General features: G+C 38.5%; 3 protein-coding genes across 3 annotated transcripts; 1 reads left to right on the top strand and 2 right to left on the bottom strand.

The window, feature by feature from the left end:
• Positions 1 to 221: 221 nt before the first annotated feature.
• Positions 222 to 41837, bottom strand: LOC139726827 (transmembrane protein 62-like). The gene is made up of 14 exons (XM_071637822.1): positions 41485 to 41837; positions 40614 to 40725; positions 23739 to 23876; positions 11892 to 11937; positions 10635 to 10782; positions 8777 to 8907; positions 6998 to 7120; positions 5293 to 5448; positions 4542 to 4701; positions 4007 to 4117; positions 2826 to 2910; positions 2233 to 2331; positions 1489 to 1607; positions 222 to 987 (listed from the first exon to the last, which is right to left on the bottom strand). Exons 1-14 carry the CDS (start codon positions 41665 to 41667, stop codon positions 643 to 645), a joined length of 1956 nt encoding a protein of 651 aa, XP_071493923.1. The 5' UTR covers positions 41668 to 41837; the 3' UTR covers positions 222 to 642.
• Positions 41838 to 51694: 9857 nt separating this feature from the next.
• On the top strand, positions 51695 to 56288 carry LOC139726828 (protein FAM177A1-like). Its single transcript, XM_071637823.1, has 5 exons — positions 51695 to 51883; positions 53094 to 53360; positions 54710 to 54776; positions 55651 to 55748; positions 56151 to 56288. Exons 1-5 carry the CDS (start codon positions 51782 to 51784, stop codon positions 56286 to 56288), a joined length of 672 nt encoding a protein of 223 aa, XP_071493924.1. The 5' UTR covers positions 51695 to 51781.
• Positions 56289 to 70574: 14286 nt separating this feature from the next.
• On the bottom strand, positions 70575 to 71729 carry LOC139726810 (uncharacterized). Its single transcript, XM_071637800.1, has one exon. The coding sequence runs from the start codon at positions 71727 to 71729 to the stop codon at positions 70575 to 70577; it is 1155 nt and encodes a 384-aa protein (XP_071493901.1).
• Positions 71730 to 72089: the final 360 nt, after the last annotated feature.

The following is a 72089-nucleotide window of genomic DNA, read 5'->3' on the forward strand; positions in this document are numbered from 1 at the left end:
TCAAGTAAATACAGCAAGCATCTTACTCAATGATGCTTCATACATCTTGTTCAAATACATTTCTTATAGATACCCAAATTTCTTATTTTCTTTTTGTTCTCTACACATTGCTGCTTCACACCTACCCCCCCATAGAGTTGAAATACTCGTACATAAAAATCTGAGTGCCAACCCCCCCCCCCCCCCCCCCCCCCCCCCCCCTGTGAGGCATTAACCTTTATCATTTATGCTGCTTTCTCCTACAACATGATACCTATGAGCGACTCTGGGAAAACCCACAGGAGGAAAATACATTGATAGAATTAAGAGGCAATTTACTGAGAAATGATGAGCCTTTTCTGGTATTTCTATTCATTCTGCCCCAAAGTATAACAGGAAGAATTAGTCAGATATTCAATCTTAGATCCTTCAAAAATTATGTGTCTAATCCACATTTCAGGCATTTAACACACACAAACATAACAACAATGCAGCAGTCTTCAGTATAAAACAAACACTCAAAGCACTTCTTTTACATCATGACTAGTTACACCAGCACACACATTGTCAACATCTAAGTCACATTACTGGTGTATGTTTCTCCCTTACAATGAGACCAGCACGAAAAATTCAATGCGAGAACTACTAGATAAAAGAATGACATTAGCTCCTGGTGGATGGTTGTAAATTGGAGATGGTCCCCGAACCCAACCGCCATGACCGAAAGGCCAGGTAGTAGGACCACATGTAGGTCCAGAGGAACTTAGGGGAGACGATCACTGAGAGCCAGCTATAGGTGCTGTAGAGGGTGTACATGGTGAAGGCTTGCCAGAGGAACCCTAGCACCATACCCGGTATACATAGTAGCACCCAGACCAGGTGCCTGGTGTCGTGCTGCTGCTTCGCGGTGCGGTTCGAGCGGGTGACCGTCCCGTTCGACACGTGGGAGGGCGGTGGGGAAAGTTGGACGGCACAGAAGAGGAGGAGGGGGAAGAATATTACATGTGCCTGGAAAATATGAAGAAATGAAAAAATAGGAAAGGAATTATGAGCAGCAGCAAAAAAAAAATAAGACATGATGAGTTTACTTATCACCTCACTGATCTATTTATCATGTATCAAATTCCACTGTCCAAAAGAAGCCTTCTACATAATTACACAATGATTTATCAAAACCAATTGTTAATTATCCTGTACAAGTACTTGTCATATGCCCTTGAAATGTTCTTAATTCCCATCATATGGGCTAAATGATTTGCTTGACATCCAAACTACTTTCTTTCTCAACTATTCTATGATTTTTTTTTTTTTAACACACATAAAATTGCACTTTAGAATAAATCATACAGCTTTCACATAAACTGAAACAGCCTCTACATTTTACTTCCTCTCTTTCAATTGTCTTTCTTTGGAGTCACTTCATGTTGCAACATTACATTCAAAAATATCATGACACATCTGACTCTACAGGGCCAAACATTTACAATGACATCTGGAATATAGACTTACCTCTATGATTGTGACACAGAAAGTAAATGTTTCTGTGACAAAGGTACCATGAACATACATTCCATAGGCAGTGCTTATTCCGATATGATTAGTTAGAAGATGTCCTATACACCATGGACCTGGATAGGGGAAAAAAAAAAAAATAATTACTGCAAAGATCAACCATAATTCTTTTACATATAAAACCAACATCAGTCTGACTCATGGACTGACAGAGATATACTGAGGAAATTTATGCATTTTCATCAGTTTCTAGTCACATACAGACCTTCCAACCTTTCAGACTGAAAAATAGGGATGATTTGGCTCAAAAATAGGAAAGAAAGAGCAGTTCCCATAAGAGTATAGAGTAAAATTATCCAGAAAAATAGGAAACTCCTGTTGAAACATGAGCTGGGGATGGTCAAAATTCAGATTCTTTCCTCCAAATTCAGTATGGATGGGAGGTCTGCATATATCACACACAAAAAATGGAAAAATATTAATTCTAACTTTCCTGGTGCTGCATGTGTCATTATTTTTAGCTCAGTGTAACACTAAATTTTAGTTACCCAAAGTTATCATGTCATCAGCTTTTGTTACTGACACATGACCTTAATTCAGCATGCTGCACGGAAGGCATCCATTTGAGAACAATCAAACACTCCTAACACTGCACAACAAACTGTAAGACCCATTGTCACACTGGTTCTCCAGGGGTTAAATTCTGACTGTAGCTCTCTCACAAAGGACTGATGTACTTACCAATGAATGGATAGAGTAACATGACAACAAAGGAATAGAAGAAGAGGTCTGTGTGAGACAGACGAATAAGGCCCCTGATGACAATGCTCCTGTAGAAACCTGTGGAAGCAATTCATAAGTAGATCAGGTTAGCGAATCAAGGGATCATTTCTAACTGTACATGACAAATATAGAAAAAAAATTAATGCTTTTGGAAAGTGCAACCCTAGATAAATCCCTAAAGCATAATTTAGTAACACATGTCATATTTATACAGATTCCCTCCTCCTCCCCATCCCCCCTCCCCCACTTACAAAATGCACATATATCTGTACATGAATGAATAGTTAAGTATAAAGGCACTACTGCTGCGGCCTACTGGTTACGTCATTATTATCTCAAAGCAATCAATCATTCTGCCATGCCTGAAATAATTAAATATCCATATCTATGCTTCATTTGTAACTGTTATCTTTACCAACAATTCTTGTAAAAAAAATGGTCACGCATTTGTGCTTATAGAAACATGGCAATATGCTCTTGATTGACTAATTTATGAAATTCAGACAGCAATAAGGCAGCAGTATGAAAGTGGATGCTCCTGTCCATATTACCTGCAGCAGGCTTGCGTATCTGTGTCCTGCAGATAGTGATTGTGCCAAGCAAGAAACCAACCAGAAGAAAATTCCACAGCTGGAACTGCAAAAAGACACAGACAATGATATTTGCAAATCAAGTATCACTCATTGTTTATGCATACGAATTGAAGAAATGACAATTATTGAAAGAAAAAAAAACCCAGCAACAATATGTCACCAGAGCAGAGAACTTTCTCTCTGATTGGATGAGTGCTGCAAAGGAAAAACAAAACAAACATGACATCTGAAGTGCTTGGAGTGTAAAGAATGTATCTCTTGGGAAAGACACTTCACATCACTTCCCACCAATTCTCAACTCCATACGGCATGCCGATTGTTAGAAGACATTGTCATTATTCAACATCACAGCAATTAAGCCCACATGTTATGTTGATTGAAGTCACACCCACTCTCTACTACCCTTTACATTTCGTTGCACAATTGAAATGATCCCTGCAGAAGTGAGGGCCGTTGCCTTTTTTTTTCTTCTTCTTCTTTTACTGGTAATCTGGTTCAATCACATTAAAATTTACTCGCCTTTCAATAAACATGCCTACGTATTTCAAGCAGTCTCTACAGCACAGCAAAGCTGTCATCACATGAAAAAGACAAATTAATGTAAACCCACACATTTTCGCGAGCGTGAAACTTTCGCAAATTTTGCAAGGAGGCAAGATTTGCAAAAGTAAAATGCACACGAAAGTACTTGTTTGCAAAATACATTAAATGCCAGTGGCAATTTGCGAACAAAGCAAAATCACACTACAGGATTAGTGAACATGAAGAAAACCAGAAATAAAATAGTAACCGTAATACTCCTACAATAAACCTCCCTTGAGATCAAAGACACAAATCAATCGAACATATAACAAGAAAACAAACTTTGCATGCTTTTAATTTCCAGCTAATTTCATGTTGCACCAAATCCATGCAAAATTTTCACACTGCAAATATTTCCACTTTAACAATATCTCAAACCGGAGGAAAAATTCTCTCCACGTGAGCGCTGAGACTGTACATGCTTCCACTGCTTTTCCATTTCCAATCAGAGTCGTCATGCAGCTTTATATGTTTTACTCGTTTCACGTGGTCATCATCAAGGGTAACTAGACTGCATGGGTAGTCAATGGTATTCTGTATTGGTAGTCCCAACTTACCGCTCTGGTTATGTCAATCATGAGGATCAGTGCCTGTACGAACCACTGCTGGGGCCTGCTCTCGTCCAGCGAGAAATGCTCCTTGTTCGTACTCCTCCTTCCTCTGGCATCCTGAGAAATGAAGAAAAAAAAAGTTATAGAAAACATGCACAATATTTGAACACATCAAATCCCTGCCTACCATACGCTTCATCAACTGATCAGATCTTTGGGTTTCGTTTTGTTTTACTTTTGCTTTCATATACTGCACTTTTCAAAATGATGTTCTTGTTTATACAGGGAATACCACATCCTTCTCGCTAGATGTCCAAGAATTTTGTCACAGCAATTAAAATAAAATCATGTAAGACTCATAAAATTCTAAAATGCTGTATCTTCCCTTTCTGAACACTTGACAGTGTGAAGTGTGGATGTCTTAATGGTTTCACTAATGATGTTTTTTCTTACTAATCATGTATACATAAACAAGACAGTAAAGAAATGAGATCTAGGAAGACAGGATTTGCTCCAACTGCCTGACTACATCACTGCTCACCTCTGCTGTCACTTTAATAGAGTGAAGTCCCTCTGAATAGGCATCTGGTTTCCACGGCAACACGTGGAGTGGTCCCTCTACATGCTTGGCAACCCCTATCACTGCATCATCAATGCTGATGGTGACAGATTTGATGGGGTCTGGTGAAAAGACTAGAACCCTGTAGAAATAGTAAAAATAAAACATAAAAATGCATGCACTTCTTAACACATGAAAGTGATAGAGCAAGCACACAAACACACAATGATTGTTAATCAAAAGATTTGAATGAATGCTGATATAAGAACATATCATTTTCCTCAATTCTTTCTTTCGGTCATAAAGATCGGGGCTAAAAATTCACTGCCATGATATAGAGTCATTCTGCAAGGTAATCACTTCAAATGAAGTTGATGACTTGCCATGCCTTCACAACAGAGTTTTCTCACAACCATCACAGATTATACACAACAATGCACCTGCAAATTTGACACTGAACTGGCAACTTAAACAAGGAGATGCACACAGCTGTAGTCATACTGTACACAAACAAGAATATCAAACATTTAATCATCTCATTACTCCTTATCATCACAGCTGCTCTGAAGCCTAGGAAACAATTGTCCACATTAATCATATGTCTCCCTCTGAAATTCCAGTAAGGCTGAGTCAGAGAGGTGGTTGTAGATACAAACAGGCTTAAAGTCACATTTCCGATGCAGGTACAGTACAGGTCAGTATAGCATGATTGGACCAGCACCAAATACCACACCTGATATGGGTTGAGTGGGCCATCTTTTTGAGGGGCTCATGCCTGGGCGCCATGAATCGGGCTCTCTTGGGATTGGTGATAAGGATGGCTGGCCACTCATTAAAATGGACATCAACGAACGACAGCAAGTCATGGTCGAAGGCCATGATTCGATACCTAGAAAGAGAGAAAGGGGTAGTCAAACATAAAACTGCTTGCTTTGAATATCTTCAAGGAATGAGGATGTGACCACTGGACATCACTCAAGATCTGCATCATACAAGCAAGGTGCAACAGACTCACAAAACTCAATTGCGGGTACGTAAAATAAACGGGCACGGGCATGGCCAGTGGAAGTATGGTGCCCTTGCTGGAGTGCATGTTTGGGCAAGTAAGAAGAGTGATCGTTTGTCACTCCGTATACAGTTATCTCGTAACTCGTTGTGTGCCACATTCGCAATAAATACGACCACTTGCTAACTTCACATATTCCAGTCATATGCACAACCACCCACAAACACATCAATAAATCACAATATGCAACAGTCCATTAAAAGCATCACGCCTGATTCCATCCCTCACACATATTTGCATCACAGCAAAGCTTGCCATCATCTCTACAACTTGACTGTACTGTATTTCTACCATACACATTTCTACAGAAAGTCATATGACTTTGAAAAACTGAATGTTTTCTAAAAGCGCTCACGAGGTTGTAGTCTCAGAATAACGGGGCACACACAGAGATAACACCATGGCACACATAGAATTGATTTAAGTGTTAACTTTGTTTTCCCAGAGGCTCCTGCCATTATCACATTCCCAATCATTGGCAAATCACCATTTATAAATCAAAGTCCAAGAGTCTCCTCCAAGGGTGTCCACACCAGACAGGATTTGACTCCCAAACTTTCTGTTTCTATGGTCAAGAGCCCTATCCACTGCATCCAAGCCCTTCTTTACTATGTCTCATTTACAAATAAGAAAAAAAAAAGAAAAGAAAAGAAAAGAAAAAGCAAAACACTGTGGCTCTTGTGTAAGAAAGTTCACTGGCATGTACTGATGTAACAAAACTGACAATAGAATGAACCCATACAATGTCTACTGACAGATTAGCTAGGAAATGTTGTAGGACATTTCATATCAATTACAAAGTACCGGTAATTGTTGCAATGTTTTTTGTTTTTCTCTGTCATTCATGGGATCGGTCCAGGGCAAGGGATATCAAAAAAAGGAAGTCTGCTCTGGCCAGTTGTCTCTTGCACCATACCATCAAATTGTCATTACGATCGCTAATCATTTTTTTAAAGTCCCAAAGTCAGGTTGCATCTTATACACAGGTGCACCATATACACAGGACTTCGTTTCTGAGAGAACCATGGATGTACTGGATTACAGTTGATTAGGTGGCACAGATTTCCAAGAGATTTATTTTACCATTGGTTCAGGACAAAATGAGAGAGAAATACAGAAGGGAAAAATTACCAAACACTATACCAATTCAATAGTAGCTTGGGTAGCTTCACAGTACAATCCCTCAAAGTCTGAGCAATCACATTATCAGTTGTTGTCACAATGATAGCAACAACAACATAAACGGGGCTGTACTGCTACACATACGAATCCAAAGAGATTTACATCAATCTTAGATGGAAGACAGACAGATGAAGTTTCTGTTGTTGTTGTGTATGTGTGTGTGTGTGGACTTTTTTTTCTTTTTGCTTACATTCTATTCTTCTTCCAGTCCTCAATCTCAAGTTCCAGGGATCCAGTCTTCTGCAAAGCCTCCATATGTCTCACAGATCCCCCTAAGCTATGCAGGTGACCACACAGATAGGTAATGCCGCTCCTAGGAGGCAAAATGCAACAAGATGTCAGCGATACTGTGAACATTCTCTCCCGATACACCACACTGTCACAGCAAAATGACTCCACAAAACAATTTCTGTCTGATCTGGAAGTATCAAAATGACTGCATCAAGCATGAAATTTTGTCATTTCAGTCAGACTGGCATTACCAATCTGTTTTTTGATCACGACAAATTATATTTACTACTACCAAGAAGACTATATGGCTAACAAACTTGGTAAAGTGCACAACAATGTATATGAGAACCATGTGGTTAAGTGAAGTCCTTAGTAAAGGGGAACTCCAGTGCAGTTGAATGTTAGTCTAAAAAGAAGGAGCTACCTGGTAATTTTTCTTAGCACTCACAATGAAGATTTCATAAAAATTAGATGAAAAATATGGAAGTTATCATATTTTGAAGTTTTGCTAATTTTTCAGGAAACAGCTCTTAAATAGTCAATTAAAATATGCAAATAGTGAAGTGATGATGTCGTCCCCTCACATCATGCCATATAGTTTGTACGTAAAATTTTGCAATTTCAAGAATTTCATTCAAACGCAAATACGCCCCTGTCTCAAATCCAGATATACCTAGCTGATCTTTAATCTGGAGTTAATCAACAAGGAATAACATCATGTGCTACATTCTGATAACAAAACATTGAATTTTCATCACTTGTGTACACATATTAATGGGAAATTGTGAGGTGATGACATCATCAGCTTACTCATTTGCACATTCATATTAACTGTACAAGAACTATTCTGCTGATATTAGCAAAGCTTTACAATTTCATAACTTCCCTAATTTTCATCCAATTTTGAATAAATTTTCACTGTTATGCTTGTAAGGTTTTCTTTCATATCAGACTAACTTATAACAAGACTGGAATTCCTCTTTGAAGTAAAACTCTATACCAATTTTACATTGAATTTAGCAAATAGTGTAAAATCAGATGAACAGATTTCTGTACAGGCTTCATCAAAGTCAAATAAAATGAAGGTTAGAGAATTCTGAAATTTCACATCTTTTTCCAAACAGTGCTAACATTGTGATCACATGTGCAAATGAGTGGAGATATTGATGTCGTTACATCACAAGTCTCTTACTGACTAGTGCATAAAACTATCATACTAATCACGGTTTGGAATCATCTGTTTGTTTTCTTTGAAAGAATAAGAAACAACAATCCTACCTCAGGGTTGAAAAAAAAAAAACTCTAACTCAGGGTTAACAACTAATGCATGGCATTGCTCATGCACTTCACGGCTCAGTAAGCTACATTTGTAACATGGGCTACTATCATTGCTAATTCTTGACATACAGTGTACACGCTTCAGGGTGAAATATGTTGCAAATTTGCACTATGACGTAAGCGGCACATGAAATGAGATAATTGAGTAACTTCACCGAGATAGAGTGTAAAATGATCTATTCGGTATGACATTTGACAATGGGGGATAATCAAGTTACAATACTGGTTGGCAAGGAGATGGGCTAATGTGATTAAGGGGTGCACAAAATTTGATCCTTCTTCCAACTGCCCACTTTAAAGTGGGGCACTGCCAAACACATTTGATGCAGACGAAAGCGAGTAATTGAAATCAAGGAGACAGGATGGGCGAACCGGAGTAGAAAGTCACGATATGACTTACTGCAGACTCCGGCTGAGCCTTTGGTGAGATGTGATAATGGTAGATGTTGGATAATGGCCGAAGAATACTGTGTGGTTGTTTGGACCTTGTGCGGCCTTCGACACGTACGAGTCTAGCCTGTCAAGTTCTTCCTGTCAGGTTCACAAGGTGTATAAGAAGATATAGTCACATGAAGAGGTTAATAACAACAGAGCAGTAATATGCTACAGTATCTAACTACAACATGCTCGTAGGAAACTGCGTAAATGGCACTTAATATTCGCAAATACCTAGGTACAACAAATTAATGCTGTTCTAAATGTAAAAAAAGGGCCTCATTCTGTCATATTTTAGCCGGCCACATTGACAAAAAATTTCTTACTGCTGCACATATCATTAAATGTTTGAAGACATACGTCAATACATTTCAGAGGTTTATTGATTTTTAAGACATAAATTGTCCCCCCCCCCCACAAAAGAATCATGCATGAAATAGACCTGGATATTTGCATTCCCTTTCTTTTCTTGTATTTCCCTTCAATCTTCCTTCCCAACCCCCCCCCCCCCCCCCCACACACACACACACACACCACTCTCTCTTTCTCTGTCTTCCTTCCTCTATAATACCCACAGTTCATCTCTGGTCACAGCTAGAGCATTAACTGGCATCCAAGTCATTTGTTAGGCTAGAAACGAGAAACTCTCATTCCAATAAATTGTGTCATTTGTCAAGGTGAGTTTATATACCCTGTCTGTAATATATCAACACATCAGTTCTCTAATTTATTTACATTCCATTTTATCTCTCTACCAATTCTATCAAAGCAATCCCTCTTCATCTCTTTCCACACTTTTGTCTCTCTTGGAGAGATCCACTCTACTGGTTCCCCCCCCCCTCCCCCCCCCCCCCCCCAACCGTCTACCCAACTAATAAGGCGTAAATGCTTTGGACTAATCTAATTTATGTAAACATAGCCCCATCTGTCTTCATATATGGTCTCCTCTCTGCACAGAGCTATTTATTCCAAATGATATTCTCTTCCAGAGAAGATGGTTGCGAATTATATGATCAGCCTCCCTTTGAGCTGCTGCAAAATCTTTGAATATTTCTTTGAAACATTACACCAGCTAGCCCATTCTGATATTCCCTGTCTGCTGCAGCAACTGTCGTACATTAAAACTTTATGATGGGTAAATGTCAATTTAAATTACAACTACTGCATTGAGCACAACAAAAGCCATTCTTCTTGGGCCTTCCTTTCTCATTTGTGACAAGTTTATGTGCAGCCATCTCATAAAGACATACTCTAACTCCAACTCCCTCTCAGAAGCCATAAATACTGTATCAACATACACTCCCCCCCCCCAACACATACCCCAAACACACAAAGTATACAATGTACACATACAAACACACAGACAAAGACAGAGAGAGAGAGAGAGTTCAACACTTGAGTGTATGCACACAATAGATATCAATAGGCATAAGGATACACACTGTAGACAGTTATTTATCTACAGTTACACATAAAAATGTTTACAAGCACATACACAGAGACACCAGAAACAAACACAAACACTCATACTGCAATGCTGCACATTTGGCACTGGTCCAACGGTCCCTGACCAGTAAAAATCACTGTCAGACCAGCAACTTTTTCAGGAAAGGACCAGTAAACAAATGGCAAAACTGGGTACCTACTGGTCCAACATACAGGTCAGACCAGTAGAAAAAATAGGTTAGTGTGCAGCCCTCCATACTGTACATGAAATTCTCTCCAAATAATATACATCTCATTCACTTTCACTTTGAACACAGTCTTATTGCCATTGTCACATAACTCTAGAACGGACTTTCATTTGTTATCAACAATCCTACCTCTGGCATGGTTCCAAAGAAATTAAAGGGCCTCTTTGGACCTGGATCCAGGAGAGCGTACACCGAGATAAAGGAGTAGGTGCCAAATGATGTTTTGTGTTGGTACATGAATGTTGAATCTCCCAGTTCACCTTGGACAGAATATTTCCTATAGAAGAGGAAATGGATACATATATGTGACGGTCAAAGTGGACATCTGAGCACATTTGTAGGTTGAATGATTGCATCTTTTTGTTCCCCTGTGAATGTTCTTGCTGATTCAATGTTTGAAATTAGTCATAAGATTTCAGTTGCATCTTTAGAAATACCTCACCTGACCCATCATCATCTTACCCATGTACTGCCGCAGAAAGCACTTCTTAGAAATGCAAAAACAAGATGAAATGTAGTAATGTAAGAACTTTGAGTTAGCTTAAATAACTCAAAGTTTGAAAGATCATCTCATCTCTGTCCAACATTATAGTCTAAGAATTACGTTTTGAAATTCATTTTGTAAAGGTTTTCATAACATACTTTGATAAGACCAAGATATACAATGTATGTCTCGAACTTGATAGTGTTCAAATGCAGATCTCTTGCGCACTTGACAACACATAAACTTTAATGTTGATCTCCTTGAAATTGGTGTACAGCTGGTTGGGGAATTTCTCAATGTTTCTGCGGTAGATTTTAGGAAATAAAGCAGAACAAATTCTAGATTATGAAAGGATGCTAAGAGTCTGCAGGATATACATTCACAAAAACCAGGAAATCAATGGGCAGGGATTCTCAAAGGTACATGTTTCGGTGACCGGTCAAATATGGTGGAAAAAAAAAAACCACAACAAAAACGCAGAACATGGTGGTGGAGAGACACAAGGATTTTTAAAGCAACATCCAGTGTGCAGAGACAGAAGGGGGACAAACATGGTTTCAGAGCCCTAAAAGCCATGACTGACAGAAAACTTAACAGATGTATTATCATGACTAATATATGTTATCAATGCCCTGAATGTGAGTTCTTCCTGTATAAACATGATGACACTTGCATATTCATATCGATCCAGCGTACAAATTACAACATACGCTAGTTTATACTCTTTGGAGGTACTGGTACATGTACTTATTATGGCATCTGTCACTGTCTGAGGACTGCCATTTTTGACAATTTAATCACCATATTAAACCAGTCTTTACCAACTTACACACATATGATCATAAATCATGCTGTTTATGATCATGTCATATAGGCTATTACTGCGATATGAAATAGCTCACCTGTAATAATTTGTCTCATGTTTCAGATGTGGGATATCAAATGCATCTGGAGGAAAAACAAACAATTCAGAAAAATGACTGTGGTGTCATAAGCCATAAAATGAAGTCATGGTAAATGGTGCATTCATATGGGCACTATTCTCTGCCATTCTTTTTGACCAAATTGCTTCCAAATGTTTGCCTTTTGTCTATAGAATACGTCGAAACTCATGTGCATACTAAATGACTGCTTACTTCAGGCACACTCTCCTGCCGGGCAAATCACACACACACACACACACACACACACACACACACACACACACAAAGGTCTCATATATGTGCACATGATACAGATAACTTCCCCCTCCCCCATATACATGTATCTGTAAAGTTTGTTCAACAAAAAAGTAATAACAATAATCCTTATACAGGCCTCGAAATAGGATTTTGGAGGGGCAAGGCCATTTAGAAAAGGGCACTTTTTCCAAGAGGCCAGGGCACTTAGGTCAGTCAGAGGGGCACCAAGGCCACATTGGAAAGGGCATGTTGGGTGTTTATGAAAAAAGAAAGAAGAAAAAAAAAACGAGAAAAACAAACAAACACACACACACAAAGTGCAACACACAACAAAAACCTCTTCCCTACAGCTGTAACACATTCCCGATTTCTGCGTTTCTATCAGGTGAAACGACATTTTTTAAAACAGGAATAAAACAACAGTAGGTATTGATTGAAACTCGACACCCTTTCAGGCCAGCCAGGCCAGGCTGCCATGTAACTTCAAAGCACATTCCGACAGTTGGCTGGCAAAACCACATGGCAAAGGAATTTGCGCGCGCGAGTGAATTGCTCGAGGCCTGGGAGCATGGGTGATTAGTCTGTGAGCTATCACAAGCAGACCTTTTGAACAACTGCGAACGTCATGATACTATTTTGTCTTCCTTTTGGCCTCAAAGAAAAACATCAAAAAGACGAGTTGAGTATCACGAGTTTGTACATCGCCATGCAAAAAGATTACTACACTCATGTCATGACACGAAATGAATAGATATTCCAAGACAAAAACAAAGCAGCCTCGGGTATCTATACTAGTAGACGGTGACATCGAGACACCATGCATTCACCATGCACGTTGGGGAGCAACGAGTTGGAGTTGGCAGGGAGGGGTGATCCAGGAGTTTGTGAGAACTTCCCGAGTTACAATCTCAAAGCAAAGCTGAAGCTTCTTGTGGTCTCACGCTCAGCGAATCTGCGTGCTAGTTCTCAATTCGAAGGAAGTTTATCTCTGATCTGTTGCGTTATTTTTGCTGAATCACAGGAGCTTATCATGCCTGAAGTTCAAATGGAAGGTTGCCAAAAATTTCATATTCACAAAGCTTCAGAATTTTCTGACACATTGCCTACTATATTCATTTGAAATAGCAAATTTAGAGGGTACAAATCAATGTGGATGATGATCATCCACATCCGATGATTATCCACATATTTGCATCCTCAAAATTTGACATTTCAAATGCATTAAAAATCTTCCAGTAATTTATTCTAGGCTGCTGATGCAGCAGTAAAGACGTCAGATATTTCATATGAACTTGAATATAAGTCAGGATAAAGACAAAAAAATATGCACAAAAAAATACAATTCTTTCATTATTGTCACTGGTAGTCAAATTTGTGTTTTCACAAAAATATGACACACTACTAACACCTCAAAATCGCAGGAGAGTGATAAGAAATAAAGAATCATTACATTTGTAATCCTGGGTCTTCGCCCTGGGACTTCGACTTAAAGAGCTATCTTTGATAATTAAACATTCTTTCCCTGTTCATCTCCAAGACCCCAGACAGTTCATGACCTCCAAGAATGCGCCAGTACGCGCGGTTTCTTCTGTTGATTGGTCTCTAGCTCTCTCTCTCCACCCCTCCCCATTCCCCAGTCTGGCACCTTGGCATCGTGGGGTTTTCTTTTTTCTTGGTGAACTTGCTGTTCACTCTTCACTACTCTATCTGAATATGCGCTGCCTTGCTTGTAACTCTACGGCCGCTGCGCTGCGGAGGCAGTCGGGACGGTAAAAGCCGGTCAGGCGTACATGTACGTACACGTCGTCTCGTATCTCGGAAAGATACTTTGAGTTTGAATCAGATATATTGGGATGCGAGTGAACTGAAGGTATGATATTTGAGATCAGGAAAGTTGTTCAAGCTTATTAAAGTGTAGACTTTGAGAAAGGGCATATTATACGTCATAAATAATAACTTTCATTGTAAAAGGGCACCACGGCCCCAAGAAAAAGGGCACATTTTTTGGGGGCTGTAACTTTGATCAAAAAACAAAAGGCATTGCGGCCAACGAGAGGAGCACCGACGGCCATGGCCGTCGGTGGCCGTCGGTTAATTCGAGGCCTGCTTATAGCACAAAAGCTGTATTAAATGGTGATTGAAGAGTTACCTATTTTTTCTTTTTCTGTTTTTGCTAATTAATGAAATTTGCATATAATATAGCAAGAAGTGAAGTCAGAAGAACTCAGAATGCAACAGCTCACTTTTCAGTCTGTGTTGCTGCTATGATTCCACTTTGGACCACTGATACATGTAGATGTATTAACCCGTTGAGGACAAGTCCCGAGTATACTCAGGCAGGGATCTATGGAAATGTGTGTTGTAGCAAAATTAGTCTGTCCTCAACAACATGAACACAGGGAAACGGATTTGTGTGTGTACAGGTACACTGCAACAGAATCCTTTATCACAAACAGAAAGAATCAATAGATGGTTGCATACTCTGCATATTAGGCCAAGTAAAAAAAGAAAGTAGTTTCTCGTCCGGGTTTTTTGAGCAAGGCGATGAGGGAGGTCCTTACTATTTGATATCTTACTATTTTTTCGAGGATTGTCAAAATGAAAGTAATATGTGTTTATATGTGTGATATAAACCACTTATCATTTAAGTGATGCACAATTTAAAACCAAATCTGATATTGCTGTTTATGCATGACAAGTATACCAATTTAACTACACTGTGACTGTATTCATTCAGTCATATCAAGGGTATATGGAAAAAAAAACACGTTTTTTAAACATAAAATATACACATTTATGCATCACTTGTTGAACCTATGAATCCAACCATTATCTCTGGAAATGCATAGCATTATTTTTGCCTTTCAACACAACACAAACTTACTGAGTTAGATCTTTTCTCATATGAAAACTTATTCGCTCAAGGATTTAAAATGCCGCAGACAGTACTGCCAATTGTCAACCCTGTGAAACAACCACCTGATTTCCTTTTTACTGAAAGACAGAATACGAACCAGTTGAATACTATATTCACTATTTAAAGCCGTTCGTTGTGCACACGTGCGCTTGAGATCGGTTCTCTCCATCACTCCACGATTTTTTTTTTCCAGCTCCAGAACGCATGCTATGCTGGCTGGCTGGTCTCCTCTACTACAGGGAAACCCCGTTATAACGAGTTCGGTTATAACGAGGAACCGCTTATAACGAGGTGATCGCGTCGGTCCCGTTTTCCTTTGCGTGTAATGGCAGAACGAATCGGTTATAACGTGTTCGGTTATAACGAGATTCTGGTTATAACGAGGACAATTTCGGTAAATCATGATAAAGAAAAACATAAGCAATTTCATCGGATATAACGAGGTTCCATTTCTTGACCAAATTGCCGCTTTCAAACACGCGACAAATGAAACATTGGAAACCGAAATCTCGCTATCCACGTCTTATCCCGTTTTGCAGAGAACCGTTCCTTCCATGTTTTCTTCTTAATCACGCGATAAGACACAGGAACACCTTCCGATGTTCCTACTAATTATTAAACATAATCATTCGGTTTTCTTTTTCGCGAGAAACGCGTGCGTGATATGAGGTCAGACCACAGCGCAACGAGAAAAAAATAGATAACGCATTCAAAATCTTTTCATGTAGCGACAATAAAATTTGACCAAAAATGGACAATTGGAATGCGTGTGCAACTCATTATATCCTTTCCAATTTTAGTTCCGACTTCCAGTTCTTTTGCTGGTTTTGAGCAAATATGAGTTTGGATAATTAAAGCCGAAATAATAAAATCATCGTCCCGATCCCGCCGGGTGACAGTAGCGTTAAAATAGTTCAGTAACGCATGTTAACCTATACTTAATCGGTGTTCAGAAAAAGAAGCAAACGCATTTATTAGTTTGAACAGATCTGGATTTGTTCATTATCATTTAACAAATGATAATTTAAATATGAGTGTGTATGATCAAAGCAGAAATAAATAGTGAAATCATCGTGATCCTGCCAGGTGACAGTAGAGTAAAAATAGTTGAATAACGCATGTTAACCTACTTAATCGGTGCTCGGAAAAAGAAACAACGCATGTATTAGTTTGAATAGATCTGGATGTGTTCATTATCATTTAACGAATGATAATTTAAATATGAGTGTGTATGATTAAAGCCGAAATAATGAATGAAATCATCGCGATCTCGCCGGGTGACAGTAGCGTAAAAGTTGTTGAATAACGCATGTTAACCTACTTAATCGGTGCTCGGAAATAGAAACAAACGCATTCAACAGTTCAAGAACGGATGTACAAAACGCGAAGAGATTCTCGGAAGAAAATAAAGAACGCATTTTTAATCCCTTCGAGCGCAACGATCATACATTGTATAAGATTACAGCCAAATGATTCATGAAATTATCGAATTCCCGCTGGGCACCAACAGCGTAAAATACCTCGCTAGTTAGCGGTAAACAACGCACGTATGTTACTTTGAAATCATCGCGATCTCGCCAGGTGACAGTAGCGTAAAAAAGTTGAATGACGCATGTTAGCCTAAATCAGGAAAGGAAACAAACGCGTTTATTAGTTTGAATAGATCTGGTACAGATTTGCGTAAACAGAATGACAACCTCCCACATTCAATCCTGTCACATATTTTCAAGAACGGTCGTACAAAACGCGAAGAGATTTTCGGAAGAAAATAAAGAACGCATTTTTAATCCATTTGGGCGCAACGATCATACATTGTACATGTGTACAAGATTACATGAAATAATCGCATTCCCGCTGGGCACCAACAGTGTAAAAATACCTAGCAAGTTACGGTAAACAAGGCCTGTATGTTACTCTACAGTATATATTTGCCCCCATATTTGCGCTGCCAGTGTTTAGAAAAAGCTTAACAAACAAGAATTACAATAAAGAATTAACTTATCATTTCAGCCTCTATTTCTTCGTTTAATTCACAAATAATCTCCCTTTATTCTCTCAATAACAACGCTCAATAATTGTGTAATAACAACGCAAAGGATATGTTTAAGTTTCATTGATGGGTATATGACGTCATGCTTATGTTTGTCTTTGTTTTTAATGAGTATGGTTATAACGAGGTACCGGTTATAACGAGGTAATATCGCCGGTCCCACGGATCTCGTTACAACGGGTTTGTGGTTACATTGCGCAATCAATCTAGCAGCACATGAAGCGGGCAACAGCACGAGAGAAATGTACAGAAGGTGCTCAACGTCCTGCCTACATCATGACGTACCGAGTGCGCTGTACATCAAAGCCCAGGCCCGCCCATCCAACTACAATTAACTGCATTGTGGGTCATTCCTTCTTGCCAAGCTCGCAGTGTGAAATGCATGCGTTATTACACATACGCACTACAGAAGCTACATCTGTACTACAGCTAAGTAGAGGACGCAAGGCGTAATTAGAAATAAGACATCACGATTGGCAGGTGAATTGTTGATTTTTTTTTTTCGGCGGCCGAAAAAATAGTAAATATCAAAAAAGTTGATGCGGCAACTGAAAATTGATGCGGGCGGGGAGCGGGCTGGGACGAGAATTATGAATTTCTTGGTATTTTCAGCGCCATTTTGAAAATAGTAAATAGTAAAAAAATCGATGCGGCGGCCAAAATCGATGCGCGCGAGGACGAGAAACTGGTTTCTTTTTTTACTTGGCCTTATGCTAAGCCTTGAACATTTAATAGTCCTTTGAGTCTCAGAGAAAATATTTTGAACAACTGAAATTTATATGGATAACAACCATTAAACACTTATAATATCAGGAAGTACAAACACAAACTAAATTTTGTCTCAAGTGAGACATATGTGTCAGATGTTATTAACAACAAGTACAACCAAAGTTTCTTCTCAAATCAATCACATACATTGCAGTGTAAAATCTACTCTGGCAGCATGTGGGAAATATATCCACAACTTATGCAATGTACAAGATGTAGGTCATGGAAAACAATGAGGCAATCACAGATTGAGATTAGATGGTACACCTACAAATTAGGTAGAATATCATAGGACAGATTTCAATGCTGACTGTTATACATACTGCTGAATAAAGGAGTTAAAAAATGAATACTTATCAAGTATTATAACTATCATGCACATAATATACCAATACTTGATACTACCAGTAATCATAATGATGAAGTACTACAATAGTGTTGATGACAACAAAAGCAATGACCACAAAAAAAAAGCTCTTCAATGACCAAATTTTATTCATATGAATATATTTTGCATTGTTTGATGTTTCTTTTATGTCTCTTGATGGGCAATTTGTAGGTTCACATGTACAATGTACATGTGTCACAGCCAATTGCAAACCACATTTCCCTGGCTAAATCTAATAGCGAGTATGTACATTGTAATTGTTGGATGTAGGCTTTCAGTGTGACCAACCCACTGCCCAAAGACATTACACTGTACATCCTGTCCAAGTGTGTTAAAGGATAACTCTTTCCACAAAGAGATTTTCCCCATTCAAATTAAATGAAATGAAACAATGCAACAGCCAACATTGAGAGATAACAAGCACTATACTGATGAGCAGGTCAGAATTACATACACATTGTACATGGTCTAAAAGAGAAATGTTTACAATAACATCTCAATGATATCTCAGAGAGCTTTAGTCATATTGATTTAAGAAAAAATCACTCCAAGGTAAATGTTACTAATTTTACATTCTTTTTTCTAAAACAATTTCCAAGATCAATCGAGGATAAATCATGTTCCTCTACATTCTAGTAGACAATGATGTCTATAAAAGATAAAAGAACAATAAACACCCCAATTCCAGGACTTCATGTGAACAGAAAACAAACATGCAGAGTAGGACACGAGTGATAATTGCCCCCTCCCCCCCCAAAAAAAACCAATAAAAATAAACTTGAGAAGCACTCTGAGAGCGCAGACCTCCGCCAAGCATGCAGCTCATTTCCATCACTGATCTTGTTCTTCCATATATATATCAGTGATTTCCAACCATATGTACTTATACTATAGCATGCTGAAAGTGTTTATAATAGTGTGGTGCTGAAAGTCTCCCGATTTCCCAATATAGAAGCCTTTGTTACGTCATAAACCCTCCGCTACACAGCGCGCCTCACCCTAGCAGAAACTAGAGCACGCACTTTAGTGCGCGCATGCAAACCTCAAATACACGCAGCCTGAACTCCCAAGTTCATTGACCCTACCTGCCGAAATATAAAAAATCCTTCATAAATTCCCCAAAAATTCTCGGATCACTGCCAAAAGTTAATCGTTTGTTACTTGTGTCATTCTCAACCTTTCCTGCAAGTTTCATCCCAATCCGTTATCTACTTTTTGAGTTATTTTGCGCACAGACAAACGAACCAACGAACCAACCAACCAACAAACGAACGAACAAACCAACAGTAACGAAAACATAACCTCCTCCCTTGGCGGAGGTAAAAATTAAAAAAAATAAATAAAAGAGACCTGGTACTGGAGTATCCAGTACCACAGTGGGTTTAAGCTTATTGTCCAATGCTCACCCAGTATCCCAAGGTTACCTTTTACACATTCTTGCAGACTATCACCTAAGAGGAACATATCAAACTTGAGGAGCCTTGGGGAACCTCCTGTCCCTCAATTCGGTCCCAGCAAAGAAGGGAGCCAACCCTGGATCTGCCATTCACAAGCTTTACATCACACTCTCTAATGCACTTACAGGGCATTCAGACGTAAAAAATCTATACTAGAACGGTATAGCTATACCAAAACGGTATAGCTATACGATGAATTTATACGTCTGAAGGCTGACTAACGAAACGACGTAAAACGAAACGACATAGAGCGAAACGACGGTCAGAGCATCGTTTCGAACTAGAACTCGCTAAAGAATCAGCATTCCGTGTGCGTCTGAATGTATGGCGACCATAGAACGGTATAACTGGGCGGGGCTTAATGGGAGCACGCACGAAAGGTGACCCCACAGCTGTCACTCATGACTATAGCAGCATGCGCAGTGAGAAACTGCACATCTATACAACGTTTCCCAGAACGGTCGAAATTAGTGTCTGAATGGTCTGTCGGCTATACTATGATTCTTTATACATCGTTTCATTATCAAGTTTTGGTATAAAATGGCATGCGTCTGAATAGGGGGTAACTCAGAGCATTTCTTACTTTAGAAGATTTATTGAAGATTCTCTAGCTTGGGGGATCCCAGGGGGACATGTTGTTCAATTATATTCTATCATCCTGGCCTGGATCCATCATGAACAAACTTAGATCTACAGCTGTATGTACGCCTGCACAATCACTAATGTACTTATTCATAGCACTAACTTATCTCTATCACATCTGGTTCTAGAGAAGAAGATTTTCAAAGATTTCTCAATTTCAGGGCTATGGGGCCCTCTGGGGGTAGGGGGGCATTGGGCCCACTTGAAGAAACTGAGATCCTATCACCCCTAGGGATGCTACCTGCCAAGTTCGGTGAAAATCCATCAAAAAGTTTTCAAGAAGAAGCTGAGAATGTAAACAGTGTATGCACAATCCACAACAAACAACACACGACAGAATGATCGCAATGCAATGTAGCTAACTTTAGCCTTTGGCTCAGATATAGAAAGCTGAAACTGATGATTCAAACTTTGAGTCACCCACTTGGGTGTATTGTTTGATGACTGTTTTCTTCTCTTCATAAGATTACTTCTACAAACATTTTCACTAATCAGTCACAATCAAGCTGTTGCTCTCAGTCGCATTCATCTGACCATGTTCAATAAAATGCAAAATGGAAAGCTAGGTCCCCTCCAGACCCCCCCCCCCCCACACACACACACACAAACACACACCTGTGCTTAATTCTTCAACTGTACAATGTGAGAGAGTCTTGAGAGATGGCAGAAAAAGTAAATCTGCACAGATCTCACACGCATGACACAAAATATGTTTCTCTTTGTTGGCCTGGCCTGCTCCCTCATCTACATGATTGGATAAGACACTCTGGCGAGATTCCCTCATCCCCCTTAGATACACTTGATGCCAACTGTGAAATGGCCTGATCAATTTCACTCCACTGGAGCAGAATCGAGGTCTCTCGGTAGACAGCATATATACCATATATATTGTATATATACGCATGCTTGGGTCTGGAATTATGCATGACTGTGAAAAAGACGTCACGGCAAAACCCTGGGGACGGGAGCATGCTCCTTATATCAATCCACTCAAGAATATTAAGGGAACATATGTCCAAACATACACATCCATACAATGTGTATATATGGTATGCCTGTAGTATTCCTACCAATGCACAAGATGGCTCGTGCAATGTGTGAACAACCATTTAATTGGGGGAAGAGGACAGAACTGTGAGCTAGCACACAGTCAAACTTCTCTTCCCCCTCAACCCACCTCTACTCCCATCTTCCCCCCCCCCCCACAAAAAAAAGGAAAAAATGATGATAATCATGTTTTTAAAAAAAACTGTGCAAAAAAAAAAAAAAAAAACCACCAACATCATTCAATATATGGAGAAATAATGTGAGAGCAGAGATTTATATCAGCAATTCATGAACTTACACGGTTTGTATGACCATACACAGATAAATGGCTGTGGCTATAATTTGTTTACCCACAGCTAAGAAATATTTTTCATTACCTTTTTTTTTTTTTTTTAGGGCAGCACATTGTAATCACACTCTTAAGTACAGTGTCTTGTTTTGTTTGTTTTTCTGCTGCTCTATCATTCTCCTCTTTTCTTGTCTTCTTTTACAATTTGCATATATTCCTCTACAAAAAAAAGGAAAATGTACTTTGTCAATGCTGGCTGACATTCCTCCATTAGCCTACACAATGAGCACAGACAGAGATACAACAACAAGAAGCATACGTATGTCACATCCTGAGAGATATAAAATGTGCAATCTGTAATAAAGTCATAGAGAAAGAGAAAGAAAAGGAGGGGAGAGAGAGAAGAGAGAGAGAGAGAGATGGGAAGTGCGAGACTGACAGAAGGTGGAACCAAGGAAGTATGAACATACAAACAAGGTAAGGTGACAGAGACAAACAATTAAAAAAAAAAAGAGACAGACAGTTAGGCACATTCTTCTGAGAAACATAGAAATCTTTATTACATGCTATCCACCACATTTTGGACAAATACTTTGATTAATTTTCCTCAGTACTGCATTCTTGGTCAAGGGGTAGAAAGGTGCAACCAATACAAGTGATGCAAGTTTCTGTTACATGTCGATCTAAATTTCGTTGGCGTTTGTTGATGCTATTCAATAACAAAATATTGTTTTAAATTTTTGTATTGTCCAATTAATAAACATAATGACATTACATAAAGAGAGACAAAATGTGTATATTGCATATAAATTCCAAAAAGATGTGTCAACATTACGAAAAGAAGAGAGAAAGATGAGCAAAACAAAATTGAGAATTGAGGTTACATGTAGCTGTGAGAATTGAGGCCACATACTTAGGAGGTAAATAGTAATATCTCAGTGACCCTTTACACAACCCTGTAGTTGAAGAGAAATGTCAACACTTCAAAGTTTCCCTGTACAAACGCCTTTTGCTCTCCATTCCCTATGATATTTGTTAAACTTGTGCTGACTGCACAGTGAAGAGAATACTCATGGCAATATTGGATGTGCACCAAAATGTTTCATATTAAAGGGTACAATTCCTGCAAAAAAATGCAGCCGATGATGCCTGCAAACATACATGTACTGCAGATACCATTTGTCATTGTTAATATCGTTTATCTGATCAGCAAGATGAACAGTGCTTATGAGGATAATTCATCAACCCTGATTATCTGTTCATGTGTTCAAGTGCACCTATCAACTCACTTCTGACGCAGAATTACAATTGTAAGGTTTCCAAACAACTTTATGGGAGTTTTGGGTTTTCTGATAAACACAAGGCTGTTATGATTATAGGGTTAGAAACGTGTTTCTGAAACACACACACACACACAAAGTGCCATTGCAAACGCATTTGAGCCAGAAATGCTTTTCTGTACACTACATTTGATAAACATTAAGTTGTTCTGAAATGCGTTTATAGCTCATACCTGGCCACGCCAACCACTGCTAACTACAATGGAGCTGAGTGACAAGGCCTCCTAATCGCCTCACAACAGAGTTAATAAACACAACAACTCGAGAAACGTTATCCAAAAGCCTTCACAAACACGTTTTGGTACTGGGTATTGAAACACATTTCAAACATTGGAAAGTTGATAAATGCAGCCTTAGCTACATTGTACCACTGTTTATCTAATCACGAGCAAAATGGACAGTGTGCTTATGAGGATAATTCGTGAATCCCGATCATCTGTCTATGTCTTGGATGATAAATGTGAACAGTTCCACAGTCACACAATGTCAGCCCTCCCACGATGATAGAAATAGGTGTGAGAATTAATCTTCCACGATGCAATCTTGCTAATCAATGGACCTGTGGCATCTCTTCCTCAGCAGCACCCTATAACATGATGGTTTCAGTTTTAAACAAATTAATGTGAAACTAAAAGCAAACAAGTGATTGATCGGGTGTACGTCCACTTACCATGATTGCCTCTGACATCAATCCACACAGTCTTCTCCGGCACATGAGCGTGCTTGATAGCATTCTGATAAGTCTGCCACTCAATTTCAAACTGCGTCGATCCGATGTTATCGTACGTCTTAGCGTCAGTCAGATCACCTACAAGAATTGAGGAGTGGGGGAATCAGATCATCAGTTCTCAGTTTTAGGTATGTTGTTAAATTGACAACTCTGTTTAAACACGGAACATGATCAAGTTTAGAAACTAATGTTTCACATGTCAGAGCCTTTGCCATTTTTCAGTTTGCCAAGAAAATGAATGGGTACAAAACAACTATGATTCAAATGTTGTGAAGGAGAGATCATCACTCACTGAAATAAATGATACCATATACATAACAAGAATGATGGGAGAGCATAGCAATAAACACATACACAAAAAAAAAAAACTACAGAAGTATTCTGAGAGCACAGATCTCCACCAAGCAGCTAATTTCCACCACTGATCTTGTTCTTCCAAAGAGATCAGTGATTTCCTTTCATTTGCATGCTGAATATCACCTGATATTCCAATATAGAAGCCTTTTGTTACGTCATCAACTCCAGCTGCACCGCGGCGTACCTCGCCCAAGCAGAAACTAGAGGATGCACTTTACTGCAGACACTAGAGCAGAAACTAGAGCACGCACTTTAGTGCGCGCATGCAAACCTCAAAAAATGTGACAGCTTCAACTCTCAAGTTCACTGACCCTACCTACCAAAATATCAAAAATACTTCATAAAATCCATAAAAATTCCCAGATCACAACCAAAATAATCATCTGTCCCTTGTGTCATTCTCAACCTTTCCTAAGCTGTAAGTTTCATCCAAATCCCTTCAAAACTTTTGAGTTATTGTGCACACAGACAACCAACCAACAAACAAACAAACGCTGATGAAAACATTACCTCCTCCCTTGGCAGAGGTAGTAATAAATAAACAAGGAGGTCCTATGCCCTAGCACACATACTGATAAAATGTCTGTACTAGGGAAGGCATTTTGGCCACAGCCAAAGAAACACTTATGCAACAAAATACAATGTAGGAGTATCCATCTTTCACTCTCGGTTGATCCTCGACAAAACTACAGAGCTGTCTAAGCTTTTGTAGAGTGAGGTCTTGACTCTTGAAAGAGGTTTGACATTCTCCACCATGGAACAATGCATCACAGAGGTCAAAGAGCAGGTATTGTGATAATCCATGCCATACCAAGATTAAGCACACTTCTCTACCACAATATATCATGCTGGGATATCTGTTGATGCTCCCAATGATAATTGTGCAGTATATCATTATCAGGCATCATTCTTATCAAATAAATCTGCTAAAGCTGCATTGTTCTGTATTCAGCAAGTGATATCTCCTGTTTGTTTGGTGTTTTACAATGTTCAGAAGGTAGTCTATCTTCTATATACTGAATTCCCATCATTTCATAATTTCATTATGAGGAAGAATATTGAAAGATAAGTGGAAAAATCCTTCAAAAAGTCCTCACTCCATTTGTAAAAGGGTACAATGTACGTATGATATGAAGCAACAAATCTCACACAGTAATGGCATAAATAATGCAAATTTCTCACAGCTGTGCCAAACATTTACTGTGGGCCCGAATTCATGAAGGAGGTACAATTGAAACCATGGTTTAAACCATGGACAAAGACCAAAATTTTTTTTTATGGGCCGCCAAGTGTCGAGTAGCCTATTTCGTTACGAAATCAGTCATTTCGATTACGGAATGTTGTCGACGAAATGACCGACGAAATGACTATTTCGTATTGAAATAGGCCATGCGACACTTGGTGCCCCATAAAAAACTATGGTCTTTGCCCATGGTTTAACCCATGGTTTCAATTTTACCACCTTCGTGAATTTGGGCCATGGGAATTACTGATGCACCTGTCCAAGACAAGAGGCTCACGCATCAACCACATTAAATATCGATGCACAAGGTGACATACATGGTGTACTCTCTACAAAAATCGAGTGAAAATATTCACTCTTGATGGAGTAAATACAAAAAAGAGTGAATTTAGAGTGAAATTGGAGTGAATTTTGAGTGAAAATGTTCATTTTCACTCGTTTTAGAGTGACCTCAGGGATCACTCCAAAATCTTCGAGTGATCCCTGAGGTCACTGCAAAATGAGTGAAAATGAACATTTTCACTCAAAATTCACTCCAATTTTACTCTAAATTCCCTCTTTTTTGTATTCACTCCTTCAAGAGTGTATATTTTCATTCAATTTTTTTTTAGAGAGTACTTTTTTTTTTAAGGCTTGAAAAAATCAAATACTGGCAAAGTATACATGTAGGTACTATTGAACCTCTGAAAATTAAAATGAGAACTTGACACACACAAAAAATAAAAATAAGACAAATAAATGATACTTTCTATGAGAGAGGATAAAGACAATTTTTTTACCATCATTTCACTACAAGGAGTTTCATTCCCCCCCCCCCACCCTTAAAAAAAAAGTACAGCAGATGCAGTTCTCAAAACATGCTTGTCAAGAATTATCTCTCCTTCTTCTTGTATTTGTACACCATTGCACAGTGAACAGTGGTAACAAATGATGAAACCTTACAAATTCATAACCATCTCATGCAACAGGCAGTGAGTAAAAACTTACACTGTACACACATACAAACATGAACATACAAGTGTACATAAAATTTTGGAATTTGACTTCTTAAAGCAATGTACATCCACAAGGTCATTGCCATCCACATGAAACAATGTATGAAATGCAATATGGCCTGCAGATCTCCTTTAAGAATTATTTATGGTATTCAACATTGTTCTGTTTCAATTCTCAAGTCTTAAAACTCTAGGTGCTAGGGAATTTAATTGACATCTGTATCTGCATGATTTTGTATTTTTACGACTTGGAACCATCATTTCCCTTTCATTTGTGGGAGGGGGAGGGGACATGAGAAGATGGTGTGCAAAGAGGCAGATTACCATTTCCTTCATTACATTTGTACAGAGGGAGAAAAAAAAACTGTTGGAGCAGCACTTACTTCCTCATTATGAAAGAAGAAATGAGAAACATGAACATTTCTCTGAACATCACAGATGTCTCTGCCTGATGGGGAGGGGTAAGGGGGAGGAGGTTGGGAAAGTGGACCTATACCGTACATGTGTACGTATAAGATTAGGTCTTGTTATATTGTAGGCCTAACTACATTTTATTTGTACACTGCTTCTAATATACCATGGGCCCATTTCATAAAACTTGTCATCAGTGACAACTGCCACATTTCTATGACAAATTTGCTCTCAGCCAATCAGATGCAAGGATTTCAGTAGCTTGTCACATCTATGAAAACTTGTCACTGATGACAAGTTTTATGAAATGGGCCCCATGGCTATATCAAAATGTTGTACAATGTACTAGGACAGCTGTATATATACACATAACACAATTCATAATACAATTTGTATCTCTAAATAGAATCATAGATCATTGTTGTCAATATCAAAACATAAAGTGCATAGAATAACTTGATTGCTAACCTACGTACCCCCACTCCACATTCCCTCCCCATATGCACACATACAGTTGTATGCCTACCTTTCTTGTATTTTAACCTAGACTTCACCTTCTCACTAACACTTTCATCATTCCAGCCACCACAATGCCATATATTTCCTGCTAGTCACAGGAAGTCACAGGACTCTTTCTGTAAACCAAATACCTGGCCTGATAGTGTCTGTTGTTTGTGGTTAATGAAACCACATGACTGAAACAAAGTTTGTCGACCTTTGTATGACAAAAATGTTTGTTCCTTTGTTGTTTTCAGAGTGCATTGTCAGTGATTGTGGATCAAGTTGTTCCAGTTAACAGGTCAGAGTTAAACATGATTTATTTTCACAAGGGCATGATATTCTTTATCACTTGCCCAATTAAGTGGGTGTTTTTTCGGCAATCTCCCTACTTGAACCTTCTTTCCCACCATGTACAACAGTGTTTCTGCACAGAATAATCTCATTAATCAAGGGCACTACAATGTAACTACACAAAAGATCTACAGTATATATATAAAAAAAGGTTTTATGTGATAATAGCACAAAAGTAAAAGTCTCCTAAGAGAACAAGGGATATACCTATCAAAATGGCTACTTTGTGAGATATGGCACGATCAATGAGGGGTTTTAGAACAAGAGACCCGCGGGTCTAGCGCTCACCTGAGTATCGCAAGTTCACCTTTCACGCAGTCACTAATCTTATTCACAGCTCTACCAAAATTTGACCAGGCAGTCTCAAGTAGAAGATGAAAATGTACAATAAGGGCCCAATTTTTTTAAGATTCCTTAATTTGGGGGGATTGGGGCCCCCGGGGCCCTCTGGGTGGGGCATGGTGCCCATTTTGATAAATTGAGATCCTGACCCCCTAGGGATGCTACCTGCCAAGTTTGACAAAAATCCATCATGAGGTTTTCAGGAGGAAGATGAAAATGTACAATTCAGGCCCCCATTTGGACCCTTCCAACCACCCCCCCCCCCCCCCCCCCCACCCAAGAAGGGCACCCCTGGATCTCCTATGAACAAACTTGAAACTACAGTCATTAATGCACTCACTCATAGTATTATCTCAGCTCTATAACTTCTGATTCTAGAGAAGATTTATAAAGATTCCTTCATTTGGGGGGTTTGGGACCCCTGGGGGCCCCCTGGGTGGGGCATGGTGCCCATTTTAACAAATTGAGATCCTAACCCCCTAGGGATGCTACCTGCCAAGTTTGGTGAAAATGGGTCATGGGGTTCTCAAGAAGAAGATAAAAATGTACAATTTAGGCCCCATAAGGACCCCTCCTCACCCCCTCCCCTGGGTCCCAAGGGGGGCACCCCTGATTCTGCCATGAACAAACTTGAAACTATAGTCATCAATGTACTAACTCATAGTATTAACTTAGCTCTATCACTTCTGGTTCTAGAGAAGAAGATTTTTGCGGATTCCTTAATTTTGGGGGGTTTGGGCCCCCTGGGGGCCCCCTGGGTGGGGCATGGTGCCCATTTTAAGAAATTGAGTTCCTAACCCCCTAGGGATGCTACCTGCCAAGTTTGGTGAAAATGGGTCATGGGGTTCTCAAGAAGAAGATGAAAATGTACAATTTAGGCCCCATTAGAACCCTTCCCCACCCCCCTCCCCTGGGTCCCAAGGGGGGCACCCCTGATTCTGCCATGAACAAACTTGAAACTATAGTCATCAATGTACTAACTCATAGTATTAACTTAGCTCTATCACTTCTGGTTCTAGAGAAGAAGATTTTTACAGATTCCTTAATTTTGGGGGGTTTGGGCCCCCTGGGGGCCCCCTGGGTGGGGCATGGTGCCCATTTTAACAAATTGAGTTCCTAACCCCCTAGGGATGCTACCTGCCAAGTTTGATGAAAATCGGTCTTGGGGTTTTCAAGAAGAAGATGAAAATGTAAAAAGTTTACGCACGACGCACGACGGACGACGCACGACGGACGACGGACGACGGACGACGGACGACGGACGACGGACGACGGACGACGCACGACGGACGCCGGACGAAGGGCGATCGCAATAGCTCACTTGAGCCTTTGGCTCAGGTGAGCTAATAAAAGCATGATACTGCAAAATGCTCAAATTCTTGTGCAACATCTTCAAGAGCCAGCAAAATGCTATGCCACATCCTTGAGAATTGGTGGCCTGCTCAAAATAAAATGTAATCAAACATGTGCAACACTTGAGAAATGACCACATGAAATACATACCTGGTCAAGCTTCCCACCCCCCCCCCAAAAAAAAAAAAAATAACATACATGTGATCAAAACAACTAACTCGTTCATAAAGTTCATTATTACAAACCAAAATTACAATCTTTGTTACCATTTGCAAGAAACAAAATGATGAACAGATGTTATACTAGGAAAGCCAAATGCCTCCTTGGTAATGCCACTTAGACCCCGTTTACACCAACTGAAAGGCCGGCCTTTCGGTTGATGTGAACGCATGAAAGTCGACATACGGTACCAAATGAGATACCAAATTGCGGTACCAAATGGCAACCCATGTAGTCTCGGGCTGGCCTCAACAGGCCAACCTTTCATTGGCGTAAATGCAAGCGGACCCAAATGCGCAGTCTGCCCTCTCAGCTAGCTGTAGAAATTGCGCTGACGTCACGCACCAGTTCAGTTTCATTTTGTGTTCACTTCCGTAGTGTCATTTTGCGCAGCTGAGACTTGTATACATTGTGCATAGTAAACCGGCTGCTGTCTCATTAATTTTTTAGATTATTTCCTTCTTGAAAGGTAAGAATAGATCTTTATAGATCTGTGTAGCCTTTGTTTACCCTTATTTTTACAATTAAAATTCTGTAATCAAACATCAGAGTAATGTTGTCTAGTTTCTCAACAGAATACAGTAACCCTTTTGTTAATAACAGTCCCATGCAGGAGGGGATTTCTCTCCGAGGCTGCTGCTCGACAAGGCAACTAATGCACAAAAATGCGAGTCCAAGGACCACAAGGCAGGCCGGCCTGCTCGCCACTGTAAACGGGGTCTTAGGTTAAGTGTAGGCATTATTTTCGTGTACAGATATTTTCGCAAATGAGGTCACAGTCATTTTGGCGAGATGCTGTTTTCACGAAATAGCAGCTTATACAGTAAATGTATGCTATCACAAGCCACTAATTTAATGAATTTAAAAGAAAAACAAAAACAAAAACAATTATGTAATATATACATGTAACTGTTGACTGCAACTTGTATCCCTAAGAGTAAACATAACATAACTTTAATACTAGGAGAGAATGGATGAAACAGGGGAGTTTCCCAAACCAAATGTGGAAATCATTTGTCTACATCACATACTGTACACTTTACAATGTACATATGTACGAAATATCATCAAACTCCTATACTTCACACATTTCAAGCAAACCTCCACCTCTGTGATCACTTCATTAACTGTGGTACAGCTAAGCCTATAACCTTCTTCTACTGGCCATATTAAAATGTGGTCAGCATACCAGTACATTTACTCTTCACATCTCATATCCCTAAAAAAAAGACTACCTGCATTAGATACTGCAGTTGGTCATCCATTGAAATCCTGATGATTCAATGGGAAGAATTTTGTTTGTTGTCAGTGAAGAATTGTGGATCTCTTGAAAATGTCCCAAGTCTGAAAGGGGTCAGAGTCAGACCTACCAATGTGGCAACAATTAAATGCATGTACATGTGTCTTCTGTGTGGTTTTGGAAGGGCTTTTGCCTGAACGCTGAATACATTTTTCAACCCATATATTTTCAAAATGCAAAATATGTATGTTGAGTTTCTAAGGTTATATTCTGCAAAGTTCTTGATGAAAAGAAACCCATAGATCTGTATGTTTATTGTCATCAAGAAATTTGCAGAATTAACTATATAAAATTGCAATATGACACCTACTTAATCTCTGCATAATTGCTCCAGCTGGACCCAAACTATTTCACTCATTCTTGGGTGATGATTTGATACTGTTGAAACTCACTTTACACCATCTCCCTGAACAAAACTGACATCGCCAGGATGACTCAATGGTGAAACTAAGATATATCCCTGTTTCATACAGTATAGTGCATATCATGATGGTATGATATATTGTTGTTCCTATTTGACAAGGTACTGTCTAAACAATGGGATGTTGTTAGCATGATCTACTGCTATAAATACCTTCACTGCTCTGCATGGACATAAATTTTATATGGTTACTATTAAGTTGTAGTTCATTTGACTGAATCAACACACAAAAGCAGTTGTGAGTCATTTCTCCCATTGTCCAATCCTTCAATTCCTATCACACGGTCAATGAGTTTGTGTACAGCAGTTTATTCTACTTTCATTTTATCTTCTCACATTGAATACTTCCACTCTATTCTCACATCTAACATGCTGGTAATATTCACAGTTACGCAAAGGTGACATTAACTCGTTGAGGATGGGCTGATTTGGCTACAACATGCATTTCCCATAGACATCTGCCTGAGTATACTCGGGACTCGTCCTCAACGGGTTAAATGATGGATGGTTGTGGACTTTCCACTTTATAGATGATTCAAAGTCATTGAATGGGTCCTCTTCTGGGGGTAGCTTTATGTTGCACACCATGTTCAAAAAGCTCAGAGATTACTTGATCGTACCATGAACATAAAATATTTCCTTCTTTAGAAATCTCCTCAGACTTTTTTTTTTAAATTGTGATACCTGTACAAAATTAAAAGAATATTAAGAAAAAATCTTTTCTCTCTTTTGTCAAGGATGTCAAAATTGTACTTCCAGTATACGTGTACCTTGTTCAAGAAACAGCATAATGTACAGTCAACATACATAATGTCACTCAGCTGCATGAAAAAAGAAAAAAGAAAATATACCCACATATCAACGGCACGAAACAATTACTTTTTTTTTTTTTTTCAACTGTAACTTGTCATACTGTACAAAATGTGCCTTCACTTTGCTACTGGTATCAACTGATTATAATCAATTGTACATACTGGCACACTGTACTTACTTGTACAATACACCAATGTGTATAAGTCTACAAACTTGGTAAATGGGCTTAATACATTATGTTTTGTTTCAAGTACCGGTGCTACATGTATGTACATGTATCATTACAGGGATGCCAACATCAAATAAGAAATGAGAACAAGACATTTGTGCGGGAGTGAGAACAACGGGGGTGGGGCAGAGTCTACACTGAGAGCTTCTGCATTTTTCATCACTAAGTGGTGTGATCAGGTGCATTACTTTGAGGACTGTATTTTGTGTCTAAATTAGGATTCAATTTATTCTGATCAAAAATTGCATACTTGTAATTACCTCTGAAGTACAGTGTAGGCCTATATCACTGTTAACATGAAACATTTACATTAAGTACACTTCTCAGGTTTTCAGAAGGTACTGACATACATTTTTATCATCAGGGTTTTCTACCTGTAAGTATGCATACTACAATGTATGGGAGGATTACCTGAGCAATGTGTGGAATATAGGTGAGTCTTACACTCGTTTCATTACACTTACAGCCCTATCATAGTCATCACCTTAATCAGAAACATTTCTATTTTTCACAAATCCTTGTAACATAGGCCTATATGTGATAATAGTAGACTTTCATCAATCACATTATAAGGTGTATATGTTGTGGACTTAGCTGTTGCTGTTGTGGTGCCGGTAGTACTGTAAAACTGTAAATACTGTAAAAGTGGAAATTTTCTCAGTGTTGAAATTTTTGCACATTTTGCGCTACCGGTACCAGAAATTAGTGCAAAAATAAAAGCATACAAATAGTTTTGCTTGCCATTATGTTGCAGTTAGTTAATGTCTTGATTGCGCAGAATCAAAAACAAGTGAAACTCATCTTACCTGGCCGGGCACAAAAAAACATACTTGAAAATATCCACTTTTACATTATAGGGCCTGCATGTATATTGTAGTGTTGATAGCAGCTAGAGATAAAGATAGGACTGAAGTATCAAGAAGAAATAAATTTCATGTCATACAGCTACGTCATCGCATTTCATCATTTGAACAGAAAATATATGAATTCATCTGAGACTGATAAATTTCTGGATGCAAACACACCAACATGATGCTGTAAAATTCTTTCTGCCTGTAGATCTTATGCATCAAAACAGTTATTATTCACTGTGTTTTTTATATTCTAACCACTATCTAAAATGTGAATACCGGTACTGTAAGCTTCACTGGATGATAAAGGGATCAGCATTTATCTCAAATTAAGGTATAAACCCTAGGAGAAAATTACCATCTTCTGACCTTCACTATGATCTCTATACGAAGGTAAAGATCGTCAGTGCTCATATTTACGGTGTTTATGAAAAATAAAACCAAAAGATTCTCCCTCTACATAAAAATATGCAATGTCTTTTTAAACACCAGTCAATGATCAACAGGCCTTGATGCTCTCTTGTAGACACACACTTTCCAATACTAGTATTCTTCACAACATGTGTGTGATCACACACAGCTTAAAATACTCTGGCCAGTATCTCTGCAGCACAATTACATGTATGCCTGGCTAAACAGCTTGCAGTATTGCATACCAGGTCACCTACAAACCCTGAGCTGTATCGCAATGGCTCACCTGACTTGTGCAGGCACTTTGACTTATAAATATCGGTATACAGCTTTACCTGGCCATCAAAAGGCAACCAAACTGAGAGAAATTAATTGCCTACAGTCATTTCCTTCTCAGATCTCTATTGCATGGATCACATAAAAAAAAAAAAAATGCTTGTTAGAAAGTGCTCATCAGTTAATGATCCACTCACTGTTGCTACATATCTCACATGCATGTACACTGTATACAAGATATAATGGATAGAGAGGCATAGTATAAAGTAAATATTATACAATGTACAACAATTTATGTATGTCAAGGTACTTTCTGTTCTTCACTACTGCCTCATCTGTTGCATGAAGTGCACCCAGATGATATAAAAAAAAACCTTATGAAATTTCAAAAAGATTATTCTATTTTTAGGACAGTCACCATCTATATTGTAATGAATCAACTTCATACTTGGGCACAAATCTAATCACTACCTGGGAACCATATTTCTCATAGAAGGAGAGTTCATTTTCCAGTCCTCCAGCAACAATTAATTATGTTAATGAAATGTACAGTGTAACTCAAATTGATGGATCAGAAGTGTGAGTACAAAACTCTCTTTTCATCAACACACAATATAATGCTGTTTACATTGTATGTAGCTCAGCATATCGTGCAAGAATACAATGAACTTTTCAAAATTAATGTCCCACTAATGCGTGAGTCACATGCATGGAAATGTGTTTGAAATTGTGTACGGCTGAGCTGAGTGATGGTTTTCTCAAGCTCAGCATAGTCTAAACCACACTGCCCCTTCATGTGCAGTGATGTCATCAGCCAGCGCACATAAATCCAGCACACACTTTTCAGCACCGCATGCTGATTATGTGGCCACATGCGGCTGTTTGAACTCCTGTATCCAATACATTGGCACGTTAAGTGTAATTAAATGTGTAGCCCTCTTCCAGTAAGTTTACAATCCTAGCACAACAGAGTGAATCAGTCAAGAGTTTGGCTATTGTCAATGCCTTTTGTCACATGATATTCTGTGAATTTGGTTCTACATCCAACTATATAATTGCACCTTCACTAGCGCTGGTATCAGCATAATGTAATGCAATTACTATTCTGTTGCTCAACAGGCTGAGACCTACAATACCAATCAGCAATTCATATTCAGCCAAGAATACATGTAACTGCAGCTGTTGTTCAATAACATGGAAAATGGCTCTAGTTACATATGACAGCAAGGCACTGTTCCAATCAAGAACTGAATAATATCAAATACGAACACAATCAACAAATGTCTGTCGATGATAATGAATATTTTCGCAAGAATGATTGGTAATGCCATCATGATACTATCTAATGCATCATAGACCTGCCCATTCACAAATTGGTTGTAACTGCACTTGGATGAAAGATGTATTACTTCACATATTGTAAAACTGATGGAGCTACAAGTGTCCATTTCAAACTATCAACACTGTATAAATAATTTGACTAAAACTCACACTAGCTGCATTCACACACGTGGAATATCAAAAGTTTAAAATAAAAAAAAAACACAGATATTTCAAAAGCAATGCAAATGTTAATTCATGTATGTGGACACCAAAAATGATTAATTAATTGTTGCAAATTTATGCAAATATTAGTCACATTTTATTATCTTTTAAACATTGCGATAAATGTCTCTGTGCAATGTGTCTGAACATTGCGATTTTTACAAAAACTTTCACAACAATTTGTCTTACACAGTTTGTGTAAAAAGAGTGACAAATTAAATCAATTTTTGCGACATGATGCAAAAACTGATAAATCCTGTGTGTGAATTAAGCAGCTTCTTAGTCATTATCAACCTGCAAAGTGCTATGAAAACATGTAATAAATGATTTTTACAGGGATGAAACAAATCCTTATATTTGATAAGTTATAGACTTGCAGTCATGCTTCAGATGTGTAAATAAATCCAAAGTCATATCTCACAGATTCTTAGATATAACAATTTGATATTCATCCATAATATTAATCTTTGGAAATAAGTCCATGATAACTTTACGTACCCGTAACACTGTATGTTGAAGACCTATGGGTTGCTCTGGCTTGGAATTAAATACATATACTTTCAAGCATTCAGCATAGTCTGTAAATTGACAGTAGGCTACTGAGCAGCTTCATGCGGTCATGGCCCTCTTTCAAGCTACTTTGACTTTCATCTTCCTTAACTCCAAAGATGGCACTCTGTACCTGAATGATACCCATCAAATTTCTCAAAAACAAATCTTGAATTCAGCAGTGAAATTTCAAAGCCTTCACTGCAATTCATGTGGCTAACATATCATTACTACTTATATACCCACACTACATCACATCCCACCCCCCCCCCCCCCATGAAAATGCTTTTTAGCATTCCTCCCCATTTCCAGCATTTCCGTATACTTAAAATATTCTGTACACTTATCCTTTATTATGTATTATGATGTAATTTATGTATTCAATTTCTGTAAAATATTTATGTTTCTGTTGGAAACAGAAAAATGAATGAATCAATGAATTGATTAATTAATTAATTAATTTATTAAAAAAAGAAAGACAATCAGGTTCTTGAAATCCTACGGAATATGTACATAGCTACAACAGTATAGTATTGACACAGTATTCTATTGATCTGGTATGTGATATCACAATTTCAAATCTTATGCAACCTCATGGTGGGTAACCTTTGGTACGTGTCTATGACCCCGTTTACAGTGCGGGGCTGGGCCGAGCCGGCCGAGCCGCGGCCGAGCCCCGCAATTTTGTCCGTTTACACTGCCAGGCTCGGCCCAGGCTTTTAATTCAAACCTTTCAATATTTTGACGTAGTGGCGCTCTGCTTGTAAACAAACGCAATTTGGTATAGTCTGGTTTCCAGACCCTTTGCCAACTGGACTCCGTGGCGGCGATAAAGTCTCCGCCTTTGCCGAAGGAAAAATCCTTTGCAGGACAAAACCATCTTAAACTATACTAGTTTTCGACGTTGAGGGCGTTAATATCCTGAATAGCAAAATATTACAGACAGAGGGTCTGGAAGCCAGACTAAATTTTGTACTGCATTTGGCCCAGTTTGCGTTTACACTGAGAAAAGGCCGGGCTCGGCTGCCGCCGAGATCACCTCCAGAGCGTGGCCAAATGCGCGGCCAATTTTGGCCCTGCATTTGGCCTTTTGCGCGTTTACACGGAAATGAAGGCCGGGCTCGGCCGCGGCCGACCCCGGCCTTTTCGCTCACTGTAAACAGGGTCTTAGACTTACATACTATAACTGCCAAAACAAGGAGTGTATGACCATTGGCAAACTGCTAGCATGCAGTGTCCATAGCATTTTGAGCTAGTGGACTCAGCATGATGTAAGAAGAGATACTGAGGGAGCATTTTGATGGTATCTGCAGGAATTTCTGGCCCAAATCAGGCCTTGAGAATAGATCAAAAAGGTTGCAACATTTCTCATTCAAAAAAAAAACCAACAACAACAACCAAACAAACAAACAAGATTTTCAGTTTGGTATTCTTTCAACAAATATGAGCTCTGTACCGAAAGCTGCTTGTTAAAGAAAAACTTAAAATGGTGCTCATGGGGACTGGTATGCCTCTGCCATCTCGCATTGTGTTCCCAGTACAAGTTATAGGCCTTTTACAACCATCTTGATAATGTGAGACAAAAGTTTCACATGATTGGCATGTTTGAACATATGATGGGATGGCTAAACCCTAAGAAATGTGTTGAGAGGTTAAGAGGTTAATTGAAGTAAGGCTCAGTCCTGCGCCCCCCCCCCCTTTTTTTTTTGTATAATACATAGGAATACATAGGGTCTAACCACTTGCCCCCCCCCCCCAATTTTTTTTTTTTTTTACCCCAGAAGTGACATCAACCTTTTGCTTTCAAGCCGATTAACCCCAGTAGTTGTAACAGAAAACTGCCACTTAAGATCTTTCTTTTTTTTTTTTGCTTGTCAAAAGTGGCACAGAAATATAAACTGCTCCCCCCCCCCACACTTTCAAAATAAGTGTAAATACCTCATGAAATGTAAAATTTACTTGCTGTGAAAAAATGTGTGAAGCAACAAGGATTACTGACATTGTGTTTCTGTTTTCGACCCATCAAGTACATCGTGATGGATCATTTGAATCTGAACTTCTGTAATCATGGTATTGAAGAGGTTTTTTTTTTATAGTATCCACTAAACATGGCATCAATCAAACCCATTCTGTTCTTGGTTTGTTTTAAATACAGTGCTTTCTTCTCTGGATAGCTGCATGCTCTAGACATTCATGTCAGATCATACCATTCATTTAAAAAGGGAGAAGACGAGAATCAAGTACTGTATACGCCACTATTTTCGCGTACAGATATTTTCGCGAATCACGGTATCAGTGGCATTTTCGCGTGTTGTTAAATTCGCGATTGATACTAGTAATAGTCAGGTCTACTGCCAAGCCCGAGAAACACGTTCAAACACTTGCCAACGTACATTGTACTTGTAACGTTTTTCCATTTGCATGCGAATTGTGACTACCCAAACATGACAATAGAAAAGACACAGTAGAAGATTTATAAAATGAAACAATAATTACGGGAACTTACAGTGAGACAATCACATACGGCATTCACAAGTACCTACCAAATGTTGCAACAAATAGATGCAGACTACAAAGTTTCAGAGCTGCGCTAGCGTTAGCGAAAGTTTTACATGGATCCCTTACTAGGCCTCACGCACCCAACCACGTCGAGCCGGTGTTCGTTCGCGTAGGGTAACGTAGCACGGAGATTGCACATTTTAATGCATGTTTATCATCGTACTGCACTTACAGAATCGGTCGCACCCGGACGCACCGTAGCGTACTAGTATGTGCCAGCAGTTGCAGTACTCAGTACTAGTACATGTATTTGTACGTACTAGCTGGTTTGACAGCCGCGCGCGCTGGTGGTCCGGCCAGAGCTTGTCATCAATTTGTACACAAGGTTTGACGGGGTAATATTTTTGCGTGTCTTTGATTTCGCAATCAGCCCAAAGCTCGCGAAATTCGCGAAAATAAAGAGCTCGCGAAATTCGCGAAAATAAAACCCTCGTGAAAATAACGGCGTATACGGTACTCAAAAAGGTATCATTCTATTATCCAAGCCCATCAAACTCCAACTTATTGCACCTTTTGGAAAGTAACATAAAGTCATATTTCACTACAAACTCTTTCCAAGGAATCCACACATCTCACTGGGTACAAGGCACACAGGGACACGAAACGAACCACAGGTATGCCTCCATGCCTGCATCCCAGGGCATGACATGCTTCACTAACACTGATGTGGTCCCCTTTGTGTACATGATCCCCATAAGTTTTCCCATGAAACATGAATTGTGACAAAGTGTGCTTCTCACACACAGCTCATTGCATTTTTTACGTGTGCAGAAATTGCCTTGAGGGCAGCTAGATGAGGTTTGTTCAAGGCACATGACACTTTGCATCTGTTTCTTCACGCCACAGTCTGGCCTGTGCTGATACGATAAAGCAAATTTTGTGTGTGTTTATGCTCAACTTTTCAGGGCCATAATCAGCATTTTGAAGCACGATCAGTGCAAAATGTGGTTGCGTCCATGCTCATTTTGATATTATGGTAAACGCCGTTTCAAAATGTGTTTCAAAATGCACAAATAGGAGCATTTATGTACAATCGGTGATTCTGCCTTATCACGTTTCATGAGTATGCATAAATGCAAAATTACATACACTGCAATTTTATATATATACGTATCTAAATGACGTCAGCTCAACACCTTTCCGGTTTACGCGAAAATCTGCACGTCAGGCCAGCCGCCATTTCAATTACTGCACAATGTACAATTTGCAGGTCACGGTGTTGTGCTTTTTAGCTCGAGCTCCCTGCTTGTACATTTGTGTTCTGTATGTTACACAGAAACATTAATGCATGAAGAGCCCACTTCAATACGATACGATTTTGTCAACAATTTGCCGATAGAATAAATACTCGTATACTATCATTGTCTGCAGCTCATATGTGTGTACTCCCTAGTAATTAGTTGAAATGATGTACTTGTATACTGTATTAGACATATATGCTAAACACATAGCCAGTCGAAACGTGAACGATGCACACACTCAGTCCAGAACTTCGAGAAAGCGCGCTCCCCAATTCGACCTGCCTCTGCTTAAGTCAACAAAGCAATTGCAAACACTCTTTCCCAAGCTCGAAAGGAGTGAGCATTTAAACAGTACTCCCGTGAACGTTGTTTTTGTTGTTTTTGTTGTTTTGTTGAATCAACGTTCAAAACGCGGATTCTGCCTTCGCAAATTGCGCATAAACGCATCCTTTGACAGTTTGATGCAGAACCATCTGTAAAATCTATAAACTAACAGAGGTCTCACAGAACTACTATATTCGTTAGATTGAAAAGTGGATATATTGAGCTAATAAGTGTACATCAGCTACTGAACACCATTGTCTACTTCCCAGTAAAAACAAATTTATACAGCATTCTATCCATCCCCTCCAAACTGTAACAATGGGCTATGAAGTACAGATTTCAGAATATCTATGAACACAAATCTACGGCATTCTATTTCAGTATTTTTCACAGACGTGGAGCATATTGAACAAAACATCCCCTGACAGCTGCAATAATCTTCAGGATTGAAGGAGGAAGATTACATTTACCCCAAAAAAGAAGAAAAGAAGCAGAGAAAGAGGCGGAACTGACACTTCACTCACCTGTTACAAGGACAACTTCAGGATTTATGATGTCAATGTATTCATTGCAGAATGTTTTGAAGTCCGCTGTCCGTGACGGATCTCTGAAACGGGATATGTGGATATCCGATATCTGCAAAGCAAAACCACAATTTAAACAGCCAGTGAATGTCTGCATGTTGCACAAAAGAAGGCAGATTGATAAGAAAGCACAATGAATTTCATGGTCAACACATTAAAGTAAGAATGTTGTATTTAATCATTATATAAAACATTTGTACTCCAAAAGTGTCAAAAGGTAATGAAATATGTGATCCAATCTTAGATAATGTACTACGTAATCTGTATGTGATTACACTTTTATATCCCTGTACACATGTCACTCTCTAGGCACAACTGTGGGGGTAAATGTTTCACACGTTCTATACAAAGTGCCAGATGTCCTACAAATAATGTATTTTTCTTGGATATCAAATTTAGTTTATCAGATCTCAGTGTTTAGAGAAAGAGGCTTTTCATAACTTGGCTTTCTGGAGACTTTCAAAGATGCATGCTGATATTAACTTCTACAAGTAATCATTGTTCAGTAGGACCTACCTTAGATTTTATGCATGCTACTGATACAAAAGCTTTACTTGCTTGATACGACAGCAACATCTACATAACAATTAAAAAGTTAAAACAAAGTATTGGCGAGCCATGAAATTTCAGTTACACCCTATACAGCCAATGGGTGTGACTCAGACACAAAAAATCACCAAAAGAGAGATATACCTGGTACTTGTATACTGGTGACCAATACCCTGGCCAGAGACAAACATGCACTCAAACATAGTGGCAATATGAATAGGGCAGTTGGTGCAAAACATATGAGATAGCTATGTAAACTTACATGAATGAACCACCACAAGTTGTCTGCTGTTTCCCCTGGGAAAGGGGCTTGCATGCTCCTTGGATGGGGTGGCCCCTGGTAAGGAGTAGGAACCATGAAGTAGTCCAGCAGCAGAGCAGACAACCATGCTGCTACTGTCATTAGCACAATTAGTATGATTGCACAGAGCCCAAGTCTTGCCATTTTCTGCCAAAAGATTCCAGAGCAACAAATAACAACAACAAAAGTAAACGCAACTTCAGATTGCTTTTCACGTGAAGCAAGATGTTGAGAAATCAATACGATGATCTGGCACTACTAGATCCATACCACATAAAATCTGCATTTATAATCAATTACATCTCTGATTAAGGCATTTAAACATTCAGTGATACAGAGTATATCAATTTCAGCAGAAAATTTGAGTGGCATTAACATGTAACTCGGTCCCTGTTTTATCAAAAGATAAAATCGATTTTAAATTTCCTTACCACACAGGCTGCCATAGACATACAGTTGAAATCAACTAGATTTTAACTCTTCATAAAACAGGGCCCTGGACTCCTCAATACTTGTAATGTAATCAAGTCAACATTGACAATTATCATGTTTGCTAAGTAATCACAGTAGATAAGGCAAAGTACAAAGCGTGTGGTTTTTCATCTGGTTTTTGGAGAAAGTGATGTGGAAGGCTATTACTATTTGATATCTTATTATTTTTCTGAAGCTGTTGAATGCACGGGCAATTGCAAACTAGTGTAGTTTTGCACCACCTCATATGATTTCCAAATATGATGCACAAACTAGCCCAAAATATTTCACAACCTGAAATACATGTACCAACATTTGTGTCTCAATAGTTTGGAAGAAAATGAATATTTGCTGTTATTTTGATACTTTTTGCACATTTCAGAAAGACTGTACTGCACTACTGTGTATGTGAACGTATCATACTGAGTGCAGCGCAGAGCTTCAAGGCAGGCGTAGAGATATTCCAAAATGTGTAAATGTGTCTTTAAGTGTCTTTAAGTGTCTTGATGTTCAACTTCTTCTAGACTTTGGAGACTCAGTCTATGCAAGTGTTTAAGGTTGTGAGATACAACATATTTAGTGTGAGTTTGTAATGTACAGTGTACAACATGTACATGTTTGAAAATCATTAATAAGTGGTGGTGCGAATTTACATACTGTACAAAAACATCCTAGAGCAATATCAGGTACGAGTTCATAAACTTTGAAAACCAAGCAAGACTCATTATGTGTAAGTAGACTTAAGCGTGCGAAGACAACTTGTCCATTCACAAAGTACAAGTATGTAACACATACAGTACATGCAGATCTACAATGCTTTCTCAACAGTGCACCACATTCAGGCCCGGAATATGCGCAAAATTATTACATGAGGAGATTCTAATGCTATGTTTGCATGACATCACAATCAGTAGGTGAATTTCCATAGTTTTGTTTTGTGTTTTTTTTCAGCTGCCCACGATAGACATGGCAACTCAAAATGGATGTGGACGGGGATGAGAAAAACAAACTTGTGATAATTTCTGTTGCCACATTTAAAACCAATAGACAGAGACTCCAACTCTCCCGCTTTCGACGGGAGATCTCTCTCTAAGATTTCTTACTTATTGCCAAATGTATGTTGAAAAATAAGCCTTAGGTAGCACAAGAGAGCATCTTGAACCCCAGAGCTTCCAGGGCCCTTAAGCGGGCCCTGGACCCCGGCTGCAAGAAACTTCACGCTTCATGCTCATGATGTGCACTTCGCACACATCAACTTGGAGTCTCCCGTTTTCTAGGGGTTTCAGGCGGGAGAATCTCCAGATCAGAAGGTGTTTGGGGTTGGAGTCTCTGAATAGATATCAAAATAAAACAAAAAATGATGTGGTGTCAAAATTGGATGTGTGAAAGATGAGAAACTACTTTTTTTTGTGCTTGTCCTAACTCCACAGTGTAGTTTTATATATCATATAGAAATTGCTCATACATTCAGCAGATGCAAAACTCATCATATTGTACACACATACACTCTAATTTCTTTCGAGCCATTATCAGATATAAAGTAGATCAAATGCCATGCTGCACTACATGTCCATTGAAATTGTATCATTGTCTACAGGTGTTATCAAGTTTGTGTGTTTTCTTAATACAAGCAAAACCTTCATGCATGTTTCAGTTGCACTCAAATACACTGTACCATCAGTCTGTACTGATAGTCTTTAATCCTATAAAGTTGATGTTGTTTCCTTTCTACAATAAATTGTACTAGTCCGTTGTGATAGTGACAATTATTTGTGGAGATCAGGTGGGGGAAATATGTACATACAGTACATATGCTTTTATCACATTTAGTAACCAGGTTGATGGTCCCATTCAGGCCACTGGGAACACATAAAGATATTCAGTGATAAAATGAACTTTTTGGAGTGAACTACTTTACCAGGTTACCCCCCCCCCCCCCCCCCCCCGCAGGAATCCAACCTACAGAGCCTTTTCATGGGTGATTTTTTTTTTCCTTTGACAAGCAAAAAAAGTGGGCAACCCCTCCCCCCCCCCCCTTGTTCCATGGCCCCTGTAGTGTTACTGTATGCATATCAATTTTAATTACCTCTGCCTAAGGAGGTTATGTTTTGTCAGCATTGGTTTGTTGATTTGTTAGATGCAAAATAACTCAAAATGATGTGAACGTGTGCTCTGATCGAGGCACCGCGCAGCATGCAGGAAGTTAGCTGATGAGGTAGCTAAGCCTACCAGATAAACACAAGGCTTCTTTATCATTAGTGAGCTTCACGCCTATGGCTATACGAATCTAGAGTCCGAGATTCAAATGGTAATATTCCACTATTTTGTTTATGTGAATGCGGCTATAGGGAAATTGGGCGATTTTCAGCATGCATACATATGGAGGGAAATAAGCTGCTCGGTGGAGGTCTGTGCTCTCAGAGTGCTTTTCTAATAGTTGTTTTTTAACTTTATTTTGGATCTGTCAAGATTTTCTTCAGCATTCCTGAAAGAAAAAGTGTCTATATGAGCAATACAGAATACAGTGTATTTATGATTGAATTGGTTATCTGTACCCGATGTCAAATAGTGAAGCCCGGCAAGGAGTTGTACTGCCCATCGCCCCAGCCCACTGCACTGACACTGCACGGACACTGCACGTGAATCGTGATCCTTTCTTACCCCGGAGCACTCCATCGGGCTGGTCACAGTTATGTCTAACATTAGTCTTAGATCCTTTCTAAAGACAAAGTCTTAAACAACGTGTCTTCCACCTCCTTGGTCTAACTTTGTTAACCCACCAGCCCGACATAAATCATCATACCACAAATACATTGTTGCAGCTTGCCCACCATGATGCCTGATAAGTGATGCATGATGCCATGATGGCCCATGCCATATCATCAAGCAGGGCCGGAGAGTGAGACTGCCCCCTGACCCTGAGCTATCCCTATGGAGTCTGAGACTAACTGCTAGAGAGCTAACAAGAGTGAGAGAGAGGCTCTCAACTCTCAGTCAAATATAACAGAGTATAACAAAGCGACAAACTAGTGCAAGTAGTGCAACAACAACAAAAAAGTCAGAAGAAAAACCGTTGCTACCACTGGCACTGCATTGGCGCTGCGTTTACTGTATATCTGCCGTTTGATTTCCTCCACTATACTGTACCTATGCTATCTACTTTGGAGATGGTTTCCCATCATGCATGCAGGTCGCACACTGATTTATAAAGAAACTCATTGTTTAATCCCGTCAAACATAAATCATTTTAAAAGGAATGCCAGAAGCGGACCAGCAACCAGGTTAAATCAACCCTTGAATTACAATACTATTCAGACCAACAAAGATTGTTATCATCATTCACTTTATCCAAGGACAATCCCAATTTGGAACGCACTGCCAGCTGAAATAAAATCTGCAACCAATATTGATACCTTTAAATTTCGTTTGTCCAAAATGAGATTTTAAAGTGCTGCAACTGTATGCATGAGGGACTGCACGTTTATAGCCCAGCAGCGGCGGTTGGTGCAGTACTGACAAGACAAGACAAGACAAGACTTTGTAGCTCGGCCCCGGCCCACGGAAAGTCAGTTCCGACAGAAAACGTAAACAAAGCGTGTGAGGATCAGCTGATCGACACTAAACTCGCTGTGTGTGTTCCCCACATTTGTATCCCGCCGGCGGCACGACACAAAGACAAACACCGACAGTGATGAGCCACTCGATCTAGAATCTAGATTTCAGTGTTGCGTTACTGTTTGGGCTTTGTGTTTCAGTATGACAACATCAGGCACTTATTATATGCCCTTATTATGATATATGGACAGAATAACGCAATAAGGTGAAAACAATTATAAACTTACCAAGACTACCTTCAGCTTTCTATCACGATTTCGCATACGCCACAGTTTATTTCACAGCACTGACTAACCAGAGTGTTGGTAACCTGACGATCCGAGCTGACTCGATCGTATACTCGACTCGCCACCGGACCCACCGCGTACCGCACCGCATGAAGAGGATACTGTGCGTGCTGTGTGCATGTTACGTACCGTAGTACGTCCACATCTCCGTTCCTCGCGCCAGCATATCCATGCAGGTTACGCACTGCACACGATCGCGGATCGATCGGTAAAGGTCTCGTGATTCAAGAGAAATGTAATGATTATCATGTTCAGCGCCCTCTGTTGGTATGTGTATTCACATCTCATCGTCGTCGTCGTCTTCGTCACGTCGGCATCCATTCGTCTCGAGAGCTTGTAGCGCTCTAGGCAATGGTTTCGCATCGCCATGAATGGTCAGAAATTGGGCCAGCTTTCCGTGGCATTATTGTTGCCCCGAGGACTAAGGATCTCAAGCTCCTCGATCGGGTCTTGGACGTTTATGTGACTCTAACTTGTCATTAGTATCATGAGTTGAGATTGAGACCCCCCGAAAAGTCTAGAATAATCTATTTCTAGCTTTTATTTCACATATCGAACGAACGAAAATCAATCGAAATCATTAAATGAGGGGGTAGGTGCAATTTACTGCTAACCCACACTGTTGTGAAAAATGAGTAACATACACTTATACTACCCTGAATCACTGTTCTATTAGGCCTAATCCTTAAAAAAAATTCATCTTGAAATTCAATCAATAAGTGGTTCTCTTAATGCAAGCACCTTTTTGCCTCGAAAAAAAAAAATCACATCTTCTAAGCAGGAATAAAGTTCTAAGCCACACTTTTCAAGATGGTGATCACAATGGTAACAAACAGAGTACTGTGTCTGAAAAAGAACTAAATGAGAATATTTTATTGCATAAGTTTAGTCATTACGGTATACGGGGCAAACCTCTAAAGTGGTTTGAAAGTTATTTAGATAATCAGCAACAATATTATACTGTAATAGGTTTCAAATCAGACTATAAGTGGCAAAAATTCAATGTGGAGTCCCTCAACGTTCCATTCTTATCCCTCTTCTTTTTTCTTTTTCTTTTTTTTATTTAGTGATATATAAATGATTTACCAAATTGTTTTTAATTGTTACATTCCCCATACTGTTTGTTGATGATATACAAATATTTCTATGCGTAACAATAATCTATCATTATTTGACAACATGAATATATAGAATTGAAGAAATTAGATGTATGGATGCAGGAAATGAGTTAATTTTGAATGCAGGAAAGACTAATTCTATCATATTTGGGACTCATGAGTGTATTAATAATTTCGTTTTATATTACAATAGTGATATAATAAAACGTGTAACAAAATATATAAAGTTTTGGGTGTTATGTTGGATAATAAACTGTCCTGGAATAGTAATGTTAATATGCTTTGCAACACACTGTCGAGAAATATTGGTACATTGCGAAAACTGAATTTTTACCCAAACATGTGTTGAAATTGTTATATTATTCTTTCATTTCATCTCATTTGAGTTGTGGTATACTCTCGTCTGGGGCCATTCAACTAAAAAGAATGTGAAACGTATTCATTTGTTGCAAAAGAAAGCTATTCGTATTATAACCCACTCACATTATTTGTCCCAAACTTTTGCATAAACAATTATTCCAGAAAATGAATAAATAATTACCAGTTCAAGATATAATCTGCTTCCAAACATGAATTTTCATGCAAGAGTATTTATTTGGCGCATTACCAGCCCCCTTATACAACATTTTTTTTCATCTCAAAAGCAGTATTCATTCTTATCATCAGGGCCGGCGGCGCAGCCGTGGGGGCCGTGGGGGCTCGGGCCCCCACACTTTTTGTGCACCATACAAAGGAATACAATAAGGTGTCATCACTTTGGACCCCCACACTTTTTTCAACCCTTGTATACGTAAGTGGCACTAAAATAGAAATAGATAGAGATCTTGAAGTATGGCGGCGGTAAGGTTACAGTAAATATGTGTTTTCTCTGAAGACCTTGTGTTTATAGCACCCGGATATGGGAGGGGAGAGAATGAGCTGAGGACCTTTTTTTTTGCTTGTCAGCTGAAGAAACCCGGAAGTGGACGGGGAAAGATGAGCTGAGGACCTTTTTTTTCTTCTTCTTCTTCTTTTTTGGCTTGTTAGCTCATGAAACCCGGAAGTGGGCCCCCACACTTTTGAAAACACTGCGCCGGCCCTGATCATACAAGAAACTAACAAAATGTTCACTCCCCTCTCAACAATTTTTTATCAAGGTCCCATTTTGTGGAATACTTTACCAAAGGAACTGAAAAACTGCAAATCATTACAGCAGTTCAGAAACAACTTTAGTCGCATGCGCTTTCCGTGAATAGCAACATAGTTTCGTATAGTATTTTACTCTTTACTTTTTTCTTTCTTCATGCAGCCTGCTTTGATTGTGTACCACTTGCGTTTTATGTATTTTGTACCTATATTATATATTAAGTTGAGAAAGTCTTACTTACTTTGGGGTCTATTCCCAACCAGCCTGAAAGGCTTTAATTGGTCCCCACAATGAATGATGACCTGAAAATGTAATGATTGTTGTTTTTAATGTGGAAATAATATAGAAACAGTGAGCAGACTTTTTAATCTGTACTTGAATGACTCTGATTCATATAACCGTATATTATGCTCTCCCGAAAGTTATGAAAGGCGGGAGATGAGACAAGCATTTATAAAATTTAAAGCATTTAATGAGTAATAATTGTTAATTTTTGTTCTGTTGGGGTTAGCATTATTTCTATGCTAAATTTATTGACCATGACATTTTTTGCCAGTTTAGTTTTTTGTATTTTTGTTTATAACAGGAAAATACCACAATTGCAGGTTTTATGAGTACCAATTAGCATTGTGCCTCTAATGACCAATAAGAAAATCAACCAACGTTTGTATTCTGCACCAACACCTAAAAGTTTAATTAGTGTGTTAGCACTTTATTCATGCTGACATTTCGCTTCAAAAGGAAAGCTTCCTTCAAATTAATTGGTAGTTAAATGTTTGGCGAAACATATTGGAAATAGATCTTCACTTGTTTATGTGATTTCATCATCGAAATTATAATAAGTGTATCATCTCTACATTATTTTTTCTGATCCAAATGTGATCTGGAAACGTTCATTTGGGTTTTAAAAAATGTACAGATAGCTGGATATTTGGACACTTCCTTTTCTCTTAGTGAATCTCACAGGCTTATAGTAGTGGAACAGAATTTGAAATTGCCATTAATCTGTTTGTAACTGTATCTATTTGGAATCTAGCTATTGACAGTAGAAAATGGATGAAAAAGGCATTTTTAAAATCGTTTTATTTCAAATTTCCAAAGCAATCCCTGCCTCTGTTTATGCAACAGTGCTTCCAAGTAGTTTTTTACATAACAGAGACACAATTGAGTACAGTCAAACCTGTCTATACTTATAGCCGCCACCCAAGGGAAGCAACAAAAGTGGCCGCTATATACAGGTGGCCGCTATAGACAGGTTGGTGGCCATTTTTAATTTCAACACTTGCATTTCATAATACATGTAGCAGCAAATTATATATCGCATGTTATTCTTTTAAAAAAAAGCAAATAGTCTAAGCTTGCATGGGCAGCTATTATGGGGATTTTCGTCGTACAATTCACTTTATTTTATTTTTTTTCTATGCCTGCCTCTGTTCTTTTGATTTTAAGAACAACATTTCGGGTCTGAGGAACTGCTCTGTTTCGTAGGCCTGTATACCGGTTGCCGTTTGCATTAACGGGATGCACGAGTGCAGTAGGGAATGTGTAATAGCTTATGTAAATAACAAACAATACCCAGACAAGTGTCATCTTTGTCCTTCACAAAGGAACTTAACACTAATTAGTCGGTATTTCAGTAAAATTCTAAGAAGTTATTAGGAGTTGTCTTTGCGATTGTAGCATCTATCCAGGGCGGCATCACTGAAGCCTATTAGTCAATTTAGTGGTAAAACGGCTCTTTGTGGCAAAGAGCTACTAGTACATTGATTTTTGAATGGTGTCTGTGTGATTGTGACTGAGCTAGGTATAGGACTCGGTAAAATTCACGCAATGAACGTAAAAGACATCGTTTTCATGGCCGATTTAACGGCTCAGTTAAATTTTTGTGGCCGCTATACGCAGGTAGATATTCACCATACCACGGGATACAAAATGAGTGGCCGCTGGCCGCGTAGAAACTTGTGCTGTGTAACATATACATGACTTATTTGTATATCCATAGTACGGTTCATGTGCCCTTGTAAATAGTGTATATAATTATGGTGTTTTTGTTATATTTCACTCAGCCTTATCTTTGATATCATTTTGTCTATAATCTGTAGGGGGACTACATTTAACAAGCAGTGCTTCTAAGTAGTCCCCTCCACATTTTATATATGGTGTTATTCTATCTCAGAATATCACTATATCTTGTATATACATGTAACATACTGTGTATAGTTTTGATATGATGTCCACTATGTGTTATACCCTGTATATTCTATCATATAATGTCCACCATGTGGAATATGAATAAATTTCATTTCATTTCATTTCATTTCAGGGTGGCCGCTATGAATATAAAGGGTTCACAATACATTTCGTCCGGGGGATTTTTCAGTGGCCGCTATAAGCAGATGGCCGCTAAGAGAGGTTTGACTTTACTTACATATATGTTAGACATTCTGGAAAGGGTGTTACCTTTATAGGCCTTATATACACTCAAAGTTTATTTTTCATATCTGAAAAAAAGAAAAATACATTCATATAGTTCCACATTGTGGATTATACCTCTGAGGTTTCTCAATTAATGTAAATCGATAAACGTTGAAAGCAAAGCATCAATTTAAAGCATCAATTCTGATGTAGTTTTTGTTTAATATCGTAATCTGATTTTGAGTAAATAGTTCCCTTTATTCTATTACTTAATTCATCCTTCAAATTTGACATTTATCATGCATTTTTATAAAGAGCTAGTCTCCATGTTGTTGGACAGAAAGCAATCAAAGCATAAATTGAAAGTCTCAATTCTGATAGTAGTTGTTTTTGTTTAAAATCGTTATTTTATTTTGAGTCAATAGCTCCCTTTATTCTTCTGCTGAATTAACCCTTTAAACTTAGCATTTGGTATGCATTTTATAAAGAAGTCTCCATTTTGGTGAAAAAAATGACTTTGCTGTATTCTGTTACTATGTCCCAGAGTTATTTTAGGGTTCAAGTGGGCAGCACGTATGGTACTAATTACAAGAACTACACGCGTGTACATCTAGTTACTGTACCAAGAACTTCAGAGAAGCACACGCGGTCCGAGCGCCCACGCGCGTACGTACAGATGAGACCCGTCAATGCAGGCGCCACAACACAAACTCTATTGTGGCCAATGCATGCCCGACTCATTCTTTTCTTACTCGACTCGTTCGTGGTTACAATTCCGTCGAAGTAGACTACACGTATAGTACGTGGTACATTGATTGTAGTCCCATACATCAATCATACTGTTTGTAAAGACAGTGTCATACTACGCTGCGCGCTGTTGAATCTAATCATCAATGTTGTGCACTACAACTGCTTGTGCAATTGCGAGCTGCGATGATGTGGAGCAACCTTACATTTTTTGTACACTGTTGTATTCTACATCGCGCATACGTGTCTGATTGAATTTTACTCTTACGGACTACTCAGTATAAACGTTAGTTGCCCTAATCTACTGGCAGGATTCAGAATTCTATAAACTTTAGGTTCTGTCCAACTCTTGGATAGAAAAAGGTCGGCGAATCAGTGAGATGGCTTCAGTTGTCTCAGGAGCAGAGTCAGGAGCTATTGCAATTGGTCCGGAAAGTATTGCCAGCACTGAAGCAGAGCAAGGGAAAATCGCGAAAAATATGAGTGTTGCAACGCCAAGTACAAGCCGAAGTAGCGACGTAGGACTTGGAGTTGGTGACATCCCTGACAGTGACATCCTGGCTGAAGTGAAACTCGAAACGGTATGGCTGAGTCTCGTCATATTTACTATTAAGTAAATTTTATTTTATTAGTAACAAATCAAATGACTGGAGTGCTGCTCTTGATGTTAAAGACATAGTCTAGTCGACTGTATTTACAGCATTAGACTATCGCAAGGCTTTTGACAGTGTACCACGTTACAAGACTAACTCCGCTAGGAAGAAAATCTATGGATATGGAATCAGGGGGAAAATTTGGAACTGGATCAAAGCATTTCTCCTTGAACGCACTCAACGAGTAGTAGTAGAAGGAGCCAGTTCACAAGAAAGTACAGTAACCAGTGGAATTCCCCAGGGAAGTGTTTTAGGCCCTATATTATTTATCATATTCATTAATGACCTGTTACCTGAGATTATATCTACAAATTCCACAGTTAAATTGTTCGCCGATGACACCAAATTGTATGCTGCACGACATGAAGAGTCTGATAATAACAATCTGCAGGAGGATCTGTATAAACTCACAACATGGGCCGAAGACTGGCAGTTATCCTTCAATCAATAGAAATGTAAAGTACCATAGTTATGGGTAAACTCGGCCTAGCGGGTAAAGTCGGCCGCCAGCGCGCACAGTACATAAAATTGTACTGTGCGCGCTGGCGGCCAACTTTACCCGCTAGGCCGAGTTTACCCATAACTACGGTAATGTATTTTGGAAAGAGAAATCCTGGATTGAGTTATTACCTAAACCCTGACGATACATCTGAACTTTTGACAGTTACTCATGAGAATGACCTTGGAGTAATATTCGACAGCAGCCTGCAATTCTCTAACCATGTCAACAGAGTATGCGCCAAGGCAAATTAGGAGACACAGAGCAGATATGATCCAGACATATATTAAATTCAGATGATGGTTGATTCGAGGCATTAAATAGCCCAACTAACGAAAGAGAATGTCTTTGATGTCTATCCCCCCCCCCCCCGAAAAAAAAAATGAAAAAGAAAAAAAAATGAAAGGACAAAACATGTCCTTTACTTTATGTAAGTTGTAGACTTGCTGATTTTTTTTTTTTTGGGGGGGGGATGTTCTGATTTTCATGATTGCTGCATTTGTAATAATGTCACTAGGAAAGATGTACGTCATTCATTTGTAAGCATGTCCATTGCAAAAGTGAGTATGGAAGTACAAGGATTCCTACACCATGAATTGCTAAAAATGTGTCTGCATCTGTGTAATGTTTGAAACGCAGGAAACAGGCAGCCCATCCAGAGATGAAAACTCGGCACCACTGAGTACAATCAGTACAGGAGCCATCTTCCCACCTGGTTTGATACCAGGAGCAGCAGGTGACGATTCATCCGGTCAGGCCCGCAAAGAGTTTGAGACCATCTCATTGGAGGAACACAAGAAGCCCCGGAGGATCATCCACTTCAGCGATGGGGTCCTGGAAGAGTATAGCACGGACGAAGAAGATGGAGGGGAGGAGGAGAAATTGATGCAGCCGTCCGTGGATCCAGTAAGTAGGGAAATAAATGGACTTGTGTCTAGGAAGTTTGATCCTCTTTAGATGGCATGTCCAATGCGCTGATGATGATTTATCTAATGATTGACCTGAAAAGGAGACATGTCTTTGTGGTCAGGTATGATAAAGCCATATACATTGTATAGTGATGTCCTTTCTGATTTGGTCTTGTTTATTCTCTTAGCTAAGCAAATCTGGAGATGAAAGGGGAAGTATCCTGTACAGTATTTTCAAGAGTACTAGAGTGTACATTGTACAGTCCAATCTCAGTTATCTGGCCATCACTCATCCAGATCTCTCTATCATCCAGACTTGGGCTGGTTTACAATTTTCTCCATGTTTTCATGCATTTTCAGTGCCAAATCTTGCCATTAAAAAAACAACAACAACAAACAAAAACAATGCATGCAATTTTAACCACTATTCTATGTGATTTATTCAGTAGATTTTAAGAAATCTGCAAAATTTGTACATGCAATTTAGAAGTTCACTCATATTTACTATAAGAGATGATGGCACTTTGTTGATGCCATACAAGTCCACTAGCAGTGCACTGCAGTGTTTGATGAGTCATGATTTCAGTTTCATAACAGTAGCAGTATCCCACGAGTCACAATCTCAATTTCACTCTCAGTCAATATACATCAAACAAGCACACATACATTAATGGATTCTATTAGTCACATTATTTTTTATTTCTGTATCATCTAAATCATGAAACATGAGATGACGATACCATGCAATTGATTATAGTAATGGTAAATTGATGATACCATGCGTATACTCGCAGCAGAACATGCTAGAAAGTGCTTATTTGAGCATATCTTAACCTGCCAAAGCACTTTTATCTTGATTCCCACCGGTCCAGACATGGAAGAATAACTGAAGATGGACTTTTTATGATAACGAACTTCATGATCTATTGCTGTGAAAATTTTAAAGTATTGTTATGAAACAACAAGCATACAGCAGTGTGCTGTATTGTAGGGGAAACAAGCCACCCACACAGGCACCATTATTACATGCCACTAGTACGACGCATCAAGCAAATTGCAGAATAACTGACTGATAAACATTTGTTATTATGTGAAGTTTAAATGGGGAAAAAACTCATTTAGTATGTTTTCCACATTAAGCCACATAAATAACTCACATTCCACACGGTTTCACCAGTGCAGATGTGTTGTCAGAGCTAAGCTTGTATTTTTCCCTTGATTCAGACTTGATCTGTGATGTAAATTGAACTGCATAACATAAAATGGACTTATTCATCCCAACTGCCTTTTAGTGCCTAGATGTCAATTTAATATATCATGCCATAATTTATTTGACTCTGCTTTCAGAAAACTTTGGAGTGGCTGCCTTATATTTGGCACTACATGGTAGCAGCATCATTTGCCACTTACCGAGGTGAGATGATAGCAAAGACACTAGCAAAATCCTGAAACATATATGCTTGAGGAGTAGGATAAGAAAAGTTTTAATTTAAAAAAAAAAAATGATAATAATAATTAAAAGAAAATGAGTAATGATCTTGTGAAACATTCCACTATCTTCCATGTGAATTTGACTTGCTGTCATTTACTGAATACTAACAGGCCACAAGGAAGTCTCAGAACTTTGTACATGTAGTATGTACAGTACATTGTATGTGTGCATTTCCTATTAAAATGCACTGACTTCAGTAAAGGTCTGGTTTTATTACCATCTCTGCTGTCTCCTACTTTGATATGTGTATGATTATAAATAAATACTTTTAAATACGTTTATTTTAGTTTGTTTCTTCAGGAGTACTGTCAGAACATAATTTTCAACATCACGATGAATATGACAAAGTAAAAAAAGTACATTCCAGAAATGTGATACTTGCATGCAGTCAACCTTGCTTTAGTCGACCTCGCTTTAGTTGAATATTTGCTAAGTCGAAGGTCTTTTCAAGTCCTCTAGATCTTCTCTTTATATTCTATTGATTTTAATCCCTCATACTAGTAAGTCGATTTTTTTCTAAGTCAAAGTTTTTTCTTCAGTCCAAATAGATTCGACTTACGCAAGGTTGATTGTATGATAATTGCAGTATGACAGCTACCTCAGGTTGGGACTACTGTAGATAATTTTGAATAACACGGCACTGTGGTAGGATCAAGCTTGAGCCTATTTTGCAAAAACAGCATGATGGTGATGTTTTGTGTAACTTATTCAGCTGTATGTCTCTATACTCACAAAAGTCATATTATACGATTGATTGAACATTGTGAATGGATCTCTCATTGTCTCTCATGCACAGCATGTGATTACATGGGCGAAAAACTTGCCTACTTCTTCGGCATCACATCGCCAAAGTATGCCTATGCCATCAGTGAATACAACAGACTCGAAGCAGAGGTAAGTACCACTTACTGTGGGTGATGGGCATACAAATATCAGTATCAGTAGTATTATGGCTGTATCTATTGCAAAGGATTTTATTGATGTGGACTTTAAAAAAGTACATCAATGTCACTTCAATATTAATCGCATTTGTTTGTTTGTATGTTGCTTGCTTTGTCTTCTTCTCGAAAAAAAAAGAAAAAAAAAGAAGTGATGTACAGACAACTCCTGTATAACGAACTTCTTGAGACCGGCATTTTTCTTTCGTTATAAGCATCAGCCAACACAGGTTTTTAGTTTGTGTGCAGTTTAAAATGTGGTTGAAATTGGCTGAATGTTATTGATATCTCATGTCAGAAGAGTATGAGTATAATTCTCACCAATATCCCTCCCCACCGTCATCACGTACAATTGTAGGAGAAAGAGGAGCTGGACCGCCAGATGGCCGAGAGGGAGGAGCAACGGGAGCGTGTTGCCATGCAGACAGCCGAGGAGGTCAACAGAAAGGCGACGATGAACCAGCCAGAGCCTGGCTTGCCTACCAGTACTCACTGATCTCACTGATTGGGTGATGGAAGAAAGTCACCAAACACCTCTGACACGAATACTCTAGTATGCCCATGACCCGCTAACAAAGTATGGCGATGAGTGTCTGATTATTTCGTTGTCAGAGTCTCTCTTTGGTATGGAGTGTAGCTGAGGTGTCAGCAGGGAGAGTATCATCTAAAGGCAGGTCATTCATTTCGAGTGAGTAACCCTTTCTGTACCAATGACTCTAATGTATACAAATTTCCCACACATACCTGTGGACAGGAAATTGATAAAGGCACAGACAGAGTTAATCGTTTAAGATCAGAGGCTGAAATTGTTGTTTAAACCATTTGTACTATAGCTGCCCATTAAATTGTCTTAATCATTTACATTTTTAACAGGACATTTTTTTCCCCCCTTTTACTTTTGCTGAGAATACAGTTTTAAAGAGCCATAAACTGTAAAAACAGCAGCTCTTAGTAAAAGGCCAGGTATGGGCAATTTTGCCTTATTCTATTTCCTCAAATATCACTCAAATTTAAATAAATAAATAAATAAATAAATGTGCCAAATATCTTTGTCTGTATGATATTATCATCATAACTTTTATTGTTTTGCTAACCAAACTACCTGGCTGATATGATCTACTTGTCAAGGAATGCATTTCATGTCTTCCTATGACTTTTTCTCTGTCTTACCTCGATAATGAATTATTCTGTGCTTGCAGCTATTTTATAGAAAGGATTTGCAAATCTTGCGTATCAGTTTTGCAGTGAACAAAAAGCATCCAAATTATCAAGCCTGCTTATGTCTTTTAAAACAGAGAACATGCTGTCATGATTTTGAAATTGATGTCACTTAGATCTAAGCAACACATCTGCTGCAAAACTATGATTAAGTTCATCATGCCTACTCATTTTCACCAAACAATTTGTTAAAAAAAATAGCCAATGAAATCCTATGGGTTGGAGCTAGTGAGCACAGCTGATCAGGGGCAGTCAAGACTAAGTTTTGTATCCTATGGCTTTACAAATTATTATATTGAGAAATGTGATACATCATCAGGTAAATGATTCTCCCAGGTTAGTCACTTGAACACACTTCAACCTTCTGCTAATTTTGTTTATTACATTTGTGATTCACTTTATTCTTGTAAAGTTTTCACACACATAAAGTTGATGTGTTTGGCAGTGTTTCACTCAACAACTATTGATTTTTGTAGCGCTGTTCTAGAACCTGATCAGGGCCTAAGAATGCTATCAGTTCAGCGCAATTACATTGAGGAAAATTCATCCAGTTTTGTCACACATTTTCTACCTCTCCCCAGTATTGTGCATGACAGCCACTTTCACTTCTTTTTTTTTTCTTTACCATTTCCCTTGAAATGCATTGTAATGCAGAGGTGCAATGTAGTTTTGACCATTTACTTTGCTTTGCAAGGTAAGAATATGAGAATGAGAACATAAGAATGTGAAAAGTGAATCTACCTGCCTTTTCTATGTAAATTTATTTTCCAAGTTCCATGAAACAGAGAACATTTCTCCTAGATACAGAAATTTGGTTCTATTCTTAATTGCTCAAGCTCAGAATACTCCAATAATCTGTCCCATGCATGATTCATGTATTTCTAAGTCTTGTCAATCCATATGCATCTATGAGTGCTTTATAGAGGAAATATCTTTGCATGTTTTATTCATAATATTTGATTGTTTTGTTTGTTTTTCAGTTAACGTATGATTATAAAGGTTTTGCAATGAGAGTGGTGCTTGCTTTCCATTGTTAAAGTAGATTGATAGTTTTACTCTGCGTTTGGTGTAATGTTGTCCCACCAATTCACCAAGTGATGACTTGATGGTGTAGGAAGCAGTTTGTATTGGACTCACGTTTGGAGGAATGGTAAGTTTGAGATAGCATTATTTCTGATATCTTAAAACAAAAAAGAAACTTATATGAAGATTTATATTCTGAAATATGTCTGTGCTGGTTGTGCTGAGAGTTTTACATTAAATTCTTCCAGTTTTGTTTTTGTTGTTATCAAATTTATATATTTTTTTCTCATTTCATAGTAAAACTGTACAATATGTAGTAGCAGGTATACTCTGAATAAATAACAATATTGTTTGTCCAATACATATAACGTGTATGAAAGAAAGTAAGAATGACCACAGTGATGAGGACAAATGATGAATTGAAACTGCTGAGAGTGAAAATTCTGATGATCTCATTCCTCATCAGAAAACAAAACAAAACAAAACAACACAACAAAACACATAAGCTACTGTCATTCTGGTAGGCCACAATTTTGTGGCTACAACCATTATAACATCATTTCAGTTTTGGTAATAATCAATAATGCAGTCATTGCTCTTGAGTGTAGTTTGGAATATCCTTTTCTCGATGCACCTTTTCAGTTACAGTTCATATTCTTCCCATTGCTTTTAACTTTATACCCTGCATAATATAAATGATGGATTCCTCTTGTTTCAGTGCATGTTTTCATAGCTATATGTTATGGTTCTTCCTCTTAATTGATAGTGTATGGTGTATGTTGGTTATAAATCAACTCATATGTAACAAGAAAGGATTGTGCCTTTGTATATAGCTGTCATTATTTATTGATGTGGTTCAAAACCATTTTATATATTTACACTCGTGCAGTGGAGGAACAGAATACATGATTATGTTCATTTTACTGATATGAGTTAAATTTCATTAGTTCATATGCATGTGGGTATATGGTCTAAGGACTAATACAATACATCAACCTGAACTAGTCGACGAGTAAAGTTCTGCCAGATCACTAAGGTATAGAATACAACAGGCACCAAATGTGTTGGGGAAACAACCTAAATTCTGAGAAATTCTTAGAACTTACTGAACCTAACCTGCCAAAGTAGCCATGCATTACTTCTCAGCAGGCATTTAATACTGTGTAAGAGTGTGATCACTGTGTAAAATTCAGTGCAATTTACTGTGGTTCACTTAAAATCTTATTTCAGTGGAAAATGGACTTGTTTATAATAATACCATTACAATTCTGACAGTATAAATTGCTGATGAGTGTTTTGGCATCAAGAAAAAACAAATTAAAACAAAATAAAAACCAAAGGTGAGATTCTGAGAGATTCATGGAATGTATGAATCTAACGTGCCAGAATAATCTGTATGCATTACTTTTCAACAGTCATTCAGTTCTGTGTGTGAGTATGATCATTCTCTAATACTTGGTGAGATTTACTGTGGTTCATTCAGAATCGTTTTCGAAGGGAATGTACACATTTATAATAACACCAGAAAAGTTCTGACAAAAACAAGAATGGCTAGTGAGTGCTTTTTGTCGTCAAGGGGGGGGGGGGGGGGAGCGTTATGGGAAGACATGCTTATGGGAAGATGTGCAAGTTAAAAATATCAAGACTAGTTATGTTAGTTGGCAGATACTGCAAGGGGAAGGAAGTCTACATTCCTTAGCAAAGGTTTTCAAGAGACAAGAATAGTACTAGTATACATGTACACATAGTGACGAGTTATATGTGAATATTTATCTGGTGTATTACTGTTTCATTTGGTATTCTATTTCATAGTATGGTTGTAAATATGATTTATAATCTGTTTTCAATAAATGACTTAAAGAAATGATTGGTCTACTATGTGTGTATTTTTTTTAGTTTCGTGCAGTGTATAGAAAATTCAATACTATAGACAGAGACTTCAACCCCAAGCACCTTCTGATGGGGAGATTCTCCCGCCTGAAACCCCTAGCAAAGGGGAGACTCCAATTTGATGTGCGGGAAGTTCCTTGTGGCTGCGGGGTCCAGGGCCGGCTTAAGGACCCTGGAGCGAAGCTCTAGGGTTCTAGATGCTCTCTTGTGCTATCTAAGGCTTATTTTTCAACATACAATGATGTATTAAGTAAGAAATCATTTCAAGCGGGAGACACAGAGCCAGGGCGGGAGAAGGGGAGATTTTGCAAAAATGGGCTTTCAGCGGGAGATCTCCCGTCGAAAACGGGAGAGTTGGAGTCTCTGTACAGATAATTTGTCAATTTGATATTCTCAGCTGATGAAGTTGGTGATTGCAATGTGGGTAGAACATTGATGCTGGCTGAATTTTAGATCTGTTTATTTAGTACATTGTACACTGTATCTCAAAGAATTTGATATCTCTTATTATGTACAGCGGACTCCCGTTACAACAAAGTCCTCGAGACCGGCAGTTTTCTTTAGTTATATTGAAGTTTCATCATAAACAAACAAATAAACGATAAAAAACACAGAGCCGATAAATTTGCGACCTGGACTTTTATTTCGTTGTAACCGGAATTTCGTTATAACCGTGTTCGTTATAACGGGAGTGCACTGTACTACTCTGTGTTAAAGTTGACATTATCAAATCGAGCAGAATCAGACAGAATGGCGACATTTCATGAGAAATAGACTGTATGATAAGAAAGCTACTGGTATTGCATTTTAAAGGTGAACATGTTACTAACAAAGTGGTGATATTCGTTGCAATCACAAATGCAGTTCAGATAGGGCTAGGCCATCATTGTACAGTGTATCCCAACTTCTTTACTGGTTTGCATTGAAGATACTAAATGAATCGGATAATGGTAAGAAATTGCAGAGGACTCTTGGGACTCGTGAAATGACTTTGCCAGAGCAAAACATTTGTCATACCAGAGCTTGAATAATAAAATATCAAGAAGTCTGAACCTTTTGGTGGGGGTGGGAGGGGAGGGGGGAGGAATTGCTGTAACAAGGGTTTGTTCTACATTTGTATCAGTATCAGTGTTCCTTGAGTGGACTCAACAACCATCTTCCCCTCCCCTGAAGATAGTTTGATGCTATGAATTTATTGTTTTGTTTCATTTTAAAATACATGTAGGAAGTTTTGTAAATTTGGGGTTGTATGTGCAAATATACACATCTGTATAAATGGCCCAACATTAGCGTTGTCCCAGGGCCGGTTGAAATTTATGTCAGGCCACCAACTTTGATTTTAGTGGCCCGATCGCTCACATAAGATTCAAATGAATTGCTATGTTTCCATTTATTTTGGGCCCCTACATTTCTCTTTCGGGCCATCAAATTTTCAGATTTAAAGATTTTAGTGGTTTGAACAGTCCAACAGAGAAAACAGATAGTGTCCAATCCTTATTATATTTATAATATAATTATAATTAAATGATATATAATACATGATATATAATATATAATATATACTATATAAACATGTGAAATATATATATGTAATACAGAGAGAGAGAGAGAGAGAGAGAGAGAGAGATGATTATGCGTATCTGTTGAAAGCTCACAAAATCTTGAATTCAAGTTGGCATTGGTTCTATGATATACGACACAAGAGGGCGACTGCAGAGGGCTGTAAAGGGCTCACACGGGTAAATAATTCCCCATAGAGACGTGTGTTAAAATTCAAATTTCAAAAAATTCTGGAAAATAGCTGGGAAAAATGAGATGTTTCATATTCACTAACCTGAATAAGTGAGATATACCCTGTCATCCATCAAATTTCCAAGGCAGATTCTTTGGCTCAAACTCTGTCCAAGGGTCCGCAAAGCCAGACTACGAGTTCTTGTCACTCGAAAAATCACATATTTACTGTACATGCAGCCAATGAAATATAGTCCCCTCATATTTCATCAGAAAAGCTTTCATCTTCCAACCAAAATGCAGTTTGTAGAGGAATTCATACTCACTATTCAGTTTTTTGCCAAACTGCATCACTGATTTTTAATCAAATTTTTTCTTCATTTATTTTGATATCTTTGTATACGAATTTGTGAAGGGGTCTGGGACATTCCATTTTATTTACAGGTGTGAGCCCTATAATGAGCGAAGAGCTGTCGTGACAGTCGAGAGCTGAACACGGGGGCTCAACGTAACGAGTGTGATCTGTCCTCCTCCAGACCACGCAGGTTTCAGCTCTCTTGTTCACTCTTATTTTGCAATTTTCCATTAATTGGGGCACCACTTAGTTTCCCCCTTTCAGAGATTTTATATTTCTTTCGACTGCATCTTCCCGGGACCGTCAGTAGATAATTATGTGAATTGAGATCATTATTTCAGTCTTTTTGTTGTTTTTTGTTTACATCCACAGTGTACATTCAACGTCTGCGTGTAAGTATCTTTGCAGACGATCTGTTGCTAGGTATTTTCATGCATTTATTTATCTATCGATTAATTTATGGATTAATGTATTTATCCATCTATCTATCTATCTGTCTATCTATCTATCTATCCATCTATCTACTTGTGCACAAGAAAGTGTTGTTCAACCCGTTCTTTCTCGATTGTATCAAAATACCATTATATCAGCAAAGAATTCGTAGCATTTATCCTTTCTTCTTTTTCTTTCCATTGAGGTGCAGTCATGCTTAAAGGGTGTGTACAGTTCTGGTCGAGGTGAGGATTTAGCTTTTAACGTTTTGCGAGATATTCAGAAACCACTCTATGAGATGTCAAAGAGCATGCAATTCTAAGGGGTATCAAAAGTTTATTTGATGAAAATCGGTTTTGAAATGGCTGAGATATCCAACAACAAGGTGAAACAAAGAGATCCTAATAAAAGGCGTAGCCTGTAGTCTTTTATTATTATCACTTTTTGGGATATCTCAGCCATTTGAAAACCAATTTTCATCAAATATAAAATGTTGATTCCTTCTTAAAATTACATGCTCTTTCCATAAAGGGTTTCTCATTATCTCACTTAGGAATGTAAAAAACATGAATCCCCACCTCAACCAGTACTGTACAGCCCCTTTAAAATGTTGGAGATGCCCAGTGTCATATGAAGTGTCAATAAGGGAGCTAATCGAAATGCTTGAAAATGCTCTCTCGGATTCAAGAATTAGCAAAAAGCTATCAGTATTCTAATTCGGATCTAGTGATGCTAAGGTGGGCATTTTCATCGTGTGTGTGTGTGTGTGTGTGTGTGTGTGTGTGTGTTACCTATTACTTTGTTAAATGTTGACTATAAGATTTTATCAAAAATATTAGCTAAAAGGATTCAAAAGGTGTTACCGGAAATTATTCATCATGATCAAGTAGGCTATATGAAAAACAGAAATATCGGAGAAGCTGTAAGAATAATAGATGACATTCTTTTTCATGCATTGGAACATCCTTGCGGTTATCTAGTTGCGGTGGACTTCGAGAAAGCATTTGATTCGGTAGCGCATATCTTTTTATTGAAAATTCTGCAATTATTTGGTTTCGGGAATTCATTTCAATTTTGGGTTAAAGTCTTGTACACGGATATCAGTAGCTGTGTTATGAACGGTGGAAACTCAACGGGGTACTTTAATATCAAACGGGGTGTGAGGCAGGGTGATCCTCTGTCTCCATATATATTTTTATTAGCTATGGAAACTTTAGCTGGAGCTATTAGAAAAGATAAGGATATTAATGGAATTAAATTTGGTCAAAATGAAATAAAACAAATTTTATACGCGGATGATATTTCTTTGTTTGTGAAAGATGAGGGTTCAATTAAAAGGTTACAATTTTTATTTGATGAATTTGGGAAAATAAGTGGTCTCAAAATAAATAAAGGGAAGACTAATTTCTTATGGCTTGGGGAGGAAAAAGATAGGCCAAATATTCATTTGTTTGGGAATTTTGTTCAAGAAATCAAAATATTAGGAATTTATTTTTCCTTAGATGTTAAGGCAAAAGAGAATTTAAATTTTAAAGAAATATTAAGTAAGATAAAAAGTCTTTTAGGATGGTGGAAAGAAAGAGATTTAACACTTATGGGAAAAATACATCTTATGAAAACATTCGCCTTGTCAAAATTAAATTATGTAGCATCACTTATTGTTGTTCCTCAGTGGGTATTTTCAGAAGTCGAAAAAATTACCTTTGATTTCTTATGGCATGGCAAAGACCGTATAAAGAGAAATATTATGTATCAAGATTACGAGTTTGGGGGTTTAAGAATGACGAACTTTCGGTTATTTGTTAAGGCACAACGTATTATGTGGCTAAAACGCCTTCTATATGGAGAAAAAGAAGTTGGGTGGAAATTATTTTTTGACTTCTGTTTTAGTACTGTAGGAGGTAGATTCCTGTTTATGTGTGACTTTGATTCATCTATTATGACAGATAATGTACCACCTTTTTATTCGGAAATATTGAAGGTTTGGCTCGATATTTATAAATATAGACAATTGGAAAATGAGGTTGTAAATCCAATAATATTTAATAATAGGAGTGTATGTATAGCAGGTAGGATGTTTTTTCATAGAGATTTATTTGATGCAGGAATAATTACAATACAAGATATATTAGATAACGGTCATTTGAGATCTCAGTCACATTTTCAAAGCTTGGGTCTTGGTTTTAAGGTAGAAGAATTGCTTAAACTGAATGATATATTTAATGCTATACCTCAGAAATGGAAGGATTCTATGAGAGCAGGTACACTTCAGCAAGTTGATTCCACAAACTTTGACTTAAAATTGATTTTTTCTGGTCAGAGAGTAAATTTGCAAGTTTTAAAATCGAGAAAAATATATGAGGCTATGGTGGAAGATTTACAGTCATCTTATGTTTTACAAATCAAAGATGACCACAGTAGCTATGATTATACAAACAAAGAAATAAAAGATCTTTTTATTAAACCGAGTAAGTGTACATTGATAAGAAAATATAGAGAATTTCAATTTATGATGTTACATGGCGTAGTTTACACTAAGGAGCGTTTAATGAAGTTTGGTTTTGTAACAGACAGCCTTTGTTCCTTCTGCCAACATGAGCCTGAAACTTATCTGCATTTATTTTTACACTGTGTTAAAGTGAAACCGTTATGGGAATTCATAATTAATTATTTTGATATAAATGAGTTAAGGAATATGAATTGGAGAGATATATTTGGGGGAATCTCTGGTTATTCAAATAGATCAAAATGTGTAAATACTTTGATTATCTTAACAAAATACATCATTTTTAAATCTAGAACGGGAAATAAGTTACCCACTGGAGAAAAGATGCAAAAGATTATTGTTGAATTAATAAATGAGGAAAAAATCCTTGCGACCAAGGCTGGGAAGCTACATGTACATTTACAAAAATGGGAATATTTTGAGACTTCGTTGAATACACCAGTCTGAAGCTACGTGCAACGTCTGTGACTTTTATGAAAATAGTAATGTTTCCATAGTATTCCACTCTTTTCTCCCCCCCCCCTTTTTTTTTCTCTTTTCTCTCCCTCCTTTCCCATGCGTTCCTGTCAGCCTGTTGGCGGGCTGATTATATAACTATATTTACTATATTGTGATGTGTAGGCAAGAGCAGTTAACCAAATTAGGTGCATGTGTATGTGTGTGTGTATGGGTGTGTTTGTGTGTGTTTGTGTGTTGCATGGGTACAGATAGGGGTGGGGGAGGAAACAGGAAGGGAGGGAACTGGTGGGGGTGGTCATAGGGACTCAGTAAGGGATATGAGTTAGTAGGTGGGCGGGTATTGGTTGATAAATGATATGGTTCCATTATTTATTACTGTATAATTTTGCTGCATAATTCATTTGGATGATTATTAAGATTAATGCTAGAAGAATTGAATTATCACTGTTAAATTTAAGCAATTTTTTTGAGAGCATAGGGGAAGTGACTGTATGTAAATTGATAATTGTTCATGAAAATGTAATTTTTGTTATGTCATTATGTACAGCAATAGCAAATTTGCTATTATGATCACAAATGTATATATTCGTCATTTCAATTGTAGCAAATGAAAATTGTTATTTTTTTTTTTCTATTACTTTGAATGGAACAGAATAAACATCGTTGAAAAAAAAAGTGAACGCATTGATGCGTGTTATTGCGTCGGCACAAAATTAACAATGGGTTATGTGTGTAATCGGAATAGCTGATGCTCTCTGCTTTCTGAGACTGTCCCACACGCCAGAGCAAGAAGGATTTTAAAGGGACTGTACAGTATTGGTTGAAGTGGGGATTCATGCTTTGAATATTTTTTAAGTGGGATAATAAAAAAAACTCTTATGAAATATGAAAGAGCATGTAATTTTAAGAAGGATTCAACGTTTATTTGATGAAAACTGGTTTTCAAATGGCTGAGTTATCTAAAAAAAGTGATAATGATAAAAGGCGACAGGCCACGCTTTTATTAGGATCTCTTTGTTTCACCTTGTTTTTGGATATCTCAGCCATTTCAAAACGGTTTTTCATCAAATACACTTTTGATACCCGTTAGAATTGCATGCTCTTTGACATCTCATAGAGTGGTTTCTGAATACCTCGCAAAACAGTAAAAGCTTAATCTTCACCCCGACCAGAACTGTACACACCCTTTAACGTTGTTGTATATTTTTTCCTGTTTTGTTTTGTTCTGCAAGCATGTTTGGGTGCAAATGATTATTGCCTCCATGTATTCGTGATGTTAGGGCGCAAATGTAGCACAAGGTTCGCTGCGTTCCGGTGGATACGTATCGTCTGGCTAATTATCAGTCATTTCAGTAATGATGTTTAGTAAGCCCTCAAGGGACATGGAACGTGCTATGTGCTCAGTTCGTGATACATTGTGGATCTTCCAAGCATGTCAAGGCTGTCATCTAATGGTATCTTGGATTCTAGAATTTCCAGGCGAACACATTACCATCGTCAGTGAATTCTACAGTGCTGTATGGATAAGCCCATCAAAATAGGCCACCATCACAATATTGGAGCAATCTACGAAAGATTATTGACAAAGAATGAAAAAGGAAATGCATGTATACGTTCTTCTACGAGAACGTGACTTATTCATTTTAATAGACCGACCTGCTCATCAGTGTGACTCTTTGTGAGTGAGTAAAAAAAAAAGTGAAGTCAATCAATGTAAGGACATCATCTTACTTCGTGGAGCAAATGGGGCGCTAAGTAAGTAGCACATGGCGCACTTGTGAATTATTGATATGCACTGACACGTCATCTCGTCAAACTCCAGACAAACCCATAAAAGTGATGTGCACTCCACTCCAGGTGATGATCTTTGTGCTCTGGCATGTCATAAAACAAATAGCCCTCGTATTTCAAAGTGAATGCGAGAAGACACATAATTCATTCGTCGACCCAGATGACAATTGTCAACTCTAAATTGCCGGGAATGACTGTTTATAAATTCGTTTCATTCTGTCCTCTGTCCCATAGGCCATTTTATGTCCATATACACGGTACAGCATTAACATACACGCACACGTTTCTGTCATGGTATAGTTTCTTTTGCCTGAAGAGACTGAGGCATTGATTGGCTGAGGAGATTTCGAGTGCCTTGATGTCAAAACAAATAAAAACAAATCCTAAAACAAGAACCTAAATGAGAGTATTATCACTTTCTTTGCATCCTATAATTTCGGTGATAGGGGATGGAGGTCTGCACACGCTCACACATGCGCCTGTTATTGAATTACTAGTATTGAGTATCTCCACCCCAACCCACCCCACCCCCCCCCCAAAAAAAAAGAAGAAGAAGAAGAAGAAGAAGAAGAAGAAGAAGTCGGGAGGAGAGGAGGGAGGAGGAGGAGGAGGAGGAGGAGGAGGAGCAACACAGCATCGCAGACGATGCGTTGACCTTAATGATTTACAGACAGCTGAAGCAATGATATTTCTGCTATGCATGTGCACCTGCAAACTTCATTTGTTAATAAATACAAAAAAACCCGAAATAACATAATATAGTCCGACATAAGTGAAGTTCTTGTATGTGCCATGTAGACAGGCGTCGAGAATGATTCATTCATGATTATAACGTCATAACTGACGATCACTCGTTTACTAGACATCAATTCAATGAAGACAGTCCCATTTAGCGCTTATTGTTTTCATCCATCAACCTGCAATCAATTATAAATACATCGCTTCTGCCTCTCTCACTTCAACACCACTGAGCGCATACGCATGCAGTGCACTTGCATGGCAAGCTAATCGCAGAGTTAAGCCCGGACGCGAATCGCGATTCAGCGTTATTATCCTCGTTCAAGTTTCATTCGAGATATTCAAACGCTAATCACAATCTTTCCTATAGAAGACACATTACTCAAGCCAACAGTGCACCTGCAGCAACTTCCTGCGTGAGAAGGGTCATCAATGGCTCTAAAGGAGTGTCACATCATCACCATGGGTACAACTGTGTGGACTATTGTGTCATGGGACGACGTTTTGTTGTTGTTGTTGTTGTTGTTGTTTCTATTTTTCGGGGGAAGGGGCAGTTGCTTTTTACTCACAGTCAGCAAGAACGTCATGAACATGGGTACACAGATGACTAATGTCGGTGAACTAAGCCCTGGGCTCATACGGAAAGGGTTTTATAGTAACAAACAATTTTACAGCTACTATACAGTCACTTTACCAATTTCACAATCAACACATTGTCAAATATATATATATATATATATATATATATATATATATATATATATAAAAGATATAATGCCCACGTTTTTCTTCTATATTGCTGTATTAAGTGACACTGATGTCGACGAATTATACATAAGCTCTTTGTCGTACAATTGCATGACTGAAATAATCATAACAGTCATTTGCAGTTGTGACTCATTGAGGAAGAAAATTAGAGAAGTAATGATTCGTATCATGAATCAGCATACATAATGCTATAATGCGAGCGAAGATCGAGTAGTAGTTATGGTGATATCCAAATTTCATATTTCCGTTGGCACTGTTTTCAATGAATTCATAATTCGATTTACCATGATGCTTTTACGTGTCCATAACCCATTCCTTTTATATGCTTTACACTTCATATGCCGTATCGTCATTTCTCAATGTTTATAAGATATTCTTTTATAATCATGTTTACTCGACTCCTTCCCTTTAACCGACGATCTAATTCTCCATAAATCAACATCGTTTCAGCGGTAAACCCTTGACTCCCGTTTGATAAGCATGGAAAACAAAGTCTAGGATGGAATAATCAAAGCGCAGACTATATACAGAAAAGAAATTAATTTGATGAAATCGCTTCGAGGTTTCAGAACTTGGAAGTCTATTTGATTATGCAAGTGTAATGTCCAGAGTGAATATCTGGCGCAACAAACACATTCAACGTAGTAAAAATTGAGTTATGTCGAATATCTTTATTTAAAACCATTTACTCCTTTCTAGAGCTAAACACCCGTAATGAAATCATAATGGTTTATAGGCCTAATCTGTGCTTATAATACTGACACCCTCGAATTTCTGCTTGTATTTGATATTCCATTTTTCCCAAATACGGATCACGTAAATGCGAACGAGTATCCCTATTACGAGCTTGGTCACTTACACACAAAACAATTAACAAGCTTTCACGTTTCTATTTACCAATTTTGTTTTCACTGTCTTCTTACGTCTTAGACTGATTCTGTACTCGGATGAGAATTAAACCAAAAAAGCCTGCTCTACTTTGTGAAACACAATCTCATAACATTACTATAATTACTGTTTATTGTGAAATAAATTTCAAGACAATCTACACAGTAAATAATTAGTGCGTGGCCACAGTGCAACAAATCAAGCATAATTCCTATACTGACTGCAGCACTATCTACAACTGCAGAATTAGTGCATACAGGGAGGAGGATCACAGCTGTGTTGAAAGTAAATTCACTAGATGCACTCATGGGACAAGGTCTCTACAACAAAATTTAATAGTGACGACAAAGATTTACGGAGAGTAAAGTCCAAGACTCTCAAATCTACGTGATTTACTACAATTTTCGAGGCAAACTTGATCGATAAACATGTCACAAATGCAATTATTTTCCATTCAATTTTCGATGAATACTAAACCAGCAGATTCGCTCAACATTAATAAAAGACTCTGTATCAATGACGTAGTTAAAGATAAACGCGCCATATCGAACTCACATCGACAACACGTTGTGTACACTCACAAGCATAAATTTTCCCTTTAACTTTGCTCGCTGCATCTGTCTCAATCCAGAACACCCACACTGCTCCCAACTTTCGTAAACTCGCATCGCCTATACAAGTACTGTTCATACGTCGGTTTGCAAATTAATGGTTATACAAGTCGGATTCATATCAAAGATAAAAATGACATTGAATATTGATCAGGTAGCTTTTATATTTCCATTCTAGACCCTCATTGGTGTATTCAAAGAATGCCTCATAGCGTGTGCCTGCGCTTATTTCCTGAATGATGCCCTGCAAGTAAGACGATGGTTGCGCTATATTGTTATAAGGTAGGCTAATATTCACAATCAAAGTTCTGCTGAGGTAGGTTTAGAGACTAACTCGGTAACCTCCTAGATGAGGCACATAACTACGTCCTTTTATCTCAAAGACAGGGACCTGAGGAGATGCGAGTTAGTGGAGCTGTCGCCGTCCATTGCCCCACGTACCATGGGGTCTTCCCTCAAGGCAGCTGCCCGCTGATTGCAAGCATCGGCAGCATCATGCTCGAATTGGTGGCTAGAAATCCTCGTCTGCGGATGTTGCTCTCCATGTTGGTGACCTTGATGCTCATGGCGATGGATGTTTTGGACGGTAGCTCTGCCCCAGTCGGCGTATTTCCGATAGCGCGCAATACTTTGCAGCCAACAGTGGAAATTGATTTTCTGGTTATCCGAAAACCAGTTACTGGCGTACGCAGTAGCCACGAGCATGTGCACGTCATGTTCGTATCGGGATCCACATCGCGCAAAGTTGTCATAGCAACGTTGGATGCAGTTGAAGATGCGATTTCGATCCACTTGGTCCGGCTTGGCATGGAGATGGCAGGCGAGGAGAAGAGATAGCTTAGCGACACTGTCCGGATGAAAGCCATAAGGATAGTCCGAATCGAACTCGCAGAGTTGCGCTTTGAGCAAATTGAATTCCCCGCGCTTTCTTTGTAAATCCAGGCGTGCCTTGGAGAGCTCGCGTTCTAGTTTGCGGTTATCAGCTTGGCATAAGTGGAGCTGCTTACGACTGTGTTTGAGCTGAATTTCTAGAGCGTTTAGTCGGCGATTTAGTTCCTCCATGTTTGGGAGTTCACCACCTCCTGCCTGGCTTGGTGTTTCTTTGGTTCCTTTCTCACAACATGCCTTATCACATTCAGCTGTATGTCCTGGATATTCCAAGCGATTTACGACAGCTCCGCAAGCGATGCATTCCACAGGTGCGTATCCACAGCAATCAAGGTGCTTGTCCAACATTTCTACGCGCACGGTCAACGCGCATCCACGATCCGCGTTGGAACAGAAGATCGCCATCCCGTTGACGAGTTCACGGATGGCCCATACCGGGCTCACCTGAAACTTGCTGATGCAAGTTCGACACTGAGGACAGGTCCCAGCCAGAGGCCGGGCAAGCCAAGTATCCAGGCACGTCTGACAAAACGCATGTCCACATCGCGTCAAAACCGCATCTCGAAGCACGCATGCGCATATGCCGCACATGAGGTTTGGATCGGGTTTAGTGACGAATCTCTCCACGGAGTATCCCATATTTCTTGCTCCACTAACAGAACAGCGATTATAATCCAAATCCTTGTAAGCGTCGTAAATAGAAATCGATAATTCTCATTGGAAAGTGCAAATACTGTCATATGGCCGACAAACGACACGGAGTTGACGAAGATCAATATTGTCACTCGATAAACAGTGGGTGTCTTGTCTCATTGTTTGCACTGCAAACTGAAAACGGGCGAACTAGTTTGACACAGGAAAAAAATCCCCAAGACTTGATGATAAATCCACGACAGTTCTTGTTTTCCTGCAATGAAACTGTTGTGATACAACTTCTTGTCCCAGTGATGTTTTTCAAAGGCATAGGTCCAAATATTCAAACACTTTGATTAGAAACAC

Source organism: Diadema antillarum, unplaced genomic scaffold, assembly GCF_040938485.1.
Source record: "Diadema antillarum isolate AM-2024a unplaced genomic scaffold, OU_Dant_1.0 seq00000100_RagTag, whole genome shotgun sequence".
In the NCBI taxonomy this organism is placed as follows: Eukaryota; Metazoa; Echinodermata; class Echinoidea; order Diadematoida; family Diadematidae; genus Diadema; species Diadema antillarum.

What these genes read in the sequence shown, in the direction of transcription:
- LOC139726810 (XM_071637800.1), bottom strand. Translation starts at nt 71,729, where the DNA reads ATGGGATACTCCGTGGAGAGATTCGTCACTAAACCCGATCCAAACCTC.
- LOC139726828 (XM_071637823.1), top strand. Translation starts at nt 51,782, where the DNA reads ATGAGTGTTGCAACGCCAAGTACAAGCCGAAGTAGCGACGTAGGACTT. An exon ending in ATCATTTGCCACTTACCGAG is followed by an intron (nt 54,777 to 55,650) that starts GTGAGATGATAG and finishes TCTCATGCACAG; the next exon opens with CATGTGATTACATGGGCGAA. An exon ending in ACAACAGACTCGAAGCAGAG is followed by an intron (nt 55,749 to 56,150) that starts GTAAGTACCACT and finishes GTACAATTGTAG; the next exon opens with GAGAAAGAGGAGCTGGACCG.
- LOC139726827 (XM_071637822.1), bottom strand. Translation starts at nt 41,667, where the DNA reads ATGGCAAGACTTGGGCTCTGTGCAATCATACTAATTGTGCTAATGACA. An exon ending in TGAAGTTGTCCTTGTAACAG is followed by an intron (nt 23,877 to 40,613) that starts GTGAGTGAAGTG and finishes CAATTCTTGTAG; the next exon opens with GTGATCTGACTGACGCTAAG. An exon ending in TCTGTGTCACAATCATAGAG is followed by an intron (nt 988 to 1,488) that starts GTAAGTCTATAT and finishes CATATTTTCCAG; the next exon opens with GCACATGTAATATTCTTCCC.